Raw genomic sequence first — 72089 nt, forward strand, 5'->3', positions numbered from 1 at the left:
CTATCTAGGGACTCAGAGGTTCTGAATTTTCAACTATTTCTGTTTCTAAATTCTCTGGAAGCTGTCTTCAGCAACATGCTATATTTTCACATCTAGTTTTGTAGATTTTAGACATTTAGCTATTTTATTTTATGATTGATGGGGGCTTAGCTACTGATTTTCTCAGTCCTCTCTCTGAAAAATTCTAAAATACTCTCTCAATCTTTCATGCTATAAAAGCTTTCATTATTTTGGTTACTGGGGATTGAACTCAGGGAGTGCTGAGCTGCACCTCTGGCAGTTTTTAGTTTTTATTTTGAGACAGAATCTCACTAGTTGCCCGTGCTGGCCTCGAACTTGCAAGCTGCATGCTTCAGCCTCTAGAGGAGCTGGAGTTATAGGTGTGTGCCAACACGGGAGCTGAAAGTTTACCATAACATGTGGAGCAGTATCCACATTTCTTTTTCTGGACACTGTGTGGCTCTTTGTGTTTAAAGAAAACAACCCATCACTGCATATTTTATTTGACAGTTTTCTGCCATCTGTTCTCTAGGTTTTCTGTTATAAACTATTAGATCTCTTGGGATTAACTTCAATTTCCGCCTCATATTTTCTTCTTAACTACACTTAGTTCTATTGTTTGGGAACTTTATTTAACTTAGCCTTACACCCCGTTTTCCCTAAATATTCAGTTTCAATAACATCATATTTTTAATTTCTAAAAAGCTCTTTTTGTTCTTCAACTGCGCCTTTTTTGGGGACTGAACCCATGGTGTTGTGCCTTCTAGGTAAGCATTCTACCATTGAGCTACACCCCAGCCACACAGTCACACCTTTTAAAAAATCTAACATCCTCTTATTCTTGTGATGTATGTTTTAATACTTCTGAGTATACTATTAGTTTTGCTTGGTGAGTAATATCCCCTAAATTCTCCTTTTCCCCTTGGAGACAACTGATGTGCTTGTTTATCCGGGTATTCATCTTTCTGTGGTAAGCTCTCCTCACATAGCTGGTGATTTGGGGTGGTCTGTTCGGATGTCAGAATGAGCAGTAATGGCAGCAGACTAGCTAGGCGCCCTCTGGGTACCTGCAGGGTGCGCCCACCGGCAGGCTCTCCCACGCCAGCTGGCATGGCCCAGGGTGAGCCCCAGGACAAGAAATACGAGAGTCTTACTCTGGGTTACTGATGCCCCTGCTGGCGACCCTCACTGTTCCTAAAACAGTTTATTCTATTCCGTTAGAGAACTCCGGTTACTGTGTAACTTTTGTGCTGCTAATGGGTTTGGTGGTATTCACTGATTTTAGAAATTTCTTCTAATAGACTTCAACTAATTGCTTCACTTGGAAGCAGTCAGGTTCCAGGGATTCCAAGTGATGAAGAAAAAGAAACGATCCTTTAGTGCCAGAGGTAACTCCAGCCTGGCGACACAGTACCCAGAGTCAGCTCGTGAATCAAGAATGAACTCCACACCGTAAGTAAGCCTGGAAACATTACACCGAGCCAGAGCTTAGCTGACACATGCTCCGGGCATCGTTTGCCAGTTAGGTCTTGCAGAAATATGAGGATCACTTCTGGGCAGAAGCCTTTCAAATAATTCACTCGTTCCTAAGGTTCCTTTGGCTGAGACTCTGCGGCACTGGAAAGCAATGCTTGGGAGAAGAGGCTTGTATTCAACCCTGACCTTACTTTCAGCTTTTACTTCCTTGGGATAATTATATCACCCCTAAAGCCTTAGTTATCTCATAGAATAAAAGGGGGCAATCTCATTTACCACACAGAGCTGTGACAAGGACAGAACTTAAAATGGCACCGCTGTGACGCGTTGTAGATTCCCAGTGTGTGTTAGTTGCTGCCCCCTTAACCCTAAACACATTCAGCTCTTCCTACAAGCAAACAAGACAGTGATTACCACACAGGCCAGGGCAGTCTGTGCAAACACCAAGGAGCCCAGGCCTTGCTCGGCTGGACCCCCGCCTTTAAAAGCGTGCACTCCCTACGACTGGGTGACTCATGAGAGTAATGAACCTTAGAAGAAGAACAAATTTAGAACAACTGGAAGAATCGGACAGTGGATTAAAGCTATTTACAGCAGTAGCATTGTGCAATCAGGGCTGTTTTGAGTTTTTAATTTCTGAACAAATATGTTGGATAAAAAATTTTATTTAAGTCATTAAGAATTTTCAGTCCTTTTACCTTAACCCCACAGAAACAATAGCTTTTGTTATGTTTTCCTTTTAGGTTAAGAGTTTTCTTGGGTTTGAGGTGGTAAAGAGGAAAGCAAACATTCTCTTCATTATTTGTCTCTTGGAGTTTTCACCTTTCTCTGGCTTATGACACACAACTAAGCAAAGCATTATAAAACTAAAGATAGTAGTTTTGGGAACAAGAGTCTTTAAGCCTAGTGAATGAAGGAATCCAGGCTAGACTAGATTGGAAACAGTATTTCGAGGTAGTCCCCTTTCCTTTGGTTTCCAAGCTTGAAAGGAACCCCCCAAAATAAGAATAATAAATTCTCAGGAACAAATGGCTGAACTGTTTCCTCATCCTCTGCCAGAATGGAAAGAAATCTTCAGGGCAAAAGCCTAGCGTGCAAAAGTGCATTTGTACACTTTCTAATTGATTTTAAAAGCTGCAGTGTATGTATCTAAATCATTCTTCACCTTCGTGGCAAATGAATTGGGCAAGTTTATTTTTAAGTTAATTTTATTGGTACATTTTAGATATACGAAATGATTAACAGTCACCATATAGAATTTGTACTGCACATTGTATACCTCGATTCCTCTTTTTCCCTGTTCCCTTCCTTCCCTTCAACCACTCTTTTTCTCTTTATTTACAAAAGCTTTGTTTCCATGTTTTCTTTCTATTCTCTTTTTTCCTTTCCCCTTCCTACCTTCCCCCCTTCCCCTCCTATTCCCTCTTTCCCCTTCCCATTTGGACATTTTTCCTATTGCACAATACCTAGTATACATTTTAACCTTTATTTACACATTAAAAAGTCAGCTCACGGAATGCTTAGAATGTGTGAGCCGAACTATGTAGGGTTCCAACTCACAGCGCGTCCCTGTGTGTACAAAGAAGCCACCTGTGGGTTGACTGGAGGGGAGGATCTTTTCCTTTTCCCTTTTTACTCACTCAAGTCTGGAAATCTAAACTGTAGGTTAATTTTCTGGGCTTAAGATTTTGCTCCTTGTGGGTACTGTCAATGGTATCACTAGGCAGTTAGCCATCTTTTTTGGCCATAGTTTGCTTAGTTTGAACGACTGCTTTAAATTCTTACTTGAGAGGCCGTTTTGATGAGAGGCATAAGGTGAAGGGAAGAGGAAAATTCTTTTACTACTGAAGGGAGGAGGCTTTGTGGAATAGAGAGGTGTTGGCTGCTTCCTTAGAGCGGCACTCCTTTAGGGCTCACCCCAGCCGTGTCCCCGGCCTTACTGTCTGGAAGCAGTCCAGCATAACGGCAAGACAGATGCTCCCGGGTTCCAATTTCAGGCCCGTTGACCAGCTGCAATACTTTGAACAAGTTTGAGAAACTGGTGGAGCCTCAGTATCTTCTTCACAATGGTGCTGATGAGAACTTCTTGGTGGGATGTTGTGAGAATTTAGTGAAATAATATACATCAATTCTTTCGGTTATGGTAATGAGTAACTAAACAAAACGTTCATTATCATCATCATCACCAACAGCGTCACTATCGTGTCCCAACAGGTATGACCTCGGAACAGACACTATTTGTTACTAGTTACCTTCTGGCTAGCCAAACTCAGTTCTATTTGAGCCTAGAACTCTATTTGTTGTCCATGAAGTTAATAAACACCAGCCACAAAAACTGCACCTGTCTACTCTGCCTTGGGGACAGGGACACACGCACATTTCTAGAATTTCCACAGGCCCTGAAACACCTCCCGGAAACTATATCTGCGACTTCTTTAAGATTCTAAAGCAATGAAAGTGAAGTCACAAATAGCCCCAAGAAGCTGTAAATGAATTTGGATAGACCGAGATACGTGGGTAACCCTTTCAGTGGTACTACCCTCTTCTGTTTCCGAGCTGTTGGTGCGGGTCTCACGAGGAACAGAAGTACAAGTAACAGAGCTTTGGGTTTGGTTTCCCTTGCTGCAGATCCCTTGGGTTTTCCTTCAGGGTTTACCCAGCATGTGAATCTGACCCCATGGTACGACATCTGTGGACAGCTCTGTGCAAACAACAAGATATTGCTCCGCTCCCTCCGTCCAACTCCCCATGGAGTTTTCCGACATGGGCAGAGTCTTTTTATCCTGAAAGAAAGCAGGATAAATCAGTATCTACTTTCTTTTTTACTGTCTTCATCACCCTTTCCAAATCTTCACTTAAGGATCTGTGACGTGAATAAGACAAATCCTGGTTCATTTGTCCTGTATAGAAGTTGCAAAGAGCCAGGAAAAAAAAAATCTGAAAACCTCAAGAGCTTTGGAAAATATATTTTAATTAGAGAAATTCATTCAAAGGCATGTCTCTGAGATATATATATTATATATATATTATCAATTGAACTATTTTTAAAAATCAAAGACCACTGACAGTCAGTCTGGTGATGCAAGTTAAGGACTAGGGAACTCAGAATACCAATGTGGGTCTAGTTTTGCAATGCTGATTTGTAACCCAGACGATAACTTCAGACATGACTTAGGTAACTTAGATATGACTGACATGGATCCATCATTCTGTGTTCTGCAGAAAGCCCAATGTTTCCCCAAGACTTCTGCAAATCCCCAGGGACTTACACAGTGCTGATTACATCTGAGCTGAGCGATTTGCTCTGAATTGCAATTCAGTCCACGAATCTTAAACTGACCCAATTCTGAATCAGGCATGGAACATAACTTGTTTCTCTGATTCTTTATGTACAGAAGTCCATACACATGGGCCTTTCCCGTGCCCCAGTTTTTATTATTTATTGGTCCATGTTTGCATTACACAAGCATGACATTCCTTGTACAGAACTGGTACTTGTACATCACGTATCTCAGTTCTTTTTCATTCTCTTTTCCTCCTCCCTTCCTCTCTTGGTCCCTTCCCATTTGAGCAAAACCTACCTTCCTACTTCTTATTAACAATATTGTATTTGTATCTTGGATTTCTTATATAAGAGAAACCATAAAGCAGAAAAATAAATGCAAAGAAATGTTAACAATTAAATCTGCTCATTAGCTCCTTCTGCCTTTCCAAGTCCCTCGCACCCCCAGCGTGAGGAGCAGCTTCCCAGCACATGGCCGGAGTCCCCTTCCGCTCACATCACCGCATTTCTAGTCAACGGTCCGTTGTGTGCCTTCATTTCTCTTTTCCCTTTTTTTCTCCTCTCCTTTCTTATTGTTTTCTGCTGGAGAACTCCCGTAGACTAACTAACACATTTTGACCTTCCAACCCTAGTGACTTGCTATGTAAAAGGGGCTCCTTCCCAAGGGAGTGCCCTGGAGAAAGCCGCTAAGAAAATAATTGTCCTGAGACTTTCACAAATGTGTTTCAGAGCGTGTGAGAGCTAACTGAAAAAGTGACTCCAATCTTCATGAGAAAATCTCACTAGTTCGCAGACTCATATGTGGAATCCTCAGAACATGTGAACGTTCCTTGTTATGGCTTTCCAAACTACTTTAGTAATAGAACTCTGAATTACTCTTCTTTCACTTGGCAGCAGAAAGGACCAAAAAGGCTCTTTCTGTGAGATTTCTTTTCATTGTGAGGAAGCTTTTGGCCGAACTATTTATTAGCTTTGAAAGACAGATGCATATCCCACACTTTCAAGCTACCTTCTGTTGCACACCAGTGTCTAGGCCTTGTTCCCTCATGAAATGCATGCATGAATTCTCACACACACCACTCACTCACAAGAATCTCTTATTTATGCCTGAGGGAGGCAGACATTTGCATGGACATAATCTAAGAATATGGAGGAAGAGTTCTTCCCACAGCAACTTTTCCAATTTCATTAGTACTACTAAAATTTCTCTGACAAAAGACAGCATCCTCTGTTCTGCAATTGGATACAAGATTTAAAATGCTGTTCAACATGGGGGGGGGTCATGGATTGTGTATTTTCTCATTAAGATGTGAATTAATGTCAGATCTTTTTCCTGAGAACTATTGGAGGGGTACAGGGAAAGGAATCTCCAAAATAAGAAAAGTTGAAAAGTTAAACACAGAACAATGATGCTTAGTAAGATTTGCTTAAGGCTAGCCAGTATGTCAGCATATTACCTGTGGAATATCTTATGTATCCAAAACTACTCTGTAGTATAAGATTGCCTCTTGTACTAAGCTGCAGTGGCTTCTAAGCCCAGGGTACTGCTTAGTTGTCCTAGCCCATTTGCTAACTGTAATGCGTAATTCAACAAACGTCTGTAAACAACCCTGTACACACATAATCTCATTTCTGTGCAGACCATCTGGTATGGATCAGTAGGAAATACACAGCAACACTCCCCTACACACACTTATCCTAATATCCACTTAGATGCATGCGAAAAGAGCCCATCTTTTATACTGAGAGATAAAAATCCTTGGTATGAATGGCTGTGTGAGGAATGTCAGGGGAGAAAAAGGAAACAGGGTATGAAGGCCAGGGAGTCCTGCTTATTTCCTTTCTATGTACAAGGCGGAGCTGTGAGTGTGCGTGCACATGTGTGAGCGCATGTGTGTGCATGTATGGATACAGGCACGTGTAGGTATTCAGTGTAGGAAGAACTGGACAAGGCGGAAATTTGTCTACTTAAAAGTATTTCTGTCACTCTACTAATGGATCCCAAACCTCTTTACAAGGGAAAAAAATCTTATAGAGCCTCTTCCCTCTTTTGTTTTGTTTTGTTTTGTATAGCATTAAAGAACAACTCATAGCTCTATTATTAAACTTCTAAAGAGTACTTGTTCATGTTGCCAGTACAATCAGCACAACAGCCCTCTCAGGAGCTTTCTTTGGTTCACTTAGGGTGGTCTGGGGCCTCTCGTGGAGGAGAATCAGGAGAAGAAACATTCAAGTGTTTGAAAATGTCATCACACAACTGGATTTAAGCACAATTGTTTCAGAGCCTGAGTGACAAACTGTGACCCAAAATTTGGGAGAAACATATTCTCTCCCACCCCCACTACTAGCCTTGACCCCATGCAGTCAATTCCAAAAATGACCTAGCACACTGGGGGTTGGGAGCTTTAAGAACATCTGGAGGGAGGTTCCGGGTGGACACTGAACTTCCCAGGGTGGACGGTGGGTGTGGAAAGTCCACTCCCTGCTCTGCTCTGCGGAAAGCAGAGTGACAAAGGGAAGACTGAGCTGATGCCATGTAGTGGTTATGCCAACAGACTGGTGTAAGGAAAACTGCAAGAAGCCTCTTCAGGGACCCTGGGTAGAATGAGGGACTGGGGGCAGGAATTTCATACAGGTTGGCTGGGACCCTATTATAACTCAGATCAGAGCCCACTGGCATGGAGAAATTAGTACTGTAAAAACTCTCTAATTTGGGCACTGTAAGGTGGTTTCATCAGTGGAGGAAATATCCAACAGCTGTCTTGCTTCAGTATACAATTTGCTCTCCCCAGGTCAAACCAGCCATGGTAGAATCAATGTCTCTATCGGGTCTAATACTGATCAAAAAGACTTAGCTCCAGTCTCGTGGACTTAGCTCTGTACTCCAATTCCAAAAGCTGCCCCAACCTCAGTGTGTCTAGTGTTAGACTCCCTTCTTAGTGGACAGTTATAGAAGAGGCGTCACTCTAGCCCCACAAGGCTCAGTACCCAATAGTGCTGTCCCAAGGCAAGCTTCTGTACCCCAGGGTTTTGGAAGTGTCCCAGAAACAGTTCTTCCTAATTATACCAATGCCTGACACTCTTTCAAGGCCCAATCCATAGTACTCAGAAAGGAGCCATGGGGATCAGGCCAGGAGACAAGTTTTTATGAGACTTGTTGCTTTGTTCCCAGAATTACTCTTCTCCTCCTCCGGGACTTTGCAGTTGGCTTGTTAGCCTTTTCCCTTGGGCTAAATTCTCTCCTAGTCTCTAATGCAAATAGACTGTCAGCAGCCCCTTCCACCTAACCAGCCAAATATGTTGTTGGGGGCTGGGGACAAAATTCTGTTTTTCTGAATCTGTTCTTTTATAGCTGTAAAAACACAGTGATATCTCCAGGATAAGCCCTGGCCTGGGGTGGTAGCCAGGGAGGACCAATTCATTCCAACTAGGAGAATCAGAAAACAGCTGATGGAAAAAGTAAGTTTCAATTCATATTTTAAGAATGTGCAGAATTTCAACAGATGAGTAAAGCAATAAAAGCATTCATTCACTCATCTACCCACAAGATTTGTTAAAGTTCCACCATGTATCTCGCTCTGTTCTGTGCACTGGGGACACACATGAATAAGACATCACTGCTGCTTTCAAAGAGCATATTCAAATCGGTGGAAGATACAGAATTTCAGATGCTTTGCAGCAAATTCAGTGAAAGTTAGGGCCAAGATCCAAAGTACATGGGCAAGAAGGAAAGTATAGGAGAAGATGAGGCCAGGGGAGAGGCTGAGCAGGGAACACAGAGGATTCTAACATTATAGCAGAAAGTTCGCAGCTTATTCTGTAAAAGTTTGCCGTTGAACAGGAACATGATTTAGTTTATATTTTAGCTTAAAGGATTCCAGCGGCTTCCTATTACCTAAAACATTCAGTAGATTTCACTACGCAAATAAAGACCAAAATCTTTAGGAGGGTCTCTAAGGTCTTATAGTGGTTAGACCCCGTCTGAAATCTACAGCTTTATCCTGAACCACTCTCCCCTTCCTTGCTGCGTGAGCCTCGGGCCACACTGGTCTCCTGCCACGCCACTCCACGCCACTCCACGCCATCACCCACAAAGGGGCCTTTGCACTGGTTGTTTCCTCTTTCAGGAAGCCCTTTCCCCTTTGCTTAAACATTTCCTCCTTCAGCTCTCTGCTGAGTCATTGCATCTTTTAGAAAGATTTTCCTGGCCTCCACTCCACTTAACCTCCTCTAGATCTACTCCTCTATGCAGGAATATTTATGACTCCGTGATTAATCCCTGTCTCCTTCAGTAGGCCCTAGTCAAAGACAAAGACTGTGTTTTGTTTGTAATTTTCTCTTCAGTACATACGAAAGGATATGGCACATTGTAGATGTGGAATAAATAGAAAATTCTGGGGTTTTTCTCCTGCAAAGGTGGAAGTGTACTTTATGTTTGGGGGTTTGATTGTAGGTGGTACAATCACTGAGAAGTTTTAACCTGGTGATTTCATACTCAGGCGTAGAGCTGTAAATTAATAATCTCTCCTTGTGGCAGACATGATATCATCAGAGCAATAGGTCTTCCTCTAGCCGCTGATTAGGTTGAATAGGGGGCTGATTAATCCCACCTTTCAGGAATCATCTCAGTCCAGCTCCTGGATATATGCAAAAGCCTTGTTTTCCATTGGATAATTAAGTGCTTTCTAATCAGGTCACCTATCAGAAAGGTGAAGGTATTATATTGAGTGAGAATGTACAGAGTGGAAATCTAGTGAATTTTGACTCTGTGAATAAATTATAGAAAAGAGACAGCCGAAGGAAAATTACCTTACCACAACTGTCTCCGAAATTGTGAAGGGTTAGAATAAGTGGGGAGATGAATCTGTATTTTTCCCTTTCTGCTGATGACTGCCTTAGAGGAAATGGGCTCAAGCCATGGGGAGAGAAGTTTGAGCAAATTATTTCTCAACAAATTTCCAGAGAGAGACAGAGCTTATAAAGTCTTTGTCTCTGGATAAAATGTAAAGTAAAATGAACAGCTTTCACTGCTCTGTTGATGAACATTGTTCTGCCTTTGCTGGTGAGGGTGCCAGCGTGGGGGGTGGGCATAGTTCCACTCCCCAGCCCTTCCACCATTAGAATTATGCTGCAATGTAGGCTTCTGAAGCTATGGAATGACTGCTCTGCATGATGTTTCTTGTTCTAATCTGGTAATGCTTCGCAAACCCCGTGAATCATCAAATATACCATGCTCAAAAGATTTTGACAAGTTTTATGAGTCCACCTAGTGCTATTTATCTTTGTTCTCTTTCATTCCTTCCCTGTAGGGAGGAGGACTTTCAAGGGCATCCTTCACAGAGTTGGCCAGGAGCCACAGTGGCATATCTAATTCCATCATCCTGGGGCAAGGAGAAGCATGTTCTGCTCTTGCCAACTTCCTGGTGTGGCAGTAATATGACTGATGGAGTCAGCTATTTGCACAGCCAGGAACCAGATTAGATTCCAGGAACTGGGAGTGAGCAAGCAAGACGCTATTTTCTTTTAATGTAAATACCTCTTCAGGAGTGCTCTAGACCCATGTTTGTTGGGGACCTACCTATAACAATTCAGATTCAACTATAGGCTTTGTCCAAGACATTGCAATCATAGCACAGTGCCTGAATTACCCTCCATAATAATTCTGTATTTGAGACATGACATATTTCATGAAATATAAATAAGCAACATAGTATATGGAAGTAATAGCAAAATGGTGCCTGTTATCATTAATTATTTTAATAGGCTTAGTTATCTAAATTTGTGTTGCCCAGTTGAGTGGTCACCAGTCACACACAGCCACTGAGCATTTGAAATGTTCACTTAATTTCAGTGGAATGAGCTTCTGATTAGTAATAAACCCCAGAACAAAGCTGGTAATCCATAGTCACCAGATTTGAGAAATTGGCATTAAATTAAAATTATTTTCTGTTGCACAATTTCTACAAGCTTTTAGCACACCAGTGGTCAGTATGTCTATCTCAGGTGGAAATGCTATATGCAAATTTAGCAAACAAGATGCTTTGCTTGTTTCCATTGGATATGTTGAGAAACTTCAGTTGGGAAATGACTCTAAATTGCTAAAAAGAATACATTAGGCAGAGAGCACTAAGATCTACATCTTTAAAAATTCTTTTTATTTTAAAAAGAAAAAAACTAACAAAACAATGAAGACAAAACCAAAACAACACAAAAACAACAAAAATAATACATGACCTCAAAACAAACTGATAGGAATTTATGATGGTTGCTACATTACATACAGTTATCTTCAACTAAGTTGTTCAGTCCACCAGATGTAAGAATGTAAGATCAATCAAACAATCAAAGACAGTAACAAGTAATAAAAAAAAAACATTGGAAATGATGCAGAGCTTCACCATACAAGATGGTAGGAATCAACAATGGTTGTTATACTGCATAGTGAACAGTTAATGCTTAAAATTTTCTTTTTTTTTAGATCTATGGTTTTAAGGAGAGAAGGAATGTTGTAAAAGCAGGGCCTTGAACTGTGAACTGCAGGGAGTAAAGAATTATTTAGTTTCCTTGCCATGTATTTATTTACCCACGCTATCTTGTGAATTCTACATACCACCTACATTGCATGCCGTATTTTCCTGATAGCACCTTACATTTCACTTCTTTGAAGACTAGGGTTTGACCAGATAAGCTTTATGCTTATATGATGATAGTGAATTTATCTTGATGATAATTGTGAGCCTCTGAAGACAGAGAAGTGACAGTCACAGATTAACCAGGATCAGAGAGTAGGTAATAAGGTACCTGTGTGCAATTGAAAGTAACATGACTAGAACCAGTTATTCTAAGACTACAGGAATTATCTAAGTGAAACGTGGTAGCCAAAAATTATGCTCAGGTTTTTGACTTGGACAAGCAATAGCATTTATTCCAGGAAACAGGAAGTACAGAAGTATAAAACAGGTTTGGGATCAAGATAATGATGGCCTCAAGCTGGGAAATGTGTGTGATGTCCAAGAGGAAATTAGGAACTTCTATCTGGTGGGTATGACTAGAGATAGTCTACAGCAGAGGAGGAATGGCTAACTTAAGAGGTAACACACAGGGGCGGTTAACACAGGGAGTTTGGGAGTGCCAGCGTTTCCTTGGGGTGTAACTTTGGTCAGGTTTTTTCTCCACACTCCAGCCTCATCACTTGTGAAATAGGAGTAACTATAGTTTTAACTAATGGAATCGTTAGAAGATCAGCTGTGGTCATACATATAAAACATGTAATAGAATGCATGGCATCTTTAATAAATATTGTCATTACTTTCTCTCTTTACAAGATAGGGGAGTAAAGCTGAGTGAATATAATTAACTGAATATGACATCTCTACGAAGTGCCAGTGCCGAGATTCAAAACCAGTTTTTCCTGAGACAGTTCCAGTGTCCTTTCTAGTAGACTGATATAACCAAAACCTTTAGCCATCCCATGCATTAGCTCCTCATTTGCAAGATGAGAATTAGAATCACGTTTCAGGTGATTGTGAAAATAGTCACAGAACATTTAGAACAATTGTAAGCTCTGTACAGTGTCTGTTAGTATTACGAGTAATAAATATACCAACAATAATAAAATGTCTCTTGTACTCGGCTGTCTGCTAGAGCGCCTCCTTTTAGAACAAACTCAATTGTATCCGCAGATACATCTGGGGTAGGTGGAGAAAACCAGCTCGGGTGTGTCAGATGCAGCGTTTATGTTAGGAAGAGAGGAATCCTCCCGGCTTTAGGACGGAGCTGAGTGCAGCCGGCAAGGACAAATCACTGCTATTCCTTCCAAGACGGAGGGCTTGGGCTTGAGAGGGGAGGGGTAGAGATTTCAAACCTGAAAATGTCCAGTGACAAGGGCCGCATCTAGCAGCAACTGGAACACACACTGAAAGAAAGAAATTCCTCTACAGAATGAAGCTTGCAAGACAGACAAATGAGGGAGGAATCAGACCACAAGGAAAAGCCCCGGTCAGAATGAGTCTGACTCCTTGTTTTCTCTTCTCTGGTCGGCTCATGCAGCTTCAGGATTTGTTTATGATTGTTTACGTAGCTGAGAATCTCTGGGGGTTTTGATTGTTTTTTTAATTTCAAAATCCAACGCAGTGGGGTGCAAGGTATATGCTTCTATTCTTGTTTTATTGGAAAGAACAGAGGAAAAACTTCTAACTCTCCTTCCTACCCCCTCTCCCAACATTGCTAAGATGATTTAATGCCTCATAACAGAAGTAATTTTGTGATAATGACACAAAGGCAGCAATTAAAAACTATTGCTTGTTTCAGGGCCTATAAATTGGCTGTTAGTAATTGACAACAGAATGTGTTTTCTAATCCGCTAAAATGATATCTTATTGCAAGCTGGCACGGTAATTACCGTACTTGTACAGTACCAGAGGAGCTCCAGCCTGAGTTTGACAGGGAGTTGATTAAATCACCCAGGTGTAATTGAAGGCTTTGATTGCATTGCCTCTGAGCTGATCAGCATCAGTGATAGCCTGGCTCTCCGCTCCCCTGTGGCTTCAGGGCTGCTGTGTATCAACCCTTTCAGTCTCCCCACAGCCCTCAGCCTCCGCTGTGCCCACGTCAAGAAAGAGCCAAGACAGTTCCTCAGTGCAGAAATAAAAATGAGAGCAGAGAGCAGATCCATCGAGCTGGACCTAAACGCACCATCTGAAGCAGAAAGAATCTCCTCTTCCTCACTGCCGGCTTTGTTTCTTTAGATGGAGAGGGCATGGACTGTGGAATCCACAAAATACAACACAAGAGCACATGTCCATGCTATACCAAAAAGGAAGAGAGGGTGTACGCTCAGTGTTTGCTCATTTGATGATTTAAATCCTCTTTAAAATATCATTTGCAAGAAAGAAAACATAATATGTTGATCTTAAATGCTACATTTTGGCCAGGAATCAGAAATATGAGTCTTTGGTGTACAGAACCTTTGAATTTTGGGGTATTACACCATTTATTTGTGTAGTATTTTATGAGTGCCCACGTTCCATAGAGCATATCAAAAGGAGAAGGGAGAATAAAATATATTAACAAATTTCAGTACAAATACGAACATGATAAAGACCTTACAAATAGTATAAATGAACTGGGGTCATCAGCTAAGATTATCTATAGGAGACGGGAAGATGGACAAGGTTCTTTCCGCTGTGAATTTATAGTTTAATTAAGATAATAACAGTGATAACAATACAATGACAACAGCTAATATTATTGATTCTGCATACATTGTTTCTGAACTTTCATAAAAATCTCTATGGTAGATGTAATTTTCATTACCATTTCACAGATAAATAAAATGCGTGTGGGGAAGTTAAATAATTTATCCAAGGCAGAACTGAAAACAGTGGGATTCATAACTTGAGTCTTAGGCTTTTCACAATAACCTGCTGAAATAATTATTTTCCCATATACAAATATGATAACTAAAGGGATTAAGCAGATTGCCTAAATTTAGCTGGTAAAGAGTGATAAAGCATAACCATAATCAAAACAGAAATTAAATAAATGTTTTAGGACAGTCAGTAAAAGTGCTGTGGGAGAAAGGAGAAGTCATTCAGATTGGGGCTGACTATGGAGAGTTCTCGTGAGATTCAGCGTTTTGTGATGAGATTTGAGAGTAGGAGATGGAGGTGGAAAGGTCGGGTGGAATGGCTTCTTCGTGACTGGGAAGTCAGATACAAATCAACCAGTGATATATTACCCCATCATCAAATCCTCTGCCAAAAAAGCTGAATCAGAAGGAAAATAAAATTAAAAAAAAAGAAAATTGGCTGGCTCAATTAGAAATGTTTGTGTATCTGTTGAATTCCTTTAACCACTTCCCACCTGAGCTTTTTCCCATTAGTGTGGAAAATGGAGTAACAGTCATACAATCTAGATCTCTTCTTTCCATTAAGTCTGATTGGTGGTCTCTATTGCCAACTCTAGGCCTGTTTTCTGGAATCACTAGGACCTTGCAAGAAAAGTCTTCTTTCAGAGCACCATCATTTTTTTTAAAGTTCTAGAGAGAAAGTGAGCTTAAGATCAAAGTGCTCCAGGTGCTTGGGTTGTGTACTCAAACTCAGAAGACATTGGGTCACTTCTGGAGAGTGTCAGAAGACTAGATTGGGATTTGGAGGTTTCTGCTAAACATTCCAATATGTTTCTTGTTCTGAGAGGAACACGTTAGAGAGGTGAAGGTTCAGGGAGAACCCTCCTTCCCAAGATGCGTCTGTGGGTCTGCATCCCTCCAGACATCCTCTTGAAACCAACATTGCCCACTTAGTCACCTGAATTAGTGAAGGCATTTGACATTATTTCCTCTGAACAGTACCTAGCTCCATCTGTAGTGACTTAGAAGGGTTAGTCCTGATAACCAATAGAAGGAGCACATGAAATAAACAATGATCCCCCACAGATGGTCTTGTTTCCTATGCAAACTATGTGGCAAGGGCCAGTTTAAGGCACACCCGTGGCACCCTGCCTTTTTCTGTGCTATTGTGGACAAAGTTATTCTGAATCCTTTGCAGAAGGGCAGGCTGGGGGCTCAGGTGAAGCAACTGAGGCACTAACTTGGGGTAAAAAATTTAAGAGAGCATTTTAAATTCAAAACCTAGGTTAGTACCTTCCAAATGCATGGTGAGCATAAATAAAGAAAAGGTCAGTATTACTTTGCTTCCAGCATGAAGTTTCTGTATGAGTTGGCATTGCACCGCAGCGTGGCGACCCTGGCAGTACTCTGATTTGCAGCTGCTAAGGGGAAGAAGCAGAGTCCATAGCGGCCCTTGAGATCCTAGGGTAAAACCTAGCTCTCTGGAGACATCATGGAAGAAGACTTGATTAGTAAGAGGGATCTCTACTCAAGTCATTGGAAGGAGTCTAGGATATTTCAGACCCCGGACACTCTGCCACTTCAAGTCTTCTCGCTTCTCCCATTCCTGTTTGCAGTTGTATTGCAGCCAGAAGGCAGGGCCTTGTAAATACCGTCCTGAGTTGTAGTGCATGAAAAGCAATAGGAACACAGACTCACAGGGACTCGTTGATTCCCATTGCTGAATAAAGGGATGCCCCGGGTTTTTCAAAAGCAGAAATGACACAGCGATCGAAAGCCTTCCAAGAAACGTCTACGGCATGACTGCTGTTCTGGGCCAATGGCTACTTGCAACGACATCACACTCAACTTCCTGCTAAGCTTGAGAAGGTGGAGACGCTGTCAGGATAACAATCACCTCACGCTTACTCAGCACCTGTGTTCTGAGCCTACAGTGGACATTTAAATTTGTTTTGCCATTTTTGAAAGACCGGTTTCTTATCTGTTGATATAGGGACAATTAAACCTACTCTGAAAGTGGTGGTGAAGAGTAAAAAGAAGTTATGGCAATTATGTTTATTGAATTAAAGTAGGGATGTAGAGAAAATACCAAAGGGCCCCTACTTAGCATCATGACCTGACAGTAAACGAGGACTGATCCCAAGGTTCACACATGTTATTCCCATAGAACAAATAATTCCATAATATTCACATTATTATTATTTAGTGAATGGTCTGCATGTAAGAAAATGCAAAAGAAATTAGAGTCATTTAATACATTTTGAAGGAATTGCAAATATATTTTTAAAATCCTTTTAAGAGTGCCAAAGGAAAAAACACTGCCTTTTTTATTTGTACTTAATACTTATATGCATTAATCTAGCAAGAAGTTTCAACTGTCAATTAAGGACTAATTGGAAAAAAGTTTGAATCCGTGTGCAGCCTTGTTATAGTTACAGAAATCTTTGTATTCTCTCACAACACTGAACCGTGATTTGACTAATTGTCGAATAAACCCAAGATGATCTGCACTGAAAGATGCCATTGTTGGGGTGGGCAGCCACAAAATTTGCTCATAACAAGCAAACAGCCAACTCAATTCTATGATTTTTTTTTCTGTCAGGTACAAAGAAGATTCAGCTCACAGGAAAATGAGCAGAACGCATTGGTGCTCATCTAGGAAGCGGGCTCGGATAGGGTAATTACCGGGCAGAGGTTACAGAGCAAGCGAGCAGTACCAGGTTTTGAAACGAGTTCTAATTTCAAACCACATGAGCTTCCCACAAGGTCACTGCACGAACTGTCTCTCTTCTGCTCACTTCCAGGTAATTTCTCAACTTGGTCCTCTCTCCCCCGCTGTTCTGCTCCCTTCTGTTTCTACCTATGACAGGTGCTTTTCCAAAGCCATTAATTATCTCCTAACTTTCAAATCCAGTCTCCTACTGTAACTTTTGTTTTATTTGTCTCCTGGGAGTATTCTATCATGCACTACTCCATTCTCCTTGAAACTTTCTCCTCGAGTTAAATTGTGCCCAAAATGTTCCCTTCAGTTTTTCAAATCATAAACCTAGGCAACAGCACTGCCATGAGTGACTCCCCTCTCTTCTTCTGTCAGATATATATGCACACATGCACACACCCATTTTTTGGACCCAAACACTTACCAAACAGATTTCTCAATATGCTTGTGTGCCCTTTTCTTTACCTCAACTGCAGCTTTTTTGTTTTCTTGTTGACAAGAATCTAGCCCAGCGAGAACCTCTTGCATGTCCGATTTGTTTCTAACACATGTGTCTTCCCACCATGCTCCTAACTACTCTGTTCTTCACCGGATCTCCATGGGAGACACAAGCAGTGGGAGTAAGGCGCCTTGTTACACAACAGGGTTTTCAGCACATCTTCAGTGACTCAGCAGTTCAGCGGAAGAGATCTGTAGTTAGAGTGGTATCTCTTTATCTGCTGGGGTTTTACTCTTATTTTTCTCTCTCAAGCCTCTTGCATTCTACTGGAAGATCCAAAGGGAGCTAACAAGGAGGATGTGAAAGTGAACCTCAGGCTACACACGCAGCCTTGGGTGGTGGAAACAGTGCTAGGCTTTAGACTCATCTTGGCCACTTCCTAACTGTGTGACTCTGAGCTTGTCCTTGAACTTTTATGAACTTCAGTTTTAAAGTAAAGTTTTAAAAAAAATAAAGTTGTAATTAATAACATCCAGCCTATGATAGTATTATGAACTTGAAATACATATTAAGTGAAATAGATGTAAAGATTTTTTAAATTACATACATATTATATACATACTAGTTGTTTTAGTATTACATTATGGATGGAGAAAAATTTGGAAACCATCTCTAAGGAAAGGGAACAGAAGAAAAGAGTGGTAGTAAAAAAAATCAGAGAAATGGATAAATACATAGGGTGGGATATAGTAGAAATTACTTAATCCAAATAGTTACTCTCATATTGAGGGAAATAACATTCTTGAGTTTAGGAGCATAAAATTAGACTATCCTAGTTGGAGTTCTAACTCTATTTACATGTTAGATTCATCAGACAAGTTAATAGTACTAATGATTAATTCATAATGATATTCCCCGGCTGATAGTGTATGTGCTAGGCACTGCTTTATGGCTAGATTAATTTCTTCTGATTTTCACTTGAGTCAGAGGTAGAGGGAAGACGATACACTGGTTTGGACTGAAGGTCTACCAGGGTGGTAAGTTTCTTGGATTTTCTTTCTGCCTATATGTTCTAAGACAAAACTGAGAAGTCAGCAACCTGAAAATGACAATGGGAGCAAGTGCTGTAACGGAATCCACAAGAAAAATCTGCTGTGTCTAACTGAGGGATCAGGAGAAGGTAAGCTTAGCAAGACAGGAAATGCCCAGACAGAACTATTTTCCCGCTGGTAAGTGCTGTGGGAACAAGCCTCTAGCTCCCTTCCACCGGCAAATAGCGACAGGACCTAGACAACACTTGCTTGTCTACAACAAAATTCACCTTTCGTCCTGGGTTGCCACAGAAGACAAGGTGAAAGCTCAGACTCACATTCACCCAGTCATAATGTGCCCCAACCCATGGTTAATGGAGGCAACGTAGGGACCCCACCCAGCAGCGACAGGCACTTTACCTTTTCCAGTGGGTACAGGTGACTGACCCTGGAACTGGGGTCTTTACCCCCATATAGCCATAAAGAGGTAGCGCCTTTCTCTTTCCCCTCCTGAGAAATGTCAGAAGTAGCCTGCTAAAGCAAAGACTTCAGTGAGATGCAGAGCTCCGTGAAAAAATGCTCAAAGTGTTCAGGCTTCAATTTAAAAGGTGAAGCATTATACCACAACTACCGAAAATTTTAACTTGAATGAGAAAAAATATCCAACACAAAGCGACACCAAAATGACATAACTATCAACATCATCTGAAAAGAATGCTAAAGCAGCCATTATGAGACGTTTTGATGAATGATTATGAACTAAAAGAAAGCAAAGTCTCAGCAAAGAAATAAAACATGAAAGGGGGATCAAAGAAAATGTTAGACCTAAAAATAAAATAATAAATAAAAACTCCATGGATAGACACAGGAGAAGAACAGAGAGACAGAGGAAAGAACCAATGCACTTGAAGTAAGGACAATAGAAACTACCCATTATGAATCGCATAAGGAAAAAAATGGGAGTGAAATAGACAGACCCCCTCAAAGACTTGTGGGCCTATAACAAAAATCTAACATGTTGTCAGGCGTAAGAGTGGAAGAAGGTGGTGGAGGGATGGAAGAGTATACAAGGAATAACAGCTTACATTGCCCAAGTTTGGAAAAGATATAAACTTTTAGGTTCAAGAAACTCAGTAAACTCTAAACAGGATAAATTCAAAGAAATCTATGTCAAGAAATATCACACTCCAACTCCTGGAAATTAAAGACAAGGGCAGAACAAGGAAAGCACTAACAGAAATGGCACATTATCTGTAAAAGGGGGAAATAACTCCAGTAACTATGGATTTTCACCAGGAACCATGGGAGGCAGAAGGAATCAGCACAGGTGTCAAGTGCTAACTTAGAACTGTCAGCCCAAAGTTCTAAATTTATTAAAAGTATACTTCAGGAATGACAATGAAACAAAACCTTCTCTCTTACAGGGAAACTAAGAGAATCTGTCACCACACACCTATCCTAAATCAATCGTTAGAAGGAACTGGTGAAACAGAAGAAAATGATTTTTAAAAAAGGAATCTTCAAATATCTGGAAAGAAGAAGTAAGAAAAAGGTCTAAACTATGAGAAAATAAAAAAATTAAAATATGAGAAAATTCAAATTTAAAACAAAAAATAAGGTATCAATAATTGCATTGAATTTGAGTTTTCTTTGATTCCTTTTCTACAGCATTCTCAAAATGACCCAATTACAGAGATGGAAGATGCACCCGGGACTGTCTGAGTTTGGTGAAGGCAGGAGGAGGTGAGGGGGTAGAGCTGTGTGGCACCTAGAAGCATTTGTGAGACTTACCTCTGTGTCGATGGCTGCGATGGTGACATGAACCTACACTTTGATAAAATGACAGAACTACACATACACACTGTACCAATGTCAGCTTTCTGGTCCTTTAACTGTAGTATAATTATGTATAAATGTAACCATGAGAATATCGGGTCAAGGGTACAAGAGATCTTCCTGTGATAACTCTGCAACTTGCAGTGAAACTATAATTATTTTTTTAAAAACTTCTTCAGCTTTAAATCAAGTGCAAAACACAACATCAGTTACAGGAGCTTGTTTCAGCGTCCTGACTCAAAATTCCGGACAATTTCGGTTTGAAAGTAAAACTTTGAACACTTGTGATCTCCTCTGGATTTGAGTTTAAGAGCTCACAGGGAGAGTGGCGGATTTAATGCCCTCTGTTGGCTGCTAAACACTTGAGACTGCTTGTGCTGAAAAACAAAATTTGTCAGAGGCCAGCAGGCTCCCTCCAGATTCAGCTGGGGAAGCCTCAGAATACCATCATATACCAAGACTTAACCACCAGCCAAAATGCATCTGTGTCACTGTTCAGTGCTAGGGTGGAGGAGAGGGTGAAAAAAGAGATTAAATGTATGACACATTTTTCAAACAAAAAAATGAAAGAAAGAAAGGCTACGTTTTCTTGTGACTGAGCATGTCTGCCAGCAACAATATTCAGTCGATCCAGTCTTGGACAGTAAAACCTTTAGCACTTTACAAATCTAGCTTTTCTTTTGCAAGAGCATGCAAATTTAATTACCTCCTGAGAAAGAAACAGGAATAGGCTTAACTCTGTGGCTAAAAGTGTTTGAGAACATTCGTGTGTAATCTTGTGTGGTAATGAGGCATGCCTACATTGCAGTGGCATCTAATCAATTATACTATATTTGTCTGGACAAAGAGTGCTAATAAAAGACTCATCTAATAAGAAGAAAGTCCAAGGAACCTGAATTTGTTCACTTTGCTCCCCAGAACTGTGTAAGAGATAGAAATATTGGGTCTTGCTTGAGCCAACGTTACCTTGACCCTATGCTCTTGGATCTGCAATCCACTACATGTGTTCTTGCTGTTCGCTTGGGTGGGTGGCTTTCTCCAAGTGCGGAGGAAGTGGGTTTGTCTTTCTGTCTTAGTGTGCAAGCAGGCTTCCATACAATCTAACATCAAAAGTTATACCTTTAATGAAAGAGAAAGTAGTGGACCAGCAGAGAGTGTTGCATTTGGAGGAGATGTTCTGTGGAAGGACCTAGATTTCTTCCTTCTTATTTCTTTCCCATTCTTAGATGAGATTTTCTCCATGGGGCTGAATCTGTGCCTTACTCAGAAAGGACAAGATGGATACAGGGAAACATGCTCCAATGCATGTCAAAGCCCTCAGATGATGTAGTCACGAGCTCTCTGGGTGGTTCAGATTTTAACTTAGCTTAAACTTAGGAAAGGTATGTGTTGTGTGTGTGTGCATATGTGTGTGTGTGTGTGTGTGTGTGTGTGTGTGTGTGTGTGTGGTGGGGTGTCTTTCCCTAGGAGAAAAAAACAACAGACAGGTTGGATAACAGGTCCTAGGGAGACAGCAGTGTTACATACTTTCGGTGTGTGTCATCAACATATTAAGACATACTAATGGAAAGAGAAACCAGTCAGGTAGGTGAAGGATGAAGGAGCATCATCCAGTGTATGAATTTTTCTGGTGTTTACCTCAAGTACTTCCATTCCTCTGAGACTCTCTTCTAGAGCTCTATGGCTGACTTTTCTATTTTTACTTCTGGCCTTCCTCCCATGAGCTATCAAGGCAGATCATCACGGGAAATAAGATAAGGGAGGATGGAGGGGAGAAAATTGCAAGGCCCAAATGAACTGCAGAGTGAGCAGTGTATTCTTTATTCACCCTCCTACTCAGAAGCTGGAACAGTGCCTCACGTATAGCCAGTCTAACAAAGGTTGCCTGTACTGAATTGTACTTCTTGAGAGCAAAGATAATTCTGAACTAATCTGCTCCAGAGCAAACAGGAGATTTCACTCCACCTTTTGATCACTAGCCACTGCAGTGGGATCCTGCCAGGTATTTAGTAACAAAGCTTTTGCTCCGGAAACCTCAAGAACAAATCAACAAGACCCTGAAATAACACAGATCAGGACTCAGCTTGCTTGTACGCTCCAAATAAAAGATAAGCTGTTCTCTTTTAGACAAATTAACCACATTAGCTTACTATGTTATTCTATCAACAACAAATATTTGTTCTGACCAATAAGAAACATATAACTCTTGTTTATTTAATCTATCCACTTTGCACAGATTTCTGATACAGTTAAATAGATCTCCTTTAGCCCCATTTTTTTCCGGTACAGATTTCTAAAAATGTCTCCATATTTGCAGTTTAAGAGCCTCTGGTGAACCGTCCATGTTAACCCAATCATTTTTATCTATCTCTTAAAGACCTTTTCCCTTTTCATTAATTGGAAACACTGCTTCTGGGTACACTTGACCTTAATCCACTCCGGACTCGTCAGACTTCCTCTTTCATCTCACAAGATGTTTACATTTTATAAGTGATGAAAACGTTCAAAGACACCGTACACAGCCTTTCCGGACATGTAGTAAACAGCACAAAATATTTTATAAATAAGGACTTGTTTGCATTTCACTTTCACTATCTGACAAATTTTCACAATCTTATAAGGTATTTTTATTATCAAAACTTTACAGATGGAAAGAAAAGGGTGCAGAGAGTGACATAAAGTGACATAATCACGATCTAAACTCAGGTCTTCTGACTTCAACAACTACACCTTAAAATTCCTCCTTTCGTGGTTTGTTCACTAACTCCCAATATTTGCCATTAGAAGCCAAGGCTGATCATGGATATCCGCCTATCATCATCTGTCCATAACTATGGAAATATATCAAGAATAAAATAGCTGTTTCAAAATCAGTCCAGAGGCATTTATGAACCTAAATCTTTGGGCCATTATCAGTATTACTTTTTAAGATAATGATATTGGCACAGTACAACCTAGAGCACTAAGTATCAGTAGGAGGAAGATCTGAGTTTGGTTTTATGTTCCTGAACTTCCAGCCTGTGCTGCCAGCTAACAAGCAATTAGGCCATGTTTGTTTTTCATCCAAGCCCCCAATTTCAGACATTAATGTCATTATTGTACTATTTTGTCTCCCTAATTACATTTGCAGTCTTCAAAATGATGTTAGCAGATAGAAATGATCTTCCAAGATTTAAAAGGTAAGAGGCAATAGTAACAGGTTAAGATCTAAAGGAATTTATGTTAGGATAGAATGCAAACCTTTCCTTTCCAACACTCCAGCTGTTTCTCACTGCAACTCATAGTGGTGGGTAGGAAAAGACATGGTTGAAATTTTTTTGAGATTTAGAAGACTCTTGTGCTAGAAGTTTTAAGTTTTATATACTGACCATTTTATATGAATACTTTGATCCTATTAGACACAGTTACAGAAGAAAGTCTGGAAAGGCTAAATAGAGAACCATTATAGAAAAGAGTGTATTCTAGGAAGACTTTTTCCCCACTCAGTGGTCTTTTGTCAAGAAATGAGTTCTTCCTCAGGAATCGCTGGAGAATGTACTGTCTCTCCCCTGCCGCTGTTCCATTTGTTTATTATTTTATTAGGCAGTTTTTAAGCATCTCCTATGTGCCAGTCTGGATGATGAGAATGCAGTGATGAATAAAATATGGGCTTTGTCCTCCACGACTTTTGGACCCTGGAGGACTGGGAATGGAGTGAAGCTTAGGTATGATAGTGGTCCCTGAGAGGGTGGGAAATGCAGGCTACGTTATGTTAAAAATTTGAACAGGCAATTACAGTACATGGTAGTAATGCACAGGATTCTGCTTAAAACTCCTTAGAGAAGAAATGCACCCAGGCTTGGATGATCAAGAAAGACTTCTTAAAGCAGTAGCATCCAAAGTGAATCCTGAACTGCGCATCAGAAAAGCAAGCAGATTGGATATATCGAATATCTGGACCGAGGGAGCAGTGGATTCACAGGAAAGTGAGGCTCCAGGCCAGGGCCCTTCGCTTACACCGGTTCCTTCCAAGGCCCAACTAGGGGTTCCTGGAAATGTGTTCCTGTGGCATGTTTTTCTAGTTTGTCACAGCAAAATATCCTAGCTCTAACAGACTGAGAGTCTTGTAGCTTCCTGCTTTTCCTTCTGCTCATCACAAGCATCTTCTGTTAGGTCATATTAGAGTAACCACAGGTATCAGAAGTTTAGCTTAGGAGAAGTTGAGTGAGGAACACTATTAGTTCATATTTGGCAGAATGAATTTATATAACTTAGACTCTACCTTGTATTTCTTCTGCTTCCCACTTAATTCTGTGCTGAAGCACACATTTTTTAGCAGTATGAGCTTGGACCCCTCACTATCACATTTCCCCTCCCCCAACCAACTTCAGAATCATATTTTTTTCTACAGAAAACATTCATAACTGTGTTCCCATTAATAGGCAGTTAAAATGTATGCAGGCAAAAATATAGAAAAAATTGTGATGGAGGGTGTGTTCAGAATATAATTAATAAAAATAGCAACCTTTTGAAATTTTGTGATATTTATAGTTTCATCAGGTTTTTTAAACTTGCAAGTTGTGACTTTTTTCTTATTATAAATAGATATTCACAACTGCCCTAATTTAATATTTATAATTTTCTTTTTCTTTTTTTCTACTCCTTCTCCTGCCCTTCCTTCTTTCATAAAGAGGTCCTTAAAAATTACATAAACCTCAGGACCCATGAAATCTGAATCTTCACAGTTGTCTGCATATCATCTACTGGGCTTGTTAGAGTAAGGCAACAGATACTGTCAGAAGTTACCGTGGCAGCTGTCACAGGAGATAAACGTGTGTCCAGCAGAGTACCGACTTTAGTGAAAGATGACCTGGGTATGGATCCATCACGTCATGTCCTATATTTCTCTTTCTCTCTGATGTGAAGGAGAAACTCTCATGTATATGTATCTTGAGGTATTCTGGGACTGTAGTCCAAAGCAGTCAGCTCCACAGTTCAAATTCCTATAAGGTCAAGTTCTCTTCAGAAAGATCGTTGGGAATATTCTGAGACTCTCATGGAGTACTGATACATGTTTTCTCTATTTCTCATAAAAAATTGAGGCCAAGGGATTGTAGCCATTGTTCTTGGGCACTTATAAGAGTAATGATTTTTATATTAAAATGTTGTTACTCTTTTGCCTTGGTCCAACCTGCAACACTTGTCTACTTGGTAGAAGGTTAGGATTCCCTGAGGTAGCAATGCAGAAGATAAACAATGAACTGATATTCAAATTCTAATATTCAAAAGTAGGATTGTGCAGCAAGAGTGGAAAGACTTGTAAGCACGCTATTGACAGAAATCTTCCAAAATATCTTCAGGGTGAGCCTTAGGCTGTCAATGTCCCAGCCTGGAGGCACAAGTCCTTCCACCTGACTGCTACCTAAATGTTGGCCAGGGAGTTGGAAGCAGAAAGAAGGGAATTGTAATTTATGGGAAAAACTCACCAATTCCTCCTAGAAGGATACCAAGGAGGTAAAAAGAGGGTATGGGTCCATGAGTGCCCATGTAAATCCTGGGTAAAGGGTGAAGGATAAAGGAGGGGCTGAAGTGCAGATGAGTGAGGGAAATCGCTGGTCCGGGGCACAGCCCCAGCGGAGTGAACTCAGTGGTGCCAGACGGACCCCAAGGGTCGGTGTTTCTGGGCTGCCCATAACTTCCTTTGGAGAAGCTTGGTCAAGACAGTACCTGGGAGTGTTATCAGGAGGACTTGTCGTGGTTACAGAGTGCAATGGTCGGTACACTGTGTCAATCTGAGAAGTCTAGAAGCTTAATTAACTCAGCAGTTCTACATCCTAGGGTGTAAAGGACATGCCCTTAGTGCTCTAGGATGCTGTTCATTGTGTCAACTTGAGAAGTTCAGAAGTTTAACTAATTGACTCAACAGGGGGCCAGGTTCCTCACTACGTAAACATCCCGAGCCTGTGCAAGAGGAGGGCATGGAGGTGGTGTGAGTGCTACATACATCCGTCCGAGGGGGTGTTACTCGTATACAATATAAGGGAGGAAAACAGACTTGTCCCTCCTTTAGCTCTTGCTGCTTCTGAGTCTTCTGCCCACTTGAACTGTTGCCCCTCATCATGCTACCCTACCTCGGGGCCAGCTGATTACAGATTGAAACCTCCACAAACTGTGAGCTAAAACAACCTTCCCTTCCTCAATTTTGGGTGTTGAGTATTTTGTCCCAGCAATGAGAGAAAAGTAATGAAGACACAGAGTGAGTGATGGTCACAGACAGACTGATACACCTCCAAGAGCCACAGAAATGCCAAGATAGCCTTGTAGTACTTTAGATTGTAAACAGAAATTTGTTAGACTGAAGCCACTCTAGCCTCAGACTCTAGCCTCAAATGCTAATAGGATAAGGATTTTCAGGTAGACAAGAGACATTACCTCAGAGATCAGAGAAGAAGTAGCCTCCGAGCATAAATATCTGCTGTTTTCCACTATTAGAAGGCTACTTGAGTGGGTGAGGGAGAGGCTACTTTTATCACAGAAAAAATGAGTGTTTCCTACTCACCAACAGAGAGGGCTCAGGAAAAAGTCCATATTAGTTTAAAGATGTTCATTCAACTGGCTTATAATTGAATTTGCCACCTTGAAACACAAAAGACTCTAAGATATTGTGAACATGAAGAAAGTATCTTTGAAGTTTTGTTCAAACTCTACTGTGAGTCACAGGCAAATAGTTTTCCAGGCTTATGAACATTGTCATGCGTTTCTTTATTTGGTGGCATTCTGATAGCCGTAGAATCCACCTCAGCCTGAAAACAAGGCAGGTCAGAGCTGCTACCCTGGGAGCACCCCTGAGCAGCCAGTAAGGAACCAGAGTTGATAGTACCCCAACATTCTCTGTAAATCTAAGTCATGTTCTTGTGGCTTCCATGAAAACACAGTTTCACCTCTTCGTCTGTACATCTTCTTACTATGACAGAGTACCCTAGATGACCTCTGTGCCAGGGGAAATCCATGCCTGTGGACCGGCGTTCCACAAGTTCCGGTTCATATTGCTGCCTGCAGCTTTGTGGGCCAGAAAGATACATCCATACTCAGAATATGTATCTATCCATGTGAGCACAATTCATTGGCTCTTTCATAATGAAAGGACCTAACATGATTACCTTGACACCAAGATGGTCCCCTGGAGACACAGGGTTGTATAAGGGGCTCAGCGTTGCTCACCGTTACTAGCAGATTGGACATTCTGAAGCAGCAGGAAGTAATGCCTTGGACAAGTGCCACATGTAGCTTTGTCTGTGATGCAGGTTCACTCCATTCATGTACACTAAGTACTAATTCTGGAGGGACTGATAAAGAATGCTGGCTAACATCAGCCAGCTGAGTCATTCTTTCTCTTTCATAATTCTGCCGGTCTTTCGTGGTGGATGCTTTCTGGTGAGTGTTAAGGCATGAAATAATCTTCGTATCTCATCTGCACTGCACCCATCCATCCACACGCCTCTTCTCTAGACCTCCTTGTCTTCAGTATTTGGTCCTTTGCATTCCAGGTTCCTGACCAGGTGGTCAGGCCACTGGCCACCACGAATCTGAAAATGTTCTCACTCAGGTCACTTCTCCTTACACATAATGTGTGTGGAAAGATATACCGCTCACATCTTGCTACAGAGACTCCCCTCCTCTCCACTGTCCTTCAAGAACACTCCTGAGTTTGACAGTAATGCAGCTGCCACTTGTTTTCAGTTTGTGCCCATGTACCAGGTAGGTTCTACCATAAAACTAAGTTTGGGATTTTTCCTCCTCCTTCAACTGGGTTTAAGACCATCATTATAAACTAATGAAACTGAAGTCGTGACCTAGGAGTCTGAGCTACCTGCTACTCTAGGCCGTCATCTTCCTTGGGCTCTATTATGATATACCACTTCCATCTTCTAGAGGACTGCTATGTGCCCCTCTGAGTTTATCACTCAGAAAACCCAGCAGAACTCAGCTGGTAGTGGTCAGTTCCAGGGGCAGAGTCACTTGACACCCCATAGTCAAATGTTCTGTTTTTACAAGGCAATATTTCAGATGCTGTTTCTCAAAAGGCATCTAATTCTCTGCTAAGGATGGCATGGCTTTGGTCCAGGATCCCAGGGCTCTATGTTGTAATTCCTTCCCTGAAGCTACCATAAGCTCCATGCTAGATCTTATCCTACCCCAGGCAGCTCCAACACCATCGTCTACTTGAGCATATGGCTGAAATAACAGGGCTGCTTGCCTTGAAATTTGAGCCTGGTTCCATTCGAAGCTTGCTGCACAGTGAGTGGGGTGGAGTCGTATTCCTACATGTGAAATATCTTGTTTAAAGCCTCCAAAGAGGTCTAATAAGTGCTACGATGCTTTCCTTGTGGTAAAGAACAGAAGAAATGTATTTCTCTTTCCCTTAGGAGGTCACAGTCCTTAGCTCTAGATCGCTAAGGGCTCGAAGTGTATCCCTGAATCTTAGTAAGAATTATCTCCGTTCTCTGTAGCTTATGTATCATAAAAGCCTTGAGCGAATTAGCCACCTTTTGTTTTGTCCTGTGTGAACAGTATACAATCATCAACATGAGATAACTTATGAGATATTCAGCTAACACAGATCTTTTATAAATATAAAAGAATATTTACTTATTTGGCACCAGGAATCAAACTCAGGACCTTGTGCTTGCCAGGCAGGTGCTGTGCCACTGAGCTACATTCCTGGCCCTAAAAGAATTTTTAAGACTGTAAAAGATCATGACAGATGATAGAAGAGTTAACATAGCCCTGAGGCAAACCCCTGAAAACTTTAGCCTTATGATACTACACAAAAAGAAAATCTAATTTTCTTTTCTAATTGCAATGGAAAAAACACATCTTTCAAATCAATGGCTATCTTCCATTTATTTAAAGGGTGATTTGTCCTCCAGCTGCAGCACAAGTCGGGCACAGCAGCTGAAACTGGGATTAGTATTCGGTTAACCTTTCTGTGAATTGGTTATACCAATGAAATCATTTATTCTCCAGGATGCATCTGGTTTCTGCAGGGGCAAGACTAGCACTTAATATCACTAGACATGTGGCTATTATCACCACTCCTGCATCCTGTAGATCCCTCCTGGTTCACAAACTTCTCACGTTCCCCAGGGGATGTGATGTTGCTTCTGATTTACTAACGATGAGCAGAGTCAGGGACAATTTCAGAGCTCTCTTCTCGTACTTCCCGGCTGTGATAGCTCTTACACTGCCAGCAAAGGACCCAGTGTAGGGGACAGTTCAGCTGCCAAGTAAGTAGATTCAATGATACCCTCGAGCACCGGGGAAATGTGTACTGGGTGGGCCCCTGAACCCACTGAGCCAACCAAGAGCCATATTTCATCCAGAACTCTGTATTACCTGATTATTCCCACAAGCCCCCTCCATAGTAAAGGGCCATGATGTGCTTAAGCCTTCAGCCAATTCCATAAGGTCAGTCAGACCCTGTATCAAACTGTCCTCAGAATGTCTGGCTATTTCATTTACATTTGCCTGAATAATACCTCTAAGTCCATCTGTAGAAAAAGGACTATAAGAGTTACTACATCTTATATTTGCTGTGGCTTCACAGAGCAGTGTCTCCATTTCAGTTAATGAGCTTCTGACCTAAAAGCTGGCTCAGATCTGCAATCACAAATTTTTATTGGGATGACTACCTTCAGTCAGTATCCCACTCCTCCATGTATTTGTTCTTTCTTTTTCTTTTTTGGTTGTAGATGAAGAAAGGTCTTCGTTAGCTATTCGTCAATATTTCCCCTGGGGTTGCCAAGCTCTTTTGACCACGCTCCAACTGCCTGTGTGCGAAAGCCTTTGAATATCATGGTATTTGTGGCTTCCTGGCTTTTAATGGTAAAGTGTTGCCACCTGAACATTATTTTAGGCCCACATAATTTTTACGGCTAAAAAATGAAAGGGGACCAAGAGATGGAGAGATGGCGGAAGTGGGGAGAGAGGATGTAAGAGGAGTTATATATGTTATGTATTCATACCAACTCCCCACGATGAACATAATCATCATGTACTGGAAACATGGACTAGAGAAAGTTCTATGACTGTCACTGTCACCAGCAGTGCTGGCCTGCAGAGCATGGCCACTACTAAACTTCTCAGTCACACCAGTGACCCTCTTACTTAGCCACTCCCCAAGGCTTTGGTGAAAGGTGTGTCCCTTGGGTCTGCCCATGAAGCATACTCCTCTGTTGAATCTTCTGGCCTCACAAAATATTTCCATGACACGATTATCACTTTCCTCAGCCTCTTTGTTCCTTACTCTACTTTATACAAAGGACATTCAGGCACCTCTGTTTCACTCTGCATTTGTTATCACTTTTTCTAAGCTTCTAAGAGCCACTCTAGCAGCAAGTCTGTCCCATTTTTTGCCAAGATGTTAAATCACACACCCCGAGAACTACCTCCAGATCAGTGAATTCCTACATTGCAGCCTTCTCGATCAAGTACTCTCAAAATTCAATCCCAGTGGTACAACATTTGCTTCTGCTGGCACATGCTGCTTAATTCTTGAAAAATCTTGAGTATAGAATTTCCGTTCTTCTTTATCAGGCTGAGTATGTGCTTCATTGAGTTATGCTGGAATTTGAACCCCAGTTATCGGCCTGACAACCAGGATAGCAGACAGAGCATTTCCCGAGGGGCACACTTATTGCTCTCCAGGGAAGAGGCTTCTGTGACATCTCCCCGAACAGTAGAAATGCTAACTCTTTCTACAGAAGGAACCACCTCTGCAGGATCTTGTGGGTGTACAGGGGTCTTCAGAATAGTATCCTCACAAGGACTCATTCCATATCTCTATCACAGGTCCCAAATTTCTCTTAACCAGGGTCTTACCTTTAAACTAACAAGCTTGCTTTTCTTTAGCATTCAGATGTCCTTTGAGTTCTGTAACTCTACTGTATCTTCAGGGTCCTGCCAGCCTGTATCGGTTTCCCCAATTTAGGAGATAAGTGCTTCTTTGCAGGCCATTGAAATGCTCCTTTGGCGTCCACAGTTGGCTTTTGCTAACCAATTGCCTTCGGTTTCTCATTTTCCCTCCTTAGTGTATCGATACAGTTTAGCGGTAACCACCAACTCTGCAATGTCTCAAGAAGTTTGCCTTGGACTTTTCAATACCTGAATCATTACATGGAGCACAGTGGTGATCTCTTCCATTAGAATATATTCCCAGGTTACCACTGGTGAGTTTATTAGCAAATGAACTATCTCTTTGGGCCAGGAACCACGTACCCCCCAGCTATCACTCAAGATAGCATCTCTTTCCTGGTGAGCAGTGAGTGTGCCACCCCAAATCCCCCTTTTACTGCCTGTTTTCTTGGACAAGTCAGTACTGCCTATGCTCAATTAGGTCCTTTAAAGCTTTGTAAGAAATTTGCTAGAGGAAATATCTGTGAAGGAAGATATTGCCTTCATATGAAATTAGCTCCTAGCCTAAGACAAGGTCTTTTCTGAGAGACGCCAGTCTTCTCTGACAGCCTTGGTTCTAGGCTCCGTGTTGGTGAGTGTACAACTTTTTTAGAACTGCACTGTAGTTCGACGATCATTCTAGAACTCTCTTTCCTTTCCACTGCTTTTCCTAAGGTCAGACCATTGCGATCTCTCAGCTCTCTCCATTTCTTCCAGCTCCCTCCTTTTATCTCACTAAATCTCTTGCAAATAGAATACTTTCTTAGAATCTGCTCTTCACTGGGCCAAGGCAACACATGGTCTCTCAGGGAACACCAGCAGACATGAGTCCCAGTTGCCCTAATGGTAACTTGATCATGGACACACTCTTTATTGGCATTTTTATCTTCACTGCTCATCTCTTTTCAAACAAGCTACTAGCACCCAAATGCTTACTCAGAGACAACTGTTGGGGAATCCACACTAAGAAATTCCCTCTCTTAAAAAGAGAAGAACAAATCATATCTGCAAATGTCTGTTTACAATTTTTTTTTAGAGATTATCTTTGTTTTCTGTATTGTGCTTGTTTTAGAGCTATGGTAAACTACGTCGACCGCCAATTAAGGTGATCTCTTCTGCCTCCTCACAACTCCTAACAGGGGTCAGAACGCTTCTTTTGTTTCAAACCACTGTCTATTGCTCTGATGATCTTTCCTGCAGACTCCGCTAAGCCCCTCCAAAGACCAAGGAAAGATGCCAGCTCACAATCCAGCTCGTTGTCCTTCCAAAGAAATCCTACCTTTGTTGCTGGCAGCATTGGACTATGTCTTTTGAGATCACAAAACTGCTACTTTGCTGTGTATAAAAGAACTTTTTACAAAGAGAAAATTTGGCAGTGTGGGGAATAAATGCTCCTTCAGAAGCCATAATATGCTTCATATTCAGTTGTTAAATTTCTTGAATATATTTCATTTAAATGTATTATTTCTTTTCTAATATGAAATAATATCCTCAAGATCACCCATTAAATCTGACATGGCATAAATTGTTTGTTTTCCTAAGACTTCATGTTATTTCCTCAAACTCTGCTGCAATTCCTGGCTTGAAAATAGTGGCTTTATATTGGAAAGAGTCCTCTATCCTAAGACCTTTTCTTTGAGGTTCAAATAGAAAGCGAATTCTTAACAATGCATATGTAAAGGCACAAAAGAATACGCATTTATGCAAAATAAAAACTCTTCTTTGTTCAAAGTAGTATGTATAAAAGCAAATGATGACCAAAAAATGATAAAAAGAAAAAATGAGAGTAGTAAAGTATAATAAAACCAGCAGTAAAGTGAGTATAAAATGCCTGTCTTGAAGTCTTATGAGTTGATTTGACACCAATACAAAAGGCAAAAATTTAATCAAACTGAGGGTAACACAAAATGTGAAATGATAACAAGAAAACAGAAATGGGATTCCCAATAACTACAGCCTGAGTGAGACATATATCTAAGAATCACAAAGCAGTCCTGAAATCATCCTGTAGTTAAGATACTAAGTCTGAGTTAATACAATCCTTTAATGTCATGTAAATTTAAAACAATCTGAAGAACAGTGTCTACTAGTGGCTCTTATAAAGCCCTATTGAAATTTATTTTCTGTTATTGTCCTAGGAAAAACACTTAAACCTAATTGAACCAATTAATCATTTGATTTTTTATTGGTGCCTGACAAAAGACAGATCCATGACTGGAATAAGAATCAGTAGTTTGAGATCTTGAAAATGTCATACTGGATCTGTCTCCTGGGTTCTCCTCTCACCAGGATGCATAGTAGCAGGTGGTTTCACCTTGGCAGTAGAATAGCAGTGTATAAGTGTTATATACAACTGGCACCTGTATAGGGATGCTGAGCTCACAGTAGTACCAATTTTGCATGCCCCACTACCCTTGTCCCTAATTATACTTTGCCTTTAGCTACTCATTTATATTAAAGTGTCCAGGAATGCTGAAGCATGACAAATTTTAGGAGAGATTCTGGCAAGAGTGTAGAACGGCTCTCCATGGCATATACAGTACCCCAGGGAAAGCAAGTGAGGCTGTTAGAAGAATGAAGAATCAAACAGTGTCTCTATCAGTCATTCTGTCAGGAAAAGAGTGGCTGCTCAAAGCAAAACATATTAATCGTTTATAAGGATACTAAAATACAGTCTCACTATCTCAGAAAACGGCATCAAAACCCACTCAACTGCTGAAAACCTGAAAGTAATGATTCTTTTTCATTTTTTCTCCTTCATACACTACATCCAAACCACAAACATGCCCTGTCTTCTGGGTCTCTAACATCATCCCGTGTCCTACCATTTATCATTGTCTCCACAGATCTGACCATGGTTCAAGCACAGGATTTCTCAGCAGGGTCCTAGAACTTTCTCTTAATGGCTACTGTGATTTGTTCTCACGCCCTTACAACACGTCTTCCTCATGAAGGGTGGTTATGTAAGTTGGATCAAGTCACTCCGCTGCTTGAAGCCCTCTGGTGGTTTCCTAATGCCCTGCAAATAATATCCACAGTTCTCACTGTGGACTTACAGTGCCCTGTATAACTTCGCTCTTCCCTTTTCATAGACTTCATCTTGTACCCACGCCCTTACTGTATTTTAGGACATAAGTTTTTTCTTTTGCTAATTTTGTTGCACTAGTCTGGTTACCTTCACAAAGATCTTCTTGCACAGGACTTTACTCAAATATTGCCTCCTATCCCTAGATTTTATTGATGATATACATAAGGTACCTCTCCCCACACCCTGTCTTTGCCTACAGTGATATGCTGCCATTATTACCCTCTTTTGTTACCTTTGTAGTACTTAACCCTAGTCAAAACCATCTTATATTTGTATTTACTTTCTGTCTCCCCTCATTGAAAAAGAACATTGGAAGAGACCAAAGTTTTGGTCCCCAGAGCTGTATATAAGATATATAAAGATAAAGATAAAGGTATTTCTTGAAGCACATTTGTTAAATGAATGAATGAATTAATGAATCAGAATTATATTTTCTATCCTCTAATAAAAAAGAAATGCTGCCATCCTTAATTCAGTAGGTCAAATAAATATCTTTCATTATATTTCTGGGGAATATACATGTTAGCTGGAGTGGCAGAATGAAATTGCTGGGATATCTCCCTATCTAAGGATGAAATGTCCAATTATAAATGGAATTATTCAAATAATTTGAAGAAAAAGATATAATCTCACTCAGAAATCCATCATAGGATAGAACATTTCCTGGGACACTAGAAGCATATTTATCTACCTCTAGGATCAGGACCTGGGATGGGAAATGAAGCCATGCCTACTTCTTGCATTGTGCTTGTTTCAGAGCTGATTCTAGGAGCGTGGTAAGAGAACACAGTGCTCGAACCATGGTCAGATTTACGGAGACGATGAGAAGTGGTAGGACGATGAGAAGTGGTAGGGGTGATGTCAGAGACACAGAAGACAGGGCATGCCTGTGGTTTGGATGTGTTGTATGAGGGAGAAAAAAGAGGTTCTGTCCTTGCCCTAACCTCTCCCCAGCTACACAGAAGAGGAGACATAAATGGCTTCCCCAGGAAGTGGATTCTGAGACAGAGAGAGAATTTTTGTGTCTGCTTAAAATGCCCGTTTTGAAACCTAATCTTTAATGTGATGATGTTATGAAGGAAAGACCTCAGGAAGTGATTAGGTCATGAGATTGAGGTCTTCGTAAATGAGATTATAAAAGAAAGCGGCCTTGCCTCTTTTACCACGAGGCTACAACTACAAGACAACTATCTGTAAAACAAAGAGTGAGCCCTCGCCAGACACCAAATCTGTCAGCACCTTGACATGAGATTTCCCAGCTCCCAGAGCTGTCACATGTACATTCCTGTTGTTTATAAGCTACTCTGTCTTCTGTGTTCAGTTACAGCAGCCTGAACTTCCAGAACAAGCATGCACAGGGTTTACTGAGACTTACTACTGGGACCAACGCCTATGAAAAAAGGGAAGGAAGAATTGAACACAGGGCGCATTGGAGCTTCATTCTCAGTGGAGACTTGGGCCAGCCCTGAGGGGAGTTCTGAAGCTGGAGTGACCATTCAGACCTATCCCAAGATGGGCCAGGGGCTGAGCTTTTCTATGCCACCTTAGACAAATCCTTGAATGTGAGCTGTTCTGGAAAGAGGAGTGACTGGGCCACATAGCTCTCTTAAGCAAAGGTGATCCCTGTACGGGACGCTGGGGCTCTCAGCCGGCGGCGGCAGCACTCCCAGAGAGTGAGTCACTCAGCCTCGTAGAGGAATCTGGGTAATGCTTCACAATGCCCCTCGCAGAGTCAGGGCCCAAAGAAAACAGAACACCAGTCTCCCTCACCAGACCACAAAGAATGGAGGACTTTTGCTCCCTGCATTGAGGAGACTACGGCAAGCCTGCTAAAGAATCACATTTAGCAGCTGCATTTATTTTTTTTAATTGCTAAGGATAGAGATGGATTATTATTTATTTGGCCCTAGGGATTGAGCCCAGGGCCTTATCACTGAGCTATATCTGCAGTCTTTTATTTTTTTAATCTTGAGATAGGGCCTCACTAAGTTGATAAGCTGCCCGGGCTTGGGCATGAACTTCTGATCCTCCTGCCGCAAGCTCTCGGAGTGCTGTGACGGCAGACATGCATCACTTTGCCCATCTACTTACCTATTTTTGGAATCATTAGCATTCATCATCCACTGAGATAAAACTGGCAAATAAAAATTGCATATATCTAAGTTATACAATGATACATATATAACTATTACCACAAACCAATTAATATGTCCATCACTTCACACAGTTATTATGTTGTTATATGTGATAAGAACAGTTAAAATCTAGTCTCTTAGAAACTCTTGTTTCCATTATTATGAACCGTATTCACTATGCTGTACTTTACATCTCTGGAACTGGTTCTTCATATAACTTCCCTTACCTGTGGGGTAGGGAAAATGGGGGATATTTGTCAAACAGTAAAAACTTGCTACAGTTGCTTATACTGTAGCAGAAGACGCCGCCAGCCAGTACACTGCAGTTTGCTAGTTGAGCAGGTACCAGCTCCTGTTCCAGTGCCCGCGACTTCTGTTCCTCAGGAATGGCTGGTCGCTGTGATCCGCACTGTGAGAACCAGAGACAGCCAAGCGCTCTGCCTCTGTGCGTCCCCTGGCAGACCCCACGAAAGCCTCCCTCCCTGAGCCTTTGGCTGACGTTCTGAGAGACAGTTGATTCCTAGTCAGTGCCTGTCTAACGTTGGATAAATCTGCCTCCAAATCCTGGGTGTCATTTTGGTGTCGCAATAAAAGAGACGCTTCACTCTTGGTCTTTGGTTTTAATGTTTGTTCTACTTCGTTTCCAATTAGGAAATGGAAAGCCTTTTCGCTTTGCTTTATGTCAGGCTGCGACTAAATTCTTTTCAATAAATTTATGCCTTTAAAATGGAGCCGCTTCATGTGAGCCCCTTCAGTTCATACTAAAGTGGGTTACAGTGACCAAACACTAGTTCGCTGGTGAGGGAGCTACCTGGGAAAAGGTACAAGGACACACTTAACGTTCAGAAAAAAGTGACAAATAGGATTGCTTATTTTCTTTCTTCTACTTTTTCTTTTACTTCACTCTAATATTCCAAACAAACAACTTCTATTTCTTTGCCCTCAAATATCAATGTGTCTTAGAATAAGTGAGTAGGCTTATGAAAAACAGATTGCTGCGTCCACGCCCAAGGGGCCCCAAATCTAAGCGTGACCCAGAGCTCTGCACTGTAGAAAACATGCCAGAGGATTTCTGCTGCAGTGGTCCAGAGATTACACTTTAAGAGTGACCAACTTATTTCTTGAACGGGCAAACACATTTTACTAACAAAATAATACTTTAGTGACAGACTACTTTGAGCAATACAAATAGTGTAACTTGAGCAAGATCTTAAAAACAAGGCTGGCTCCTTGCAAACTGGGATCCCTTCCAAGCAGGGATTCCATTCACACAAAGCATAATAGAATTTTGCCCACAGATTCTATTCATACTGTATACTCTGGTCTGTGACTGATACTCCTAGACTGATAGGAAAGGTGGCCCTGATAAGGGAAATACAAACATCTCGGTACAAAAGAATTACCTATTGTCTCACTCAACTGCTGCAAACTCTTATTCCTTTCTATGCAGAGGACGGCAATAATGGTTCTCCCAGCAGCAAGGTTACAAGGCTTTTCTTCATTCTAGTTGTACCGTGGTTCATTCCCAGACACAGTGCAGAGAAAAATATTTCTTACTCCCACCTTATCCACACTATGTTACCAGCACACAAGCTTTTGCCAATTTCTCACCAAAGCTGCCTTGAATCCCTGCTGCCATTTCTCTCAAATGACTTGAGGTCCCCCTTTAAATCCCCGCATGGAACACTCCTTAGTGTTGTCTTTCTCTTTCTTAAATCTCTCATTCTAACTTCCTCAGTTAGAAAATGTTTCCTCTAATTGGTGACCTAGCTTTTTGGATGGGTCAGATTCTTTTCCGGTGAATATTTTAAAACCACTAAACAAAACAAAACATGTTATGAATAAGGTTTTACAGATTTACCACAATTACAATGTGCCCAACCTAAAGAAGCTGTTTCCTGCCCAAGGTTGGGTCAGGGAAAGAGCCATATTTACATTTGTATCAAAAGCTCCACTCTAAAGAGCAGCTATATAAATTAAGCTCCAGTTAGGTCAAACAAAGAGATTTTGTATAAACATTTTGGAAGACATAATTGTGTACTAACTATTTAATCCTTATTAAAACTCACAATAAGCGTAGTATCATCCTACCCATTGTATAGTTGAAGGAGCAATGGACAGTAGCAATGCTACTTTCTGACAGCTACATACCAAGTAATTGGTAGGGTCAGACTTTGTACCCAGGGATTGAGAATCACAATTTACAAAATCATACTTCCTAAAACAAGGCTAAAGTTTATATTGCTAAAATTCTTCAGGTATTATAAGGTCTTCTATGCCCCTAAGATATCATTGCCTGGTCTTTTCTATCATAAAGTTCCTACTAAGGCAACCGGAGTTGGAACTATACTTTTAAAAGCCCATCATAAAGCCGGACTACAGCCTCAGAGCAACAAGACTTTTCCCTTTCACACATAAGCACCGCTAGAAAACATGCCTGGAATATTTTACAGAATAAATCAACTAATCCTAAAGCACAGAGAATCAGAAGCCTCAGGGAAGAGGACTTAGGATGGGCCAATTTTGTTGGGGAAATGAAAAGAAAGTTTTGCAGATTAAATCACTGATTAAATTTCTTTGGACAGCTCTGGGAAGCAGCGATTAGCAAACACGCTCTGAGGAACTGAACCAGATGAGTGGGTGCTTAAAGTGAGGGACGGACTGCCCAGGAAAGATTCAGCCTACTTCACATTTTGTTCTGTTCTCCGCAGTCTTCTTTCTAATTGGATGTTCAGAAATGGACTTGCTGTGCACAGCTGCTCGCTTTGCAATGGATTTTCAGTGAACCTTTCTCCAGATCTGACCATTAAATGCTATTGATTACTCAAAATATGCCCCAGCCTCTGGCACACTACTCCCCATCACACTTTACCCCTTATTTTGCTTCTACAAAACTTACACGGTTATCTAAAACCATTCTCCGTGTTGTGATATGCTACACTGTTATATGCTTTGCTATATTACTGCACTTGCTTGTTCATTTTGTTTCTTCTCTAAAGTCCATGAAGGAGCCTTGTTAATATCACTCATCCCTGCCTTGTTAGCGCATAATAGCTACTTTGTGGTATATACGCACAGTAGCACGTATGGTCCTTGCTCTGTAGCAGGCACCCAATAGATATTTGATAGATGAGCCAATTTGCGGTGTACGCTATTATAAAAGGTGGTGAGGGACTTAGTACATGATATTATTTCACGTTTACTGTTTTCTAGGCCTGTTCAAAGCATCTCACATCTATTAACTCTGTTACTAGTCATTTTGCTTCCATGAGGTATCTACTATTATCATTCCCATTTTAAAATAAAGTCAGGTATAGAAAGTAAATAATTTAATATCTCATGGCTGGGTAGTGACAGAGCTACTATGAGACAGAGATTTTCTGCTCCACAATTCTCTTAAACTTAATACTAAAATAAGATATGACACACTTGTTTGTTTAGGAAGAATATCTCACCGACATGGAAAATGCATTTCACAGTGATTAACAGATGAAGGCATAATTCACGCATTTCTAAGGGTACTGATTATGAGCATGCTCCCTGAGGACTGACGTGTTCAAAGAAGGGCTCACAAAGCATCTGAGACTTGGCCTATTTATGAGTAATAGTTTGACTAGTGATGGAGTCTCTTATCATTGAAACTCCAGGGATTGTAGGGAAAAAGTTTGCTGCAGGAAGGATGCGATACAAAGGGCCATGATCATATAACACGCAAATATCTTGAAACCTCTGTTTACCTTGGATTTAGGATATTTACCCATTCTTGCAAAAAAGTTGGGAGGAAAAACACAGGGAATGAAGGGTAACAGTGAGGAACTGTCGGTCTCCCGAGGAGATTCTGGAGGAGGTAACGTCGCCTCTGGGACAGCATGGCTCGAGAGTCAGGGATTCCTCTTGAAGAAAGCGAGATAATCAATACTCACTCAAGTCCCCTCTGCTGTCCTCTGCCCTGAGCACTCAGCTGCTGTTATCAGGGTGTTTAGGAAGCCAGAGCTTTGTTAGTAAGGCCTCATCAGTACTGGTGGGAATGTCCCAAGTGAAGTCAGAATTTCTACACACGATCCGCCACTGATTGCTGTGCTGATTACAGCTGTCAAAAGCTTGGCACTGCTGCTGATGGGAGCTGGGTTTGCTCATTTTCCTCTGGGTTCAGACCTGAGGAACAGTCTTGAACACTGCTTCCCATGAGATGGGAAATGGGTTAGAAAAGAATGCGTGAGATACGGGTTCCATTTCTAACGACCCATCCAGAAAAGGAGTATAAGATCCGGCGGTGGCACTTCGGTGCCCTCCCTTATCAGGGCGGCAGGATTCGCGATTCAGTGAGCTAAGAATTGGAATCTTTTTTCTAGAAAATTGGTTTTGAAAGTGCCCGGTGGCACTTTCAAAGTGAGTAAGAGGTTTTGTGCACGGAGGTTTTCAGTTGATGTTTGTGTTTTTTCTTATTATGACTTGAAGGAAAAATCCAAAATCTAAAGTTAGCCCTTGTTTTTTAACTTGGAACTTTGTAAACATGCCAACAGTAGTGTGTGTGTGTGTGTGTGTGTGTGTGTGTGTGTGTGTGAGTGTGTGTGTTTCAGTAAACAATATTACAATTTCTTGACATTTTCATTGCTGTTTCTTGACATATTTAGTGAGGCTTTAAAGGGCTTTTTTTTCAGAGAGGAAAAAAAGAAAGAAGAGAAAAATGGCTGTCTTCCAAATCACCATATGTTTCCAATTGCAAATTCAAAAGCAGAAGACAGGCCTTAATTCAAGCTGTGCAGCTTTTGTGGGGTTATGGAACTAGGGAGGTAGGTTCTCTTTTAAAATTTACTTATTAGAATTTTAGTATTACTCGGTGACAAGTGATTGATTAGGAGAAAAATAAAGCCTTTAGAAAATATTTGTTGGGAAATATTTATGTGTAACATCCTAGACAGGGCAGTAGAAAGAAGTTTAGATAAAAATCTCACTGGGGATAAAACATATGAATGAAAGCAAATATCCAGTATAGGGTGGTAAATGGAGAGCTTCCACTCAGAAACTTTCTAGGAGATCAGAGGAAGAAGCTGACCTACCCAATGAGGGACTCATGGAAGAGGTACAGTCTGAGCTGGGCCTGATAGATGGTCAGACATTCCAGTGAAAGCAGCTATCAAGTTAGGGTCACGATGGTGGAGCTATGAGGCACGTTCAGCTATGTTGTCTAATCTGTGTGTCTGTACCGTGCTATGTAGGGTGGGGAGTGCATAACGGGGAGAAGATTAGAAAATAAGTAGAGGTACGATTACAGTGGACTGGAAGGATAGGCTTGATGCATTATTATCATTGCTTTTTAGTTTCATTTAGTTCAAACAATTCCACAAGCTAAGTAATTGTCTCAAGTCAAATAGTGGACATTTTGTTTTTGGGGGTTTTTGGTTTTTGTGTTTGTTTGTTTGTTTGTTTTCCGGTACCAGGAATCGAACTCACGACCTTGCTCTTGCCAGGCAGGCGCTGTGCCACTGAGCTAAATCCCCAGCCCCAATAGTGGATATTTTGTGAAACCAGAATTGAACTGAAATCTGCTGGATTCCAAATCCTCCCAACCTTAATAGCTTCAGTGGATGCGCAGATTTGACTAACAACTGCTGTCGGGTCAGTACGTGAGATATTTCATCAGGAGCAGTAATATTTTTAAGCAAGGCAAAGAAATTAGAATGGGTAAGTTAAAGAACTGACTTGACCCCCGGTGCCCACATGGGTGCACTGAGGTCCCCAGTACTGTCTTACTATGGGTGAATCCTCACCTATCACTTAACACTGGAGTTCCCGTCTTTAATGTGGGCAGTCCTCCTTCTGCATGAATGTTGCAGGCAAACATTTACTGAAAGACAGATGCAAGATGGGCAGTTACAGTAGCTCAGAGTGGTCCCGTATGGTGGTCCCATATTTCCTAGTTGGATAACGGTCCTCCTTGGAGCACTTAACAGTTTTCTAAAACTCAGGTCCTTGAGTCAAATCCAGTTAACTGAAGTGGCAGTGAGCTGGGCCCTCAGAAGCCATGGCTTGTGAGAAATATGCGTCTAATTGGCAAAAGGATTTATTGCTTCACTTTGCTGAAAAACAAGGGGCTGAAGTAGCTTCAAGTGCAGCAAGATCCAGATACTCAGAAAATATATGTAATTTTTTATTCTCTACCTCTCAGCTCCGCTGGCCTCAATATCGGTTTATCCTCAGGCTGGTTCTTCAAGTGCTGGCCAACAGGCTAACATCTTTCAGTTCCGCCCCCCAGGGAAACGAAGGTACTGGAAGGTACTGCGACTTACGCACTGCCGCTTCTTCCAGACGTGCAGCAAGATTCCCGGCTTTAATGATCCAGCAGGAGACACAGGCTTATTCCTAAAGCTCGTACAGTGGCCGGTAAATCTGACGCGCTCACTGGCTCGTCTGATGCCCTCGTCTTGCGCTCTCACTGGCTAGTGCAAGCCCACGCTAGAGTTAGGACGTGGGTCTAGCTGTGCCCAAGCCTCAGAGCGCGTGGTAAGAGAAACGGGCGGATCTTCAGGGGAAACTGTGTTGCTGCTGATGAGAGAAGGAGCAGAGGTTCCCGAGCGCGACCGGTGTGAGGCGTGCAGAAGGGGCCAGGGCATCGCAGCAAGGGAGCCATCTGTCTCCAAACAAAGCAAGAGCAGCTTCTAGGGTTCCCACTTTCTATGGGTGTTGGTGCCTCAGAGCATCTTCTCAGGTCGCAGAAGCGACGGTTTCTTCGTGACACCCTTGGCTCCAGAATTGCCCGACCAGCTGGGCGGAGTCTCACATCCTCCCTCGGGCATGCAGACCTTCCCCACTCACCCCAGCACCCGCCTGGTACACACGTACTTTCACGTCTTCAAACATACCTCTCAGGAGCACTCAGACATTCTTTCTGTCGGCTTCTCTAGCATAACAATTTAGCCTTTATTTTCCTTTCTGTTTTTTTTGATGACCATTACTCTTTGTGGGTTTGCCTTGGGAACAGTAACTCACAACAGGCCATCTTAATAAGCTCTAGCGGTACATGGAATAAACTGTTTCCCAACTGCTGTGGTGAGGAGGCCTAAGGAACCCAATCTGCCCCTGGCAGCTGATGTGTCTTAGACCTACGAAAGGACATGCACACATGTATGAATGAAAGTCAGCCCTGAGCAAAGTCCCATAACAAGGTGTGTGACCTCATCTCCTGCTCAGTTTTCTCAGAAGGCCAACTCTTTTTCTCAAAGAAGACATAGAGTGGAAAATCTTCTAGAACTTTCTAAGAGACTCATTTAGATTTTCCCCTACTGCAATGTCTCAGTGCTAAGAAAAGTTTTGGGGTCCTTCCTGTATGTGCGGTAGCTTGGTCTTCCCCTCAGAGGCCCCCACCAGATATGACGGTTTGAGAGTTTATTAGACCAGGCTCTGTACAATGAAAGGCTTTAAAAGATGCATGTTGTGGGCCTGCCAGCATGAAAGTTAATATCCATCTTGAGGTAATTCTGTTTCTTATACACAAGAGACCCTATAGAAACCTTGGGAATAATATTTTTGGCTGTTATTTTTCACAGTGTGGCAGATTTAGGGCAAGAAGAGTCAGAAACCCAGCTTCCCAAGAGGCTCCTGACAAGTGCAGAAGCCCAGCTCTTCACCCTGAAGCTCTACCTCTTGTAAACTGCAAGCACTGTGGTGCTGAGCCTGCCCAGCTTCCAGAATGCAGCCAGTCCTGCCCAACCAGTCTGTTAGGGAATGAAGTGATTTATAAGCCAGAGTCTGAGGGAACCAAAAGGAAAGGAACGAAAATAAAGCTTCTGAAGAGTTGAGCTAAGAATAGTTTTCTTTCCTCATCGTTCCAGGTCCTCTGAGGAAGCCTCAGCACACAGGCGGGGCTCCTGTGGAAACCCATAGCAAATCTACAGGACACTCGAGCTATCGGCTGGGCCGCTCCTTCCCTCTGGACCTGAACTGGGTCTCACCATCCTTCTCATCACAGCCAAGCCCTTCAGAAAGCACATGAACTGAAACCCGGTGCTTCTCTATGGCTTTGTACTGAGCTCTAGCGTCATGTTTTCCTCCTCTAGCCAAATATCACTGATTCTCTATTATTTCTCCTCTCTCGATCGCACTTGAAACTTTTCGTCGTTTATTTGCCTATGTTTATCCTGAGACTTTGCAGTAATAGCATAAGGACCTTGAGGTACTCGTCTGTACCCATAGCTTTCAGTACTCACTGGAGTAAAAACATACCAGTAGCTTACTGATTGACTTAACATATATTGGACAAATAATTTAGCTGCTGTGTATGGGAGAAGGAAGTAACATTTTTTCAGCGATATTGCCAGGTAGAATGCTAAGTGTGCGTACACTATCTAGTTCAGTATTCACCACAGAACTTGGAGGTAAGAGGCAGGAATATTGTCATATGCCTATAATTCTTCCTAATGGAGAGGCTGAGGCTGGAGGGCAGTGAATCGGGTACAGCCTGGGCAATATAGTGACCTTAGAAAAAGAGCTTGGAGTTAAGCATTATCATTATTATCTTTATTTTTGTAAATTAAGAAATAAATTCAGAAAATTTTCAAAACTGATTAGTAAGATACCTTAGGTAAAGTAATAGATTTAAGAAATGTCAACACTTAGACCCATCTCTCCAAAGAAAAAAGGCTATACAAGACAGCACCATGCTTTCAGAAATGAATCAGTGTACTTGATAGGTTCCATATTTTGATAGTGGAAGAGAAGAGAATAGTTTAAATCAGAACTACTGTACAAAATCCAGGAACTGTGATGCTTGTAATAATACAGAAATTAAAAGTTCTGTTTTTCTAAGATATGTATTTCTAGATTTCCATTTACTCTTCCTACTATAAAAAGGATTTTCATGGTTGATGTTTAAAACCATGCCCTTTTCAACAATGATGAATAATACACTTTTGTCAGCCTCAAAGAACTCAAGATCTACTAAACAGAACCAAACATAAATAGAAAGTTATATCACATGGGAGAAATGAAGAATAAAAACATACAGAGGACATTAAAGGACCTCAGAGAAAAAAGTCCTTGTCCAGGCTGCAATTTTTCTTGGAAGAGCCAGAGCTGTCTGTATTCATGCTGCTCACCACTGATTTCCCAATAGCTACCATCCTGCCTGGTGCCCAAAATGAGCTTGGCCAGCACTTGTGGGATGAATGAATGAGAACACGAATGACAGAGCTCTTAGTATTGAAGTTGGTGAGCAATTAGCTAGATATAGAAAGAAAGTTAGGGAGTACGGGCTCATAAAATAAAGCAAAAAGGACCTCATTCCCTGGATAAAGAAAATGTAGTACACATACACATTGAGAATTATTCAGTCATATACAGGGATAAAGCACTGTGATTTGTGACAGCAAGGATGGACCTGGAGAATATTATATTAAGTAAAATAAGTCAAGCACAGGAAAACCATTCCCACATGACCCCGTGCGTTTATAGAATCAAAAATAGTTGACCTTCTAGAAGTTGAGACTAGAATAGTGGTTACCAATGGCTGGGAAAGGTAGAGAGGAAGTGGAGTTAGAGGGCCCGGCCAACAGGCACAAAGTTAGAGTTAGATGCAAATAAGTTCTGGCACTCTATGCCGCAGCAGGGTGAATACAGTGAACAAGAATGCATTGCATATGTCAAAATAGACAGCAGAAAGGACTTTGAAAGTACTTACCAAAAATGATACAAGTTTAACGTGAGAGATGTACTAATTACCTAATCTAATCATTGCACAAAGTATACATGAAACATAACATAGTACTGTATCCCATAAAAATATGCAATTATTATGTGTCAATCAGAAAAAAAGAGTATCATTCCAGGCAGAGGACGCTGCAAAAGCAAAGGCACACAGAAAAAAAAATGAAAAAATCAGATCACTTGAGAAGAGATTATAATTAGCTTTACATTACTGGAGCATTCCACATGCATATGGGACTAAAACAAGAGAGGTCTGGACCAAAAAGTCTGGGCGATAATCAGGGGTAGTACTGGAAATAGTAGACAATGGTGCAGTAAAGCACCAAACTGTCAGAACATGTGTTGCTCTAGAGGCACTGTGGGCTGGAAAATGCTACCTTTTTGGATGCCCGATTGCAGGAGAAAGTCTGAGGACTTCGCAGGTGGAGTTGGGTTAGATGGGACCCTGAGTGACTGTGGAGGAATTAGCAATCATTTAGTCATCTCGAGTAGCCAGAGAGGGGGCAGAGCACACACACCGAAAGGGAGAGGTGGTGGGAGCTTATAGAAATGCTTTCCTAACCGCTCTCTTTCCTCAGTGAAATACACAGCTGGGTGACAGGTTGAGAATGAGGACGCAGAGAAAGGACCAGAGGTCTGTTGAGGAACAAAAAGATGTGTGGTAGTCTTGCAAAAAAAAAGACAAAGGGAATCCGCGGGGCATGTGGTGGTGTGGGTGGGCAGCTCTAAGAACCTATTTAAAGCTCATGGCCGTGTGACCAAGGTAAAACCGAGCACTACAGCTCTGTAAGTTTTTTTCTAGGCAATACTAAGCTACGTGAATGCCAGTGTACAGCAGGCAGTGCTGGATTTAAACACAGTTGTGTTTCTTCTGGTGGAATGAAAAACAAGCTGAGTGTGATGTCACAGGATTCCTCTAGTGCTTTGGTTACTCTTTATGGTGAGGAAGGGGTGAACAGAGCATTTCTCATCCTATCTCCTGAATTAATTTCCCACACATCCCCTGCTCTCTCGCTCCTCTCCTTCACAACTCATTTTCCTGGAAATATTGTCCACATTGACTGCTTTTATTTTGTCATTTCCCATTGAATTTTGCCGTACTTCTCTGCGTGTTCCATCCAGTCTTCTTTGTGAGTTCCTTTCTACCCAATTTCTTGCCCTCCATGTTAGCACTGGGCTTCCTCATCCACACCAAGGTGTGCATTACCATGTACTCACAGATGACTTCCAAATCTCTAGCTGTTTTCTGAGGTACAGTCAGCCTCACCCATTTCTTACTCAGTCTAAATGTTCCACTCATCTTCCTGTAGCACAAGCTTAAATGTCCTAAATAATTTATTTTATTGCAATATTTTAGTGTTCTCTCTCTTGTGATTTTACTGTCTACCAGATTTCTCTACTTAGAGTCCTGAGAAGTCTTTATTTTTGTATCCTCATAACATGTATCTGATTAATTAAACATCAAGCAACCATCAATTCTACCATCTTTGTAGTTTTCTGAATTTCCCAAATTACTGGTGGTGAATACATAATCAGAAAAAATATTAATTAATAAAATATATATGTGAATGTAATCTGTGTCAGTATTAGATCATCTCTGCACTCTGGGAAAGCTGAGCATGGTCTTTATGTACAGCCTGGCAGCTTTTGGCTTCTGCAAAAAGAGACTGGGGGCAGAGCCATGGATGTGTAATCTGTTTCTCATTGAATTATCAAAAAAAAAAAAAAACAAAAAAACAAAAGGAATGGAAATTCCACCCACTGACTAGCCCTAGTCACACAACTCAACATTTTCACATAATTATAACTGTTAAGTTGGGGTCACTAGAAAAAATTCCAAGCAAGACTATGAGTCTTTTCTCTTACAGTGTCAGACTTCTACGGGCACATGGGCAAGAACTTACCTTTCTCTCTGGAGCTGCCATGCTTTATGACTTCTAGCAGCAAGCAAGTTGAGCTGAGTTCTTGGAAAATACTGGGTAGCTGGGGCATATCAAAGGGAACTTGGAGTGATTTATGTGGTTTAAAAATTCTTGGGGCAAAACTGCCTTCCTGTTGCTTCTGGAAACTGCAGTCCAGAATTGGAAAGGAGGTAAACAACAGGAACTCCCTCACCATTCGGTTTGCTTCCCATTTGTATTTAGCTAATTATTTTATGCTAATAAGAGAGCTTGTTTTTCTGATTCTCCAGTCTTCTTTTTTTCTTCTTCTTCTTTTTGGAGGCTTACTGGAACCGTGTGCAACCATGGGACACATTTGGACAATGGCACCCATCGGCTCACTTTCAGCTCAGACACAAGTGGAGCCAGGTGCCTTCTGCCACGCAAATCAGGGAAGAGAACTTTTTCACCAGCTTCCCCTCACTCTCTGCTCCACTATGCCCACAATGAGTGGAATTCATTTGGTGCACGACATTGAAATTTCCAAGGTTAGCAGTACTGGAGATTTCAACGTACTGGTTGGTGGTCATGAATTTAAAGTAGGGTCAGTAATCGTGTCCAATGTCCTCGGTTCCCAACCCCCAGCACGTACTCATAACATCTGCAAAATCTCCCCACTTCAGCCACGGCAGGTCCTGAGTCATAACCTCTTTCATTTCTCTAAACTTTCTATTTGTGTCTGTTTTCCTTATTCCACAAATTTGCCCCCTTGTAGTAGTTTCTTCTCTTATTTTTTGTGACCCTGAGGATTAATATCCCTTTCTATTCATTTACTATCATTTTATCCAGATTGAAGGAAGGAGGGAATGGAAATCAGTCAGTATTTTTTTAACCAGTACCCTTAATTTGTTTGTGTGTTTATGTTTTTGCTACTAAACTTTTAATTTCTTCAAGAAGAACTGAATTGATTAATTTTGTTATGACCATCTTGTAAGTGTCTGGCATTTTCAGTAACTTTCACTGAGGAAAAAGACTGAATGAATTCCTCTAAGAGTTCTTTTGCAAAGCCAATTTCTAGAGCAGACTATAAGCTGTATATAAAAATTCAGACAGATAATGATTACAGAGCAGATACTGCTGCTAGGAATTGTGTCAAATATGCTTTGGGATCTGTAGAAAAGCCAGAATGCATTTTCCTAAATTGTGTTTGCAGTGATATGATGTTTGTCTTTGACTCACATATAATCAGGTCTCCAAGAAAAGCTTTTCGTTGCCCAAAGGTGGAACATGTTTATGCAGTACCCACTGCCCCTCCTGAGCCGCCACCTCCAACCCCCACCAGGGCTGTGTCTTCTCTGAGTGTTCTCAGGGTGGGATTGCCCGCCAGCCTGAATTCCTGGCTCAGGCAGTTGAGTGGGAGAAGAGGTGGGTGGTTCCATAATTTATTTTTGCATGCCTGATTTAAACCATCCCCTTCTCACCAAATGGGAGCTTTCAGCTCTTAGAGAAGGCATGCAGCCTCCTTGCCTCCCTACCTTTCAACCTTCAAAGAAACCTTCCACCAGATCAAAAGATTAAGGCTTCCTCCAGAATTCCAAGCCAGCTGGTTCTGAGAATTTTAAATGTTCCTGAAAAAAAGCATCTGTTCTTCCCATCTTATTTCTATCTTCCTTTTATACTAAGTATCTATTCATTTATGTCTGCTAAAGCCAATAAGTGGAGAATTTATAGTTTGTAAACCCAAAGAACTCTATTCCACACATTCATCATTACCCTGGTTTTGCTTGCTCCGCAAAGGGTGCAAAATAAGACTTTTGATCCCTGTTTCTAACAGGTTGCCCGCCTGACATGCTCAATGCTGACTGCAGCTAGCTTTCTCAGGTTAACGTGCAGCATTTGCACCACAATTTGGCTCATATCTTTTGAGAAACTTAAAGCTTTGTGAAGCATCCCTAAACTGGTGTTTTGAAGCTTCCTAATGCCCCATTTAAAGAGGTTTGTAGTTTTCTGAGTTTCACAGCTCAGCCTGGTATAATCTGCACTGGGACAGCTCCCAGAGAGCAGGTCAAAAAAAGTGCAGATCCATACATAACATATGTGGGATTTTAATAAGCATCCTCTCATTCTACAGCTTCTCTTCATGGCTTCCCGTGAAACTTCACAAGCCATAGGCACTATGACTGTTATTTAAAAAAAAAAAAAAGAATAACAGAAGGAAATGTTCAACTTCTTGTAATAAAAGTTGCTCTAGGAATTTAAATGTCTTTATAAGATACTTCATAACAGAAGTCTGTACTCCGTGATAATAATCTCACCAAAACTAGATAAACTTAAGCTATATCAGCTTATATCCAGTTTGAGAAATTCTAGTACTCATCATTTATAAAGTGAAAGTAGATTAATGAGCTGTGGAAAAGAAGGTTAGAACAGTCACCCCCTAACTCTAAGATAGAATAGGCGAGAAGATATAATTTAAAGAAAATAGACTATGGAAAACAATTTTGGATTGCTCCTGTTCAATTTTTATTTTATAGGATAAGTGTATGCTAGGTTTCAATGAAACATTAAAGAATATATAGTAAACAATACAAAAATCTCTGCTTAATGGTATAGAATATTTTACTGGCTGTTTACCCAAGGACCTCCGAGTCTCTTTCTCATATCAGGAAGGCTTGGGAATATTTCCCTTAATGCTATGTAGAGCTATTTGGGACTTGAGGGAAAGAATTACACCTCATCTGCAGTTTAGGGACCTAGAGCTGGGTACAGTACCAGAGGAAATTTTGAGTTGCGTTCTGTAGGTAGCAAATGAATGCAGATGTAGTTTTCCGGTTACTGAAGGACCTCGGGGGATGGGAACTCAAAATAGTCCGCTCCATTCTTGGTCAGTTCTGAGTTAGGAAATGTTTTCTCTGTAAGAAGGGGCAGATGGAGGCAGAGACAGAGACAGAATGAGAACAAACTCCTTCTCTTTCCATCACTGGGCAAACTCAAGGCTTATTCAAAGAAGATCTCTTAGGGTTTTTGGTAAGATGAAAACTTCCTCTTTCCTTCTTTACTATTCCCAGGCCCCCACACTAGCTCTTTTTAGGTACTTCTTAAACTAAATTACTTGTATGTGACTGTTGTTTGAAACTCTGCTTTTGGAGGGACAGAACACGATTATAGAATGAAACATGAAGAGTGCGTTTGTTGAAATCGTAGCTAACCTTGTGGCTAACGTGTCCTGAAGCCTTACTGGCGTCAGCAAGTGTGCTACATTTTTCCATGTGTGTGCTACATGCTTTGACTCACCCAGCCCTCCCAACAAGTCAGTGAGATGGGTGGCATTCTATCTATGTAGGAGGGGAAGAGCAAATGATTTGCACAAGGATAAAGTCATTACGCAGTGGAGGGAGGATTTGAACTCAAGCCGTTGATTCCCTAGTCTACACTTTGCATCACCATGCTGTGTTGCGTCTTAGCTTATCACGTGGTCTAACACTTTGCTGATATGCTTGTTTAGGGATATTTGAAGATATCCTTCATGGTTTTCTCCAAGTAAAACTAAGCGTAGATTTCTACAAATACTTCTTATTTGGTATGATTTGCCAAGCAATTTGACAGGTACTGAGGATACAGCAATAAAGAAAACAAAGCCTTTGGCTCGAAATGCTTAGAGAACGCTAAGAGAAGGAACAAGCGGAAAAACAAGGAAACAGATTCCAAAGCTGTGACGGCCATTAAAATAGGGGTCTGCACAAGTGCAACAGAAACACCTAGAGGTGCAGCGTCCCGGGTCATTGGGGACCGGAGCGTACCTGGCTCTGGCCACTTACTGCAATGGAAACGGGGTGGGAGGTAACGCTATGGGCAGGGGACCAAGGGCGTTCAGGGTGCTTTCCGGGTGGGAGGACACAGCTGGGTGAGAACTGTGGAAAAAGGTAGCTTGGCTTTAAAATAAAATAAACCCACTTTGGGATATGATATACAACTCTGCAACCTTCTTTTTTGTGGTACCAGGAATCAAACTCACAACCTCACATTTGCCAGGCAGGGGCTGTACCCCTGAGCTGTATCCCCAAGCCCTTGCAACTTTCTTTATTCTATAAGCAAGCTGGTTTTAATACGTACGTTTTAGGGAACCACAAGTTTAAGATCCTAGTTTGTTTGTGGTTTTGTTTTTTTTTTTTCAGCCGTAAATCTTTTATTCCAGTCAATGCTGACCTTAAGTCTATCACCAATGTATGGACTCTTCTGTTTTTGAAAAAGTCTGTACCATTTTTCTGAACTTTATACTACTCCTGAAATTGCAGGGAGGGGGTTGTTTATTAGGGTTTTTGTAAGGTTTTGTAAGGTTTTTGTTTACTTGCTTCTGTTTTGTCAGAACATTTGCTTTCTAACTTCTGAGTTGGAAATCAACCAAAATTTTATGTTTTTCATAATCTTTTTTCATTTTTTACCTAATATAGGAGTATGTTATATAATATACCTTATAAATATAACATATACATTTAATATATTTAGAAAATATTACACGCTTTCTCAAATATATAAAATTTCATGCAGTTGAGTTCATTTGTTTTGATTTATCAAGATGTTTGCATCTGGAGGATTTCCGAAGCACTCTAGTTTCCGCTCCAGTCTTGTGCCACTTATAAAGCCTGTACTCTGTCTTAAAGTAGATCCCTGCATGAAATAAGTGTAGGTTCTCTTTTAAGAATAAATGTTGTCGCCAGGAGTAGTGGTGCTTGTCTGTAATCCCAGCACTTAGGAGGCTGAGGCAGGAGGATCATTGTGCCTTCCTGGCTGGCCTGGTTACATAGCAAAGTCTTAACTCAAAGCAAAACAAAAAAGAATAAATGTGCTCATGTAATTCTGTAGCTTCTTTTAAGCAATAGCACAGGAGTATAATATTGTCTCTTAAAATACATAACAATTGTCTTTATTTTGCACTACATTAGATACAAAGGTGAAGTGACTTCTGTTTCTCATGTGACAGTAGACTCAGTATTTTGTAGGTTATTTTTGTTTTCTGTGTTTCCTCTGTTTTCTGCATTTAATAATTGTGGGCAATATGATTCCAAAAGTGAATTTTCCTTAACTGTTGACATTTTCCACTAGCTTGTATTTGAAACTTTGCTGCCCACATCCATTTTTCTAGCAATAATTTTTAATTTTAATATTTTATAGTTTTATTACTAGTAATATCTGTGCATGTGCTTAAGTGTTCATCTGTTTTCAAACATGTAAATTAGAAAATATCATGTTGTCAATATTCTAAGAAGATATCTATATTATTCAAGATTATTCCAGATTATATGCAGTTCATAGTTTTCCATTTTTTCTCTTCATCAGAGCTTTTAATACACTTTGTGTACAATATCAGCTGTTTTTTATTATTAAATTTTACTTTTCAAGTTCAAAAAAATAAAACCTGTAGCATTACTAATCATGAGAATAAATAAAGTTTCAAAAACTTACAAGCACGTACCGTCCTAACTTTTAAAAAGAGAAGAAAGATCTCAGAAAAATCAGAACAGTGAGACTGATTTTCCATTCTTGGTAAAAGTCCTAAAATAAATTATTAAATAGATGTCTTGATAGCAATAGCAAAGAAAATGCTGATTGCTTAAAAACAGCATACGTCTACTGAGAAAAAATATGCCAAAAATAATCTAATCTCTTCCCTTCCTGCTGCTGCTAGACCGAGAGAGTAAAGTACTGCTGTAGACATATGCTATGTGAATTTCAGCAGGGGATTTAACAAATTCAGTTCATGCAGATAAGATGGAGAAGAGCGAGATGAATACAGCAAAGCAAGGCATCCCAGTCCAGGATACACAATGCAGTGCAGAGACCCAAGCCTTTTTGTAAAGTGGTATTGAGTTCCCATCTCTTCTCAGTAAGAGCAAACAAAGAGAAGGGATGGATAAGAGTTAGACAGTGTAGACTTGCTCAGATACCAGGTAACGTGTCTCTGTCTACCAAAATTGCAATGCCAAACGGTATCTACAGGCCATGGTTCCAAATGCGGACAGAAACAGCTGGAAAGTGGAGCCCCAGAAGCGAAGAGGCCCCACGTAGTTCGCGCATGCAGGGGGCACATATTTAATCAGCGTTTGAATGGGCTGAGTTGAGAGGTTCTCTTACTCATAGAAGAAAAATAAAGAGAAAAACTCAAACATTAATAACTTCAAGCAAAGAGACTAGAGGTGGATAGATTCTTTCTGCTTTACATAAAATTCTCATTTATTCTATCTACGTAATGTTTCTTGTAAAGCTTTCCATGTGAGAGTGTGTGTGAGTGTGAGTGTGTGTGTGTGTGTGTGTGTGTGTGTAATTTCTCTAAAGGGTAAATGCAGAAACAAACAGCGAGTCCAGAAGTCAAAGCAAAAGTCAGTTGCTGGGTGCTGCCCTCCACCAGGCCTGTCCTCCTTGGTACAGACTCGGGTGCTGTGCTTCCTTAGGAAGGGAGGATTCTGCAAACCAGCTGTCTTGGTTACTTTTCTGTCGTTGCTGAGACAAAATACCCAACGCCGAAAATGAAGGAAGGAAAGGTTTATTTAGCTTACAGTTTGTGGAGGTTTCAGTCCATACTTGGCTGGCTCCGAGGCAGAAAATAGCAAAGCAACAAGAGCAAAGGGGGGAATGGCAGCCGAACAGCAAACAGCCAGAGCAAACCGGGAGGAATGGCGGCAAGCAGCCTCTTTCCCTCCCTCATATTGTAAACAGGCTACCCCCACCTAAGGGGCGTGTAGCTCTCACATAATCTCCATGCGCTCCTCTTCCACAGGCTCAGGATGTATACAGAGTAAGCACCCTGGCTTCCTGCTGAGTCACTTAGCCAAACCTCCAGACTCCCCAAGTTGACACAATGTTTCAACCATAACACCAGCCACTACCTCTTCACATGTCAAGGTGTAGGAAAAAGTGATGCCTACAAGTAGAGATCTGTCACACACTGGTTTGTTATGCTACTTACTGTCTTTTACACTGTGGACTTTCTGGGTAACTCCTGATTATGTGCATACTGCTTTCCCAGGTGATTGCTAGTCAATCAAGTGGTGTCTTAACCTTGCCACTTATGAGAAAAAAAATTTATTTTGTGATATTTGCTCTTCACTCACAATCACATGCTTTAAGGAGTTGACCCTGGAGGCCTAAGAAGCCCATCTACCGTCCAGCCTGAATCTCAGCAGAAAGCTGCCGGGATTCTGTGGTGAACAGGATTTTGTAGCAAGCCAGAAATTCTGCAACAAGACGTGCATGGGAAACCCTGAACCCACACACAGAGTCTACAGACAACCTAACAAGTCATTCAAATGATTATCAACCAGGCCTATGATCATTTAATAAAAACCCTGGTTTGAGTGCGGATGTGTATGTTTCTTATTAGTTTGCAATTTCCAACTTGCTGCAGAGGAAGGTAGCAGTCTGCCGAATGCCAGGATGTGGGAAAAAGTAAATAGTTCTGCTGTTATGCAGTGGAAACTGGCCAGAGAAAGCTGACACCCTGAAAAATACACCCAGCTCTTGCTTCCTACGCCGGAAAAGATGACCTCTGGCTTCTCTTTGTGAACTGTAGTTCCAGGGGTGGGGGAAGAGAGTCACCAGAAAAAACAAGTGACTCACGTGTGCATTTACACATGAATCTCTTCCCCGCCCCCCAATTTTCATGACCTTGTCTCTCTACTCTTTAGTAAATCATCCGAAATATACTAAGGCTTCTAAGTAAGCTGATCGAGTAAACCCTTCTGAGAGAAAATTTCCTCCTGTATTTCTCTGAATGTTTTTCTTACCATGACTCCTTGTCCACGCTCTATTGGTCCTGTGTGAACCCCTGAACCCAGCCAGCCAATGAGTTCTTTCCCAGCAGTTTTGGACTTGTGAGTGTGGAAAGTATGTCCATCCTCCTCACAGCTAGAAACTGTAAAATCTAAAATGTGTTTTCACGAATGCAGACAAAACTAACCTAACTAGTAGAGCCACAGAATGAAGTCTGTGAGGAGAGAAACCCAGGTAAGAGACAGAGAGAGGGAGCAAAGGGGAGGGCAGGGTCCACCGTCACGTACGTCTCCGATTCTCATTTTTCCTGCGTCTAGTGACGTTCCTGTAATTGTGATTGCTGGACAATTTCTTTTTATTTTGTGATCAAAACTAATCTCTAGGAAAAGCCAGTGCATGTTCCAGTGCTATCACTGCAGTAAAAATTCAGCTAATATTATTAAACTTCCAGGAGGGAAATGTCTTTCGTCCATGATTACATTATTCTGAAACGCAATATTCACACCCATCAAATTGGGAAGATTTGTCAATATCACCTCCAGATGAGAGGTGCCCCCTCAGTTGTGGAAAGTCTCCTTCCTACAGATGCTTCAGGTGGGGACCCTCTCTCTGGAGGTCACATAAAGGACACCTGGGAGTCTCAGTTCATCTGCTCTCCCTTGCTCTCAACTGCTTGCATATCCCTCGACCTGAGAAGAATTGTACTGTGGCCTTACTACTCAAAGGTGGAGAGGTAGGCAGCTGAATTAGGTTAAATTTCAATCCAAAAATATCAGTCGGAGAGAACAAAAAGGCTTTGTAACACTCTTTTAGCAATACCTTAGTGATTCAGAGCTAGAAGGCATGGGAAAGGGGCGCCCCCAAAATCTGGACAGAGCGGGGTGAAGGGCAGGTGCCTAAGCGCTGGCACTCACACACCCTCCCCACTGCTCCAGGCGTGCTCTCTGCACAGCGAAGGCCTGATTCCATCTTCAGATTGCAGCTTACCACTGGGCTTATTTATTCCTAAAGACAAAAGTCACAGCAAGCTAGGATCCTCAGCGGGCAACGCACGCCTAAACCTCGGAGCAGGTGCAAGGTGTCGCAGGTTGGCCGAACAGTGGTTTTCCAGTTAGGTGGCGCAGTTATATGATACGTTGAAAAAATATCAGTAATACTAACCAATTGAAATTTGTAAGTTGTTTATTTTGTAAAATATAATGGATGCATGGAAATGCCTTTATTATTTTTATGTATCCTTACTCTTCTACCCTTTAATTTGAAGGCAAAAAAGTAAAGGTTTTACGTTTCATTACAATACAGAAACTGCATATAACCCTAGGGAAGTCTAAGATAAATCTAGAAAAGGTCTCATATGTGAGTATCATTGATTATTTTTGGTAGAGAAAAATACCTAAGAAAAGGAGCAAAGCGTGTGCCAAAAGAGGCATGAGCCATGGAATGGCTGTGTGCAAAGATAATCCCACATTTGCAGTGGCGAAAATTTGAACTCCACCTCAACATCTGAAAACAGACTATCCTTAAGCACATTATGTAGGTGCAAGTTTAGGTGGTAGTTAAAATCCGTGTCATCAGACACAAATGACATCAGAAGATATATTGGTATTTTTTGGTATATTCTGAGTAAAGAGAGGCAGTTTTTATAAACAATTAAAGAATAAAGGTGAGAATACATAAAATGTATCAAGGTGTTAGCAGTGTTGGAAGAGGAGGGTTATGGAAGGTTTTTACTTTGAACTTTTGACTTTTCTGTCTACCCCACATTTACCCCAGTGAACATGTATTAATTCCATAACTGGAGGTTGGCGGGAATTTATTTAGAAAATGTGAGCTAAGGAGCGGGAGGTAAGAAATGATTTAAGTGAATGTTACTCTTTCTCCACAGCTTCCTTACACCAAGTCAAACGTGGTGGGCGGCCAAAGTACTGGAGCAGATAAGTTGGAAAGGCAGAGTCACCCCATATCTCAACTGGAAATCCGACTTCAACTTTTCATGTTTGGTACTTTTTCTCATTTATAGAAGAATCACATAAAAATAGGTATTCTGTTTCTCAAACCAAAATCAAAATTATTTTTACTTTCTGACATTTATCCTTTGATATCAATTTCTTTCTGGTGAGTATTGTATTCTGTGTTTCCTTTTTATCCAAGAATCAAAGTGGTCATTTGAAGCCTTTTCTAGTCAATCCTTTGATTAAAATAAAGGTCATTTAAAATGTCAGAAGTGAGCCCTTCACATGACTTCAACTTCAGTGACAATGAGCAGACTTGGTCTCCCTTTCTCCCTTTTCCTGCTCATTTCTCTTGTCTTTTGCACCCACTGACTCTAATGCCTCCACTTACCGCGTTAGGGGGTAGGAGTCTACAGAGGGATTTGATTGTCACCTCACTGCCTGCATCTCTCCCTCAGTATCCTCCTGATGCTGAAGTTCCTAAATACACCATATTGTGGACTTGTGCTGTCAGATATGGATTCAGAAAGGGTTATGAAACTTCAATCAAAGGAAAAAAATTTTGATGCACAACTCCACTAGTTATAAATTGGATGACTCTAGGAAAATTTCTTAATCTTTTGGTATTCAATTCCACTTTCAAAAATAATGGTATTATTACTTATATCATGAGATGTGTCAGGATTACAGCAATAATATATTAAACAGTCTAGCACAGCTCATGGTAAATGCTCCGCAGATGGTCACTGAAGCTAATTCTGACTCCTCCAAGGCAATCTAGGTGGCAACAACAAGGGCTGGAGAGAGTCTGTGAGTCAGAAATTTTGGTGTTCAAGTTCTTCTTCATAATTTATTAGTCCTATGAATTTAATATTCTGTGAATATCAGGCTATTCACTTGCCAACTGGAGACTATGACATTTGCCTTATAAGTTCATGGTGAGAATTAAGCATATTTAGGAGCAAGTGTATGACAAACATCCTAAAATGTGTTTATGAATAATGCTGTTATTGTCATTAACTAGCAAATGACCAGAAAAAAGCCATACCTGCAGCATAGCCCAACTGCAGAAAAGAAGGAAAGAATGAAAAAGGATTTTCTAACTCCCTTCCCTTCAGTAAAGCACCTGAAAGAGTTCCTTGCTAACAGAGTGAACACGAGCTGTTTTCTTTTCTTCATCCCCAGAGATGGTAGCAGAAATGGAACTGGTGAACAGGCCCAATTCAAACAAAGATATCTACAGGAATAACACTGGGAGAGACACAAGATTTGTTTTGGCAAACAGTAGAGATTTCAGATTGTTTTGGTTTTCTCCTCTTGGAGCCAGTCAGCATCTGGCCTTGAGAACTCTGGGTATGGTCACCATATGTCCTACGTTTTTCTAGAGCAGTCCCAATTTAAAATAGTGACTCATGTCACCCCATTAAGAACACTTGTACTTGGGAGACCATGGATCCCTATTTACAATTCAGAAAATGATGGTCAGTGTAACCTCAGAAGTCTGTATTAGATGGGATAAAAGTAGAGATCATAAGAACATGGAAGTAGGTCATGAACTAAAGAAAAACTGGAACATTCCTTTTTTTTTTCTCTGTAATATCACTTTCCCCCACAGGAAAGCTTGGCATTTTTTCCTCTAAAGAAGCAAAGTGATTGTTTGCCAGGGTGATTTTAACCAATTCAACTCCTTTGAATAGAGTCAGGCAATCTTCAGGACATGTCAGCCCCATCCCGTGTGATAGCCCACTGAAAGAGCAGGAGAGGATATAGAAATAATACCATCAGTAAGTAGCATTCAATAATTTGTTCTTTTGTCTGCGTAATATGGCTCAGTGTTGTGTGTCCATTAACTCATCTATGCCTGCGCCAACCCTTACGGGCCCATACTGTTCTCCCCGTTTACTTGTGTGGAGACAGGCGCGGAGAGATTAAGTAACTTGCTGAGAGTCTCGCGGCTCGCGAGTATCAGAGAGGGAACAAGCCCGGCTGATCACAGAACTTCTCAGAGGGTGCACCCATCTGATATTTAAATAAAGGGCATATTTCTGAAACAGGACTGAGGATCAGGCCCGAAATTTCTGGGGTGACTGTAGCTGTGGAAATATCCAGCAGGCTATTGCTCACAGAAGAGCAATTCTCTCTCTACAAGTTGTTTTTCAGACTGGAAAAATCTTGGAAGCAGAACTCCATTATGTGAAAGTAAATGTATCTGGATGGGGTTATTAGAGATGAGCAAACCCAGGGGTGTTTGGGGTTTGGCTACACACTATGTTCTATTTTTCTTAGGTTCTGGGAGGGGCAAAACTCAAAACATGTTTCTGCACAGTAATTATCTACTTTGGTTTCAAATTCCTGTGTATTTCTAGAGGAACTAAACTACCCTGAGCCTGTTTCTTATTTTGGAGAGCGCCCCTCGCATAAACATCCACAGACAGAGCGGCAGAGGGGACGCTGTGGAAGCCTGAGAACCCCAACTCAGCCTAGTGAGACCAGAAACACTGAGACAAAGCGCACTGAAGACTCAGGCTACTACAGCCTTGCCTGAGGAGCCGGTTAGAGTAAGTTTCCGAACAGGAAACGGAAAAGGGAGAAAAGCCCATGCCGGGTGCTTATTGTGCAAGCACTGAGCTCGAGGGGACACCACCCTCATCCTCAAGGAGTTTTCACCGGGAGGGTGGTAACGACCAGGACACAGAAAATCGTACCACAGCGTGGTAAAAGGACAAGGCTTCACGGAAGCACAGACAGGGTGCCTAAAGCCAGCTCTGAGTGGTTCCACTTACCCATAAGTGGGTAAGAAACTCCTCAAAATGGAGGGGCTTACCCCGACAGCTACTGATTTACATATTTCCTTGGTCTGCGGGTCAGGAATACGTGCAGAGGTCAGCTAGGTGATTCTTGCCTTTCAGAAGGTGTTGGTAGAGGTCACGGAGTGATGTTCCTCTGGAGGGCTGAAAAAAGAAACAAGCTCAGTTACATACATGCACCGACACCCCAACATGAACGTAAACATCACGTACCTCAAGCACATACTTATAAAAGAAAGGAACAAAGATTTTTTAAAAAGCAGACTTAATACCCTTCTCTCAATAGAGGGAATAGTAAAGAATATGTGGCTATGACTCACAACTGCCATAGACTCTTCTGTTTCATAAATTGTCTAAATGTATCTGGATGAGTTTATACGATAATTTATCATACGTGAAAATGTCATTTATTGCCTCCTTTTTAAAAAATTTTACGTGGCTGGGGATTTAGCTCAGTGGCACAGTGCCTGCCTGGCAAGTGCAAGGTCGTGAGTTCAACTCCAGGTACCAGAAAATAAATAAAAATTTAAAAAATAAAATATTTTATGCAATTATAACATCAGATTCAGTCCTGAGGTCTAGAATCACATCATTAAAATAAGGTCTAGAAAAAAATAACTAACTTTTCCTGCAGTGCCCTTTCTGGATAGTTGCTCTCACTCTGAACACCTGTGAATTAAAAGGGCAGTTTTTCTGTCCGTAACTCCATAAATACAACAAATATTCGTTTACACTAGTGGGAAGCGATGGGAAAGTTACACTCCACAGTCCTGTCTGAAGAGGGAATGGACTGTAATAGATGTACATATCATTCATTGTTTTGTAAGTCTGAAATTCAGGGAGGAAGGTGTTGTCTCTTTAACTAAGACTTGATCATGCCCTCTGATTCACTTGGCCGTTCTCTGTGCCCTTGGTTCTGCTCTCTAATCATGCTAGTCATGTTTGCAACTGAATAATTTTCTTGGTACTTTTCTTGCTTATAGCAGTGCAGGGATCTAAATCCTTTAGTTTTTATACTATTTCTAAATCTTTAGGTTCACATTAATATAAATCTTTTTAAAATTTTGTGTGTTTCTATCCTAGTCTGTTTTGTGCTGCTATAATACCCCAGACTAGATCATTTTTAAACAAAAGAAATTTATTTTTCAAGGTTCTGAATGCTGAGAAGTTCAAGATCAAGATGCCAGCAGGTTCTATGTCAGGTAAAAACCTTCTTTCTCCGCTTCAAGATCCTACTTTTGGTTGTGCCCTCACGTAGCAGAAAGGATGGGGCAAAGTGGTGCAAATGTTTGGTCTTCATATGCTGGAAAGCGGGGCTTAGCTAGGGCTATTGTTCCAAGTGCCTGAACAAGACCTTTCATGATAGAAGCTTCAGAGCAGCCAGGTTTCTTACCTGGAAGACTAGACTTCAAAAGTAAGAATTTCAGTAAACAAGGTAAAAGGTTTATGACCTTCTACGATTTAATCTCACAAGTAGTGTCTTGTTTGCTTTTCCTGTGGGGTCACAAACTCACTCAGATTTAAGGGAAGGTAAAAGGAGTGTCAAAGACTTTGAAGACACATTTAAAATGACCACAGAGAAGGTCTTCCACAGGAAGAAGTATCCAAACTGTGATGTGAATAGAAGAGGAATTAAGTAAAGGGATGGAGTGGATAGGGAAAGATGTTTAAGGCAGAGATGGGGGGGAGGTAAAGCGTGGACCATGAAGGGATTTGAAAACTTTAGTGTGTGAGAGTGTCGTGGAGGGACAAGCAGCACACAGATGGGAGAGTCACCAGAACTGCTCTTAGATACTGGGACTTTACTCTGTATAATTTAAAGGGCGCCCTTGCGCTGTCGTTCATCCATGACCCTTCCTATATTACGAGGCATTGTAAACCAGAATTGAGAGGATTTGTCCATCTGGAAATGATGTCTCCTACGAGACTAGGCTTTGAGTAAATGGAACCTTCCAATTCTTTGCCACACTGGCCATGAGACTTTAGGAACTGTGCGAATCTGAGAGATGATCAAGTGGCTGTTTGAAGAGACGGTGCAGAGAGACAGGACATGAGAGCCGGGCTGTCCACAGGGCGTAAATGGGCCGTTCTGCAGTGTGGGACGAACGGGCACAGGACAGGAGCTTCAGGTCTCCCAGTGCCTGAGGGTTCTGGTCTGGAACTCAGGAGGCCAAGAATTGCAAATCTGAATTGGGCCTTCTAGATTCGTGATGTTGTACTTGTCAAGGTGTAAAGGTAGAGTATATTTTCAGAACAGCTTGATAGCTTGCTTTGTAAGCCGAAAAATCGTATTTGGTCTCCATTTGTACTGGTATGTTGGGAAATTCAAGAGTCAGAAAACTGTATACACCAAGCTAAGGAGTTTATATTATACCCTGAGGGTAATGTGGACTTATTAAAGGACTTTAGTCAAATGTTAAGTCACATATATTTACTGGGCTTTTTTATGAGCCTGGCACATTGTAGACACACAGTAAATATACTTGAATGATTAACATTTGAATTGTATAAACATAGCCAGAGCAATGTGATGAATGTTTTGGAGAAGCAGGACTAGAAATGCAAGAGATGAGTCAGAAAGTTCTGCAAGAAGTTCAGAAAAGGGGTCCTGGTGGTCGTACTCAGTTGCAGATAGTGAGATGGAAAGAACTGGGAAGAAAATAAACACACATGTCTATTCTTCTGTTTGTCATACTGTGTTACAATATTTATCTTATGAGTCCATCTCTTAACCCAGCTACAGCATCCTTGGCAGGAAGTCATAACTTCCTCAACTCTTTATTCCCGATGCCTACGGCAGGCGTACACATAAGTAAATGTTTACTGAATTAATGTATAAAAGCATTATAACTTGTAATTCTCAAAACAACTTTAGGAGATGTCTCTATTTGGTTAAGGAGACTAAGTCTTAAAAAGATTAATAGCTTAGAATAAAATCTGAGCACATTTACGTGGTCCACTCCACCAGTGTCCTCTGCAACCTGCCTACATCTCCAACATGGACCGTTCAGTGTCTCCTCTTACTACTTCAGCTACACTGGCTTCATTCTTTTATATCCAGTGGCCCATAGCTTTCCCATCTCACCCTGTCCCCCACGTTCGGCATACTCCTTGCTTTTCCCTTTCACTTTCCCCTGGCACTAGTCACTTTCATCATCTCAGCTCAGATGTCCCCTTTTCCAAGGGGTTTCCCTACTCACCCTTAAACAGATCCTTCTAAATGAAGTCAGGGTAGACCACACTCACTCATGTCACCTTATTTTACTTTCTTCATCACTATTACACTACCTGAAGTTATCTAGTTTGTGATCTATACCTGCATGTATTGGTAACTTTTCTTCTCCAGCAGAAAGTAAGCTCCTTGAGGGCAGAGCTTTGCCTGTACCTCCAGCAACTACACACCACCTGACTCATGAATGAATACTCAACACTCAGTAAGTATTCATTAAGTGAATGAATGGCTGAAAACATGAATGTGTGAATGATCTCAGCAATTTGTCAGGTGTGGAGCCAAATCCCAGCACAGCGCTGCCTGCCGGCAGAGTCCTTGCATCTGCTGCTGCGTCTCAGAGCAGCCTCGTGAAACTCCACAATCATGGGATCATCTATCTCATTCACTGCCTGGCACATAACAGCTGCTTAATAAACATTTGCTAGACGAGTTAATTATCAGAACTGTCTTTAAGAACCTGTCTCATTACTCTATAATAACTTGGTAAACCCAACTGCTATTACAATGGCTAGGACAAGAGCAAATAAGATTTTGTCACTGATGTCAAAATACACAAGACTATAATTATTCTAATTGTCACAAGCCTACCAAGCCACATTGTAAGGAGGCTCTCCAAACCGGTAGAGCTGTAGATTCAAGAAAGCGTTAGGAGAAGAATGGGCTGAGTTGGTGGCTCTATTAGGTGGGTGTGAGGAAATGGTGTAGTACGAAGTGTTGCACTGGGTGTGCAGGTAACGTACAGTGAGTGCAAGAGTGGCTGTGGCCTGGGACTTTGGATCAGAACAGTAGAGCAGACACCGAAAAGTATTTAGAGAATCAGAGGGAATGTCAGCACAAGGTGGCAGATAGTAGAGTGTATCTGTTAGTTTAGCAGACAGAGTCAGATAAGAGTTGAAAAATATGGGAAAGTGGAACTGAATAATAGAGCAAAGTCCACAAATCCTTTGGAGCTGTTTAACTGGTGTGTGTGTGTGTGTGTGTGTGTGTGTGTGTGTGTGTATTTACGGTGTTTAACTCTATCCAGAAGAAATGGTTCCTAAAATAAGATTGTTCATTTCTTACCTTTCTCATGGTACAAAGAACCCACAAGCTGACTGGTAATGCAGAGCTTCAAAGACCAAGTCTACTATGGGAATTACTATAATGCAATATTCAAGATAAAGTATAATATAGTTCTTTTTTTAAGCTTTTTTTATTTTAAAGAGAGTAGTAAAATAAAAAAAATAAAAAGAACAATAGTAACATATCAACATCACAGACAAACAAAACAAAGCAAGAACATTAAAAGTGATACAGGGTTTCAAAACAAAATGATAGGAATTAACAGTGATTATTATATTACTTATTGTTATCTTCAACTATGTTGCTCAGATTACCAGATGCAAGAATGGAAGGCTGTTCGAACCATTAAGGAGAATAAAAGATAATTATTAAATGAAACATTAGAGATAACACAGAGTTTCTCTAGACAAGATGGTAGGAATTCACCAATGGTTGTTCCATTGCATATTGTTGTCTGCAAATCAGTTGCTCAGATTGCTAGCTATAAACATGCAAAATTGGTCAAAATATAAGAAATTTTAAGCATTAACTGTTGCTTTCAATATACCATCAGACATCGGCAGTATAGTTATCCCAGATATATATATACATACACATATATTTATATATGGCCTGCCTTCTTTCTTTTTTCTTCTTTCCCTCATCCCAGTTCCTTCCTTTGAGCAATTTCTTTCCCTTTCTTATCATCTATTGTACATTTTACTTACTCTTTAAAATGAATTATTTTCTTTCATTTTCATAAGCTCTTGACAACAGTAACATTTCTAATCTATCTCCATCATCTTAGGAACGTTAAGCACCACATTTTCTCTCCCACCCGTGGCTCTCCGCTTTTCGCAGACCTTCTCACAACCCCTTTGTCTGGAATGTGACCCAGAATCCCTCCAATATACCAACACGTCGTACTGTGCCTTGGATCCTCATCCAAGGGGGGCGGGTGTGGGGAGAAGATCCCTAAACAAGCCTTGCTGCGGAGCTATGCGGCCTTGGGAAAGTCACTTAACCTCTGGACTGCCTTCTTGCACAGCACTGTACTCTGAGGTTGGTATTACCTACAGCTTGCCTCCTTGTAATTGAAGGATTACAAACAGAAGCACACTTCTATCAAGAATATTTTTTCAATATTATTCGGGCATGGGGATGATATTGTAAAGGTCCAAAAGTAAAATTAAGAACAGAAGCAAGAAGATGTGACTGACTAAAATCATTAAAATGAGAGAGCTGTGTATGATTGATGCTCAAAGAAAGGAAGCAGGTAAAGAAAGTTGAGTAGAAGAGTTGTAAAGAAGGAATTTTGGAATAATTTCTCAACTGAAACTTTTGACAGTGTGTTATATCACAGACTTTTATTATTATCCAAGAAAATGATGCATTTCGTGCCACCAGGCCTCTCTTGATTGTTCATTTTTGTAACTCTTCCCTGTCAGCCTCTTGACCAGGTAACTCACTTTTCAAATGGGATCAGTGTTAGTACAAATGTTGTGACTTCTTTTTACGGCCTTCTGCTTGTGTCTAGATTATTGGCCTTCCTTAGTCATACTACGACTTATACTCTCTCATCATAGTCCCTTGCAATGCAACCACCCATTTATTGAGTTCTTGTTCGGGATTCCTAGTAAAGTTAAGTTCTTCAAAACCAGACATTGTATTATTGTGTCCTTGGTACACGGCTTGGGGCATGACATCAGCTGGAGGCACATAGATCGGCAGACAGAGATGAGCAGATGTAGGCATGTTAACTAACCCATCCGAGATAAAAGTACTGCAGATTGGTGCAGCCACAAGGCTGGATGAGGTCTCCAGACACAGGACGAGGGGCAGAGCTCCTTCCCTGCCCAAGCCACTGAGGCCGTGCGGAGCTGCACCCCTGCCTTTCCCGTGAACTTTCGCAGGAGATTAGCTCGTGCTTCGTAGAGCACTGAGTAAGCAGAAAGAAAAGAGGTTTGTAACTAAGTCCAAAGAAAAGTCTGTTTGTTCTCAAGACACTGAGCATGTTGTTCAACCCAGTGAGTTCATCCCCGCATTCTCTTGAACACTGCGAGGGTCAGAGCGGCATCGGGGTGACAGCCACTGGGGGCACGCATTACCCATTCCGGCTCCCCAGGGCAGTATTAACTTGGACAGTTGTTTTACATTCCTTCCCTTTGCTAAAAAAGAAAAGGAAGAAGAAAATACTCAGCGTATATGTTCATCTTGATTACTCGTGCGTGTGTGTGTGTGTGTGTGTGTGTGTGTGTGTGTGTGTGTGTGTGTCTGCCTGTCTGTCTGTCTGTCTGTCTTCACATCTTTGGGCAGAAATAACCCCCTCCTGCCCTCACTCTCAGTACCAGCTCTTCCTCCTTAGCTTGCATTAGTGCGCAGGGCTGGGGCTGCTGGCAGAGATAAGAGGTCCAGCTTGAAAACAGACAGTCCTCCAGCCCTACCCCGGAGCTCAGCTCCCATAATTCCATGAGAAAATGGAGAAAACAACAGAAATGAGGAAATTAGGTACTGAGGAGTTAGGAATTCTAACCCTTGATTCAATCTGATTGCTGCTAAGGGTCAAAGTCTTATAAGTGATGTAAGGTTAGATGCCAGTTCTGGGCAGTTCTGGGCAGCTCTTCTCCTAGTAACACCCAGCACAGCATATGACTAATTAGATGAGAAAGAACGCTCTTGTAAGTCATGTGTGAAAGATTACTGGCCAAGGATTAATATTCCCATATTATTTATAGAAGCTAAAACTGGCAACAATCTTGAATATTCACACTAAGGAGCTGGTTTTCTAAATATATAGATATATTGTATACGGAACACACCTGGAGTAAAATATGCAATCATTTAAAAATCATGATGTGGAAATATTTAATGATACAGGAAAATTCTCAATATATTACATTAAAAGAAGACACATTTAGAGAAAATGTATAAATATTTGCAAAATAGGAAATAGGTGTTTAGAGATAAATTTTTCTGAGATTTTAAATTTATTTTTTAAATTTTTCAGCAATAAACATGTCCAACCTCTACCAACATAAAATAATATTATTTAAAATAAATTATTTCTGACTGCGGTAATTCATATGAAAAAGAACATAGAGTTGGGGATGCAATCTTATGTAGTTATTAAAAAAATAAGTAAATAAATCAACATGAATTTACTATGGGAAACTAAAAGATGGGGTTAAATATGATTTGTAAAAATTTTCATGACAGGAACACTAAGCAGACCCTCTCTTCAAGTGAGAGCTTATTTGTGGGAGATCACCTGGCACTGGTATTTAATGTGCTAGCCTAGCTAAGAGCCCACTCACTAGGGAACAACAGAAGTCCAGCATGTGAGCACTTGCATCTTAGGGGTTATCTCCAGAACGACCACGAAGGCCTCTGGTTTCTTAAGGACCTTCAGACACTGGGAAGTGTATGGCGAGCACGTGTAACGTGTTTTACGATGAGAGTATTAGATCCAGATTCAGAATCCTGGGACTTAAACCACCATTTTGCCAGCCACTCAGTGCCTTAACAAGATTACTAAATTCCCTGAGTTCCAGCACCTCATCTATAAATTGAGGCTGATAATAGTTACTTTAGCATGGGGTCATGAGGATCTATCCATTTAACCAAAAAGATTTCATCAGGCATCTATTCTGTACTGTGACAGCCACGCAGGATCCACCAGTGCAGTCCCCGTCCTGACATACCTGACAGTCTAGCGGGAGGCACGGGCAGGTGTACAGGCAGTTCCCAGAGGGTGGCAGTTGTTCGAGGGCACGTGGGCAGCACTGGGGAGGTACGCAAGAAAGCTGGCCATCGGGAAGAAGTGCTGATATCTACAATGAAACACCGAGTAAGCAGGGAGTTTCTAGACAAATGGGAGGAGAACACAGTCCTGGAACACCGAAAAGGTATTTCCTGGGGTCTGGCAATAACAGTGGAGAAATACAGACCAGTCTGATAGAAACTTGGTAGTTTAAAAGTCATTGAGCACATTTACCCAAAATGTACCTCTCAGTGGAGCCCTAGTGGAATGACTGTCTGTCTTTAGATATAACATCAACAAAAGTTTAATTGATGACTTAAATAAAAAGTTTACTCATCCAAATTTGGTGATAACAAGGAATTCGTTGAAAAAGCCCATTCATACACTGGATAACATACCTGAAAATATAACTGTATTTCAGATTCTAAGACAAAGCTAGAATTGTTTTAAAGTTCCTCACACCATCTTTACTCTTGTTGCACCCAACTCCCCAGAGTCAGGTAAACATGAGCCGTGCCGGTCTTTTGGTCCAGATACGACTGCACAGATGAAAACATTGGGAATATGAAGACCGTGTGCAGGGCCTTTGTATCACAGAGCTGGGCAAAAGGCAACGGCGAGCTGTGATAACGGGGTGAGGCAGCTCACAGCCTCACTCTGGGGATGCTAGGACTAGGCGTGGGTATTTTGTTTACTTCTGGGTATCAGGCTTTAAGACACACAGTGAGAGTTTGGAACCCACTCATGGGACGGGAACACGAGCTTACATTATTAAGGACAGTGGCAGAAGCAAGAAACCAGTTTATCTGGAGATGACTGACGCAAGAATACGTGTGAGGATCTTCAGATATAAAAATAACAGTTCTCTGTAGGCATATTTATTTGTTGTGGCTTCAAGAAAAACTTAAACTGGATTGAATTTTCAGCTCAATTAAAAGGATTATTTTATAATAATGATAGCTGGCCAGCCAGAGTTGGAATGTTACCTCAGAGGGGAGGAGTTCCCTATTACTGTGTGAGCTGATATTGATGACCTCTTATACAAGAGTATCTTGGCTCTTAGACGAAACTTTAGTATCTTAAGTGGTACTTTAAGAAAGATCCAAACATTAAGTGGATAATTAGACTATAGAAACTTTAAATGCCCTTCCTGATCAAAGATACTTTGTGCCTGGTTTGTTCTGAGGAAATAATTATAACGTAACTATCATCATAAGCAACTACAGAGTCAAAATCTCCTCCTGCTCCCTGTGGAGCTCTGCTGTCCAACACAGCAGTCAGCAGCCGCATGTCCTACTGAGCACTTGTAGCTGATCTAGTCTGAGATGTGCTGTAGATGTAAATCACAGACCAGACTTAATAATTATGTAGATTATATGTTGAAATAATATTTTGGTGTTCTGGGATAAATAAAGTATACTATTAAAATTAGTTTCACTTGTTCATTTTTATTTTTTAATGTAACTTTTAGAAGCATTAAGAGTACATGTGTGGTTGGCCAGAAACCAGTCCATCTTTCTGAGCTTGACCCACACTTCCAAAACACATAGTCTTGGGACAGAGCTTTTGCGGCGTCTCTGCACTCACTGGGGCAGGCTGTGGGCCTCCAGGAAAGCCAGGCCAGGGAACCCGGTAGCCAGGGCCTCGCACCAAACCTTACTATAAACCGTGACAGGGAACAAACTGTGCTGAACTCAGAAACAAGCCCGAGTAGATCAAAAGGTTTTAATTTACGAAAACACTCAGCTGAAATACCACCAAGGAATGTCTTCACATTGGAATCGAATCCACCTACATATTTCCTAAAACTAGTGAACGACCGTATCACACATAGCCAACATTAATTGGATTCGGGTTTTTCTTATAACCGAGAACAAAATGTTTACCAACCCTGTGTATTTTGGCTCCTGGCGTAGATACTGCTTTTATAGCAAAATGAGTAGAGTCAGCACTCCTTTCCACCAAGCAAGTATAAATGGGTATTGTCTGTTCACAAGTAGGAGGAACAATCACGTGCACACTGAGACAGATGGGGTGGCCGTTTCACACACTGTCAAGCTACGACGTCAGAGGTTTCAAGGTTAAAGAACACAACACTGGAGTCACAAGCATCTGCATCTGAGATACTGCTCTTTCTGCTGACTATACAAATTAGTAATTCTCCTAAAACCTCAATCTCCTTAACTATAAAGTACACAAAATACCACCTGATTCACACCTTAATGTAGTTACCTGGAAGATTTGGTGGTTATATATGTGTGCGCACATATGGCACTTACTGTCGTGTGTCATTATGGTTATCATCTTCATCCCCAGTGAGACTGAGCTTCTTAGAGGCGGGGTTGCGCCTTCACTCAATCATCACTCAGTGTCCACGTGCCAGTCCTGTCCTAAATTCTGGGCATATGGAAAGGGCATGTTCTTAAATTCTTGCCTCTTGCATTCTACTGGGAAATTATGCGTACACTAGTTTGCAAGTAAACATACAATTTCAGCAATGGTAAGAGCTGAGAAGGAAGGCAGAGGAGGGTCAGGGAATAGAGGCCAGTGCTGGCACAGAGGATGGCGAGGAATGTTCTTTCAGTGACATGTCAGGGTGGCTTCTCTGAGCAGAGATTTGACCAAAGTGGGGGAAACAGCTGGGAAAGGGGTGAAGGAAGCAAGTTGCAGGAAAAGGAAGCTGCAAGTACATGGGGAGGATGAGCTAGTACTTTGAAGAACAACAGAAATGTACAGTCCTAGAAACAAAGTGTGTACAGTAGGAGATGGATCAAACTGTTGGATTTGCCAGGATGAGAATCCCTGCTGACCTTGATCTGAGCATTTTCAGCCATGTTTGGAGATACGAGTGTGAATGGGGTGGATTAAAGGGAATGCAGAAGACTAAGAATTAGAGATAGATACACTGTTTTGAAGAGCTTTAAAATAAACAGGAACAGGGAAATGGGTCAACAAATAAAATGGGGGTAATGAAGTGAGCTCTATGTTGATGAGAATGATTCTGCAAAAAACGAGAAACTGCCAGAGCATGAAAGAGAGGAACTGATTTCTGGACAACTGCAGAAGCCCAATCCTTGGGCGTAGGGAAGAAGAGAGGACCGTAAACATGGTCCCTGGCAGCAGCAGCAACTGTTTATCTAGCAGGAAGGTGAACAAAACGTGTGGCTGCAAATGCCAGCAGGCCCGTCATTTCAGTAGGGAATAGTGGGGAGAAGTCTGGTGGCCTCCATCCTCAGAATCTAAGGGGTGCTGAGCGGGGGGAGGCCGTGGGGAGGTCACAGTTAGTTACCACCTTACTTCCTGCAGAGAAATGTCAGAAAGTTTGGTTGACTGCTGAAAAAGGTTTCAGCTGTATGACCCACAGGAAGAGAAAATACCCACTTCTCTTAGAGTTGTAATCCCATCTGTTCCGTCTTCTTATTCTGTCCTGTATCTGCTCAGACTTGCTCGTGCTGTCAACATTTCAGTTTGGACCAACAAACATTTATGAAGTGCTTGCTGTGGGACATACCTGGGCAAGGGTAGCCAAATGGAATTGAACTGGCGGATGCAGGCATAGCTCTGGGGAGGTCATCCTCTTGTGTAGATATCAGAAAAGTAAACAGCAGATTACATTCCTGAGGATAAGGGCTTTGATGAGAGTCTGGTCTTAGCCATGGG

The 72089-nt window shown here is 41.3% G+C and overlaps 1 long non-coding RNA gene across 1 annotated transcript; it reads left to right on the plus strand.

The window, feature by feature from the left end:
* Positions 1–40848: 40848 nt before the first annotated feature.
* Positions 40849–44774, plus strand: LOC106147851. The gene is made up of 3 exons (XR_001232849.1): positions 40849–41081; positions 41760–41973; positions 44121–44774. It is a non-coding gene; the product is annotated as an uncharacterized LOC106147851 (long non-coding RNA).
* Positions 44775–72089: the final 27315 nt, after the last annotated feature.

The sequence above is a fragment of the Chinchilla lanigera genome, unplaced genomic scaffold (genome assembly GCF_000276665.1).
Source record: "Chinchilla lanigera isolate Chin_1 unplaced genomic scaffold, ChiLan1.0 scaffold00011, whole genome shotgun sequence".
Taxonomy (NCBI): Eukaryota; Metazoa; Chordata; class Mammalia; order Rodentia; family Chinchillidae; genus Chinchilla; species Chinchilla lanigera.